At 39.7% G+C, this 56,310-nt stretch overlaps 3 protein-coding genes across 5 annotated transcripts; 1 reads left to right on the top strand and 2 right to left on the bottom strand.

Annotated features, from left to right (window-relative positions):
* LOC109837605 lies at positions 12,107-16,643 on the top strand. Of its 3 annotated transcripts, none has more exons than XM_020405918.1 (7): positions 12,107-12,291; positions 13,053-13,109; positions 13,204-13,266; positions 13,348-13,653; positions 13,772-13,854; positions 16,042-16,135; positions 16,332-16,643. In XM_020405918.1, exons 2-7 carry the CDS (start codon positions 13,055-13,057, stop codon positions 16,424-16,426), a joined length of 696 nt encoding a protein of 231 aa, XP_020261507.1. In that variant the 5' UTR covers positions 12,107-12,291; positions 13,053-13,054; the 3' UTR covers positions 16,427-16,643. The 3 variants fall into 3 exon arrangements, with proteins under 3 accessions (XP_020261507.1, XP_020261509.1, XP_020261508.1); XM_020405920.1 differs by lacking the exon at positions 12,107-12,291 and adding an exon at positions 12,317-12,361; XM_020405919.1 differs by lacking the exon at positions 12,107-12,291 and adding an exon at positions 12,460-12,545.
* On the bottom strand, positions 18,180-29,259 carry LOC109838831 (D-amino acid dehydrogenase-like). Its single transcript, XM_020407255.1, is given in 10 exon segments — positions 18,180-18,588; positions 19,761-19,849; positions 19,963-20,109; positions 21,336-21,504; positions 23,590-23,752; positions 23,847-23,917; positions 24,011-24,225; positions 24,898-25,047; positions 27,745-27,987; positions 29,154-29,259. Coding segments are annotated over 10 exon segments (1,461 nt in total). The 3' UTR covers positions 18,180-18,480.
* On the bottom strand, positions 50,140-50,571 carry LOC109838830. Its single transcript, XM_020407254.1, has one exon. The coding sequence runs from the start codon at positions 50,569-50,571 to the stop codon at positions 50,140-50,142; it is 432 nt and encodes a 143-aa protein (XP_020262843.1).

Here is a 56,310-nt window from a genome sequence, read left to right as displayed (position 1 = left end):
ATGGGGTTTGGGGTAGCGCCCCGAAGCTCCATGGTATACACCAGGTTCTGTATTGGATTTCGTTACCCAAACGCGTGCCTGAGCTCTAGGTGTTGTTGGTGAAACGCAGTCTTGAGGTTGGCGTTTTGCTGATGAAACACAATCTTAAGATCCACGTTTTGATTTTGGAACGCACTCCTGAGAGTTGCGTTCTACTTGAATAACGCGCTCCTGAGAGCTGCGTTTTGTTTGAATAGCGCGCTCTTGAGAGCTATGTTTAACTTGGTTCATGCGAAGCTCTTGTTTGGTCTCATGAACACGTGTCTCACGTTTCATAGTAGAAGTGCAGAACTTAGAGTTGCGTCTTAGCTCACAAACGCGAAGCTCGCGTTGGTTGAGAGATCGGCTTTCTTAGAGTTGTGTACGTCGTTGAGATCTTCTTCTTCGTCGAGCGGCGTTCTTGTTGGCCTATTTTAAGGCATTTGTAGCGATGTCATCGGCGTCGACAGAGTTGGTCGTCGTGATGGGCCTTTCGTGACCTGATACTCGTCGCTTTGGCGCGGATGCAGAATCTTCAACTCGGTGGACTAGTTTGGCCGAAGCTGAGCCCACTCCTTCGGAGGAGGGGCTGTTCGAGCACTCTTGGTTAAAGGAGAAGGCTTCCTTCGGCATAGGAGCAACCGTTGGAGCTTTAGTCTCCTTGGAGACTTTGTGGATCTTGCGCATAGCCTTGGGGCTAAGGGATCTGGAGGAGATGGACTCCTCAAACTTGGCTTGATCAAACTCTACCATGAGAGTTTCGACGGTTGTTCTAGTAAGATGAACATCGGATTGCACCACCACTTCTTCATCAGAGAAGCTCCTCCCCAGCAGAGTCGCCATCTTTTGTTTGTGAAAAATTTATAGTAAATAAAATAAAAGAAATTTGATTTGTATTCTCTTGATCTTAATTACAATTTGAATTCTGATTACAAAAGAGAGGAAAATGATCTGGATTCTCCTATTTATTTAATTCTGGGTTCTTCACAGTAGCGATAGAGTGCCTCCCTCAAATGCTCGTGTCGATCTTGCTCTTTGTTAACGATCCGCACGTCTTGATTCACTGGAACGGTATCTCCTCCTCACGATTTGATGCTGTGGAGAACTTGCGTGGCAAGTTTGAAACTCTTGATGAGTTGATAACTCTGAATGGGTTTGAAACTCTATGAAAGAGTTAATTTAATCGAAAGTCGGTTATAAGCCAAAGATGAAGAAGCTCCTGTTGCCGATCTCCAAAGCTCCAGCCGAAGGATGAAAGATCTTCTTTGCTGCCAAGCCCCCAGGATCGAAGGATCAAAGAGGAGGTGCCCTTTGCTGCTCTTCAGATCCGAAAATGTTCAAGGATCCAAAGATAATCCGCCAGCTGACCAAAAGCCCTCAAGTCAGTTGAGTTTACTCATTTTTATAGGGGATTAAGGGAGTGTAACCGCCCCTTAAATCACTCCTAAGTGGGGTGTAACCGCCCTCAAATCATGGAAAATAGTTTTGGAACTGTTCAAGGGTTCAAGGGGTATAATTCCCCCTAAAATCTCTCCATAATGGGGTGTAACCAACCCCACTAAGTAGAAATATGATTTTAAGACCGTTTAGGTTCTGTTTGAACCAGTCGAACGCAAAAAACGGGGGTCTAACCCCCGTGTTTTGATGTTGCAACACGGGTTCGGCCCATGCATTTTGAAGTTGCAACGTAGATTCGACCCCTGCGTTTTGTTGCTGACACACGTGGAGGACCTCCGCATTTTGGTGTGGCAACACAGGGAGGACCTATGCGTTTCGTTCAGGGAACACAACCACGAGCTATGCGCTTTGAATCTGGGATGCGTAGGTGAGCTCTGTGTCTAGATTTGAAGAGACCGTCAATTTGTAGTCTCTTTTGCTAGAGCATTGCAAAGACCGTCATCTTGTAATCTTCATCTTGGCTCCTTGAAAATATGAGAGTCGTCAGATCAAAGACCGTCATCTTGTAATCTTCATCTTGGCTCCTTGAAAATATGAGAGTCGTCAGATTGTAACTCCTGATGTTGATTGTGAAGGCTGTTGCGTCAGATTGTAACTCCTGATGTTGATTGTGAAGGCTGTTGATTAGAGCTTTCATCAGTTGTTACGAAGATCGTCAGATTATAACCTTCATCGATCTACATGAAAGTCTTCAAATTGTAGCCTTCTGGAAGCCGTCAAATTGTAACTTCTATCATCGGTGTTTGATGGGGGATCAACTATCTGCAGTGATTTTTAGACAGCCTACAGCCAACACAATGATCAGCTCAAGGTATTTGGGTGCCCTGCATTTTATCATGTTAGAACAAATAAATTGGAACCTGGAGCTAGAAAGGCCATATTTGTGGGACTCAAGCGTGGTGTCAAGGGATACAAACTTTGGGATCCAATTGATAAGAAGATTATGCTGAGTAGAGACGTCACATTCGATGATGCTTCTATTTTGAAGCTTCCCAGCTCTCATCAGGTGGAGAGCATCCCGACAGAGGAGATATTATAGGTGGTGAAGATTGATGTAGCTCCACAGAGTTTAGATGTGACTGTATCCATTAGAGTGCCGACTGAGGTGATGTCAGGCGAGCACATCGATGATTTAGAGGATACAGGTACAGTTGACCAGGATCAGGGACCGATGGCTCAGGTTTAGGATTCTATTATGGTTCGGAGACCTAGGAGAGACATACGGTTGCTAGCTAGGTATACAGACACAGTTGTTGCATATGCACTTATGGTGGAGAGTGTCGATGAGATAGTTCCTATTACATTCAGAGAGGCCGAGCAGAGTTCAGAGGCTGATTTGTGGCAGGAGGCTATACAGGAGAAGATGGAGTCTCTCCACAGGAACGACGCATGAGAGCTTGTCGAGCTTCCAAAGGGGCAGAAGACTATTGGTTGCAAGTGGGTGTATACGAAGAAGGAGAGCATTGAAGGCACTCCGGTGAGGTTTAAGGCTAGGTTGGTGATTCAGATCTTGCTAGCTTTGGTGGCATAGTATGGATTAGAATTGGATCAATTGGATGCATTTCTTCATGGTGATCTTGATGAAGGAATTAATATGACTCAGCCATTAGGGGTTCGAGCTACAAAGAATGATAAGTTGGTTTGTACGAGGCCGGATTTGTCACAGGTAGTGAGCATGGTTTCGAGATATATGCACAACCTGGGTCCGGGTCATTGAGATGCCATGAGTGATTGTTGAGACCGTTCGCGGCCATTTGGATGAACTACGGGCGACTTGATCCCTTGGAAGAGGGGGTACGTAGGCAACCACATTAGTACAGCCGTATTTGGAGAGACGACATATTGGTGCTCTTGTTGGTGTCAGCTCAGTTTTGGAAACACTTCGCCGAGGTAGAGAATTGTTGGATAGCAGGTTCCTAATCTGTTTTGGTAACAGGTTATTGGGATAGCATGTTCCTAATCTGTTTTGGTAACAGGTTATTTTGATTCCTAATCTGTTTTGATAACAGGTTATTGTGATTCCTAATATGTTTTGATAACATGTTATTAGGATTCCTAATCTGTTTTGATTTTAGTTTTAGAATTCCTAGTATGTTTTTGGTTTTAGGATTTCTATATATGGAACGTTTTAGAAGAGAAAATTATTAAAGAGAATTAGAGAAGGAAAAAGAATCTTTTGAGCATATTGAGAGGGGGATATTGTGAGGGAGTTAAGATTTTTGGTTAGGGTTATATTTGAGTAATTGTGTGAGTTGTAACCTGTTGTATTTCTCCTCCATATATTGAAATCTCTCCATCCTCTCCCAGTGGACGTAGGCAATTTGCCGAACCACGTAAATTCTCTGTGTTGGTTTGATTTGTGTCATATTTTTGTTGATTGCACTCGTGCTTGGTTTAGTTCTCTTCTCTCATCGCTCGCCGACTCGTTTAGTTTGCGAGCACGGTTCCGCACAGCGCACAACAGATCCAACATATCAAATCCTTCATTTAATGTGCGAGAGGTAAGTGATGTAACGTTACATGAGAGTCCCTAGAAAAATGTTTTGATGTTGATAATGTGAGGATAAGGATTCCGCATGCGTTAGTATCCTACTTGCTAAAATGATTGAAGGCGATCTTTTTATTTTTACTTTTTGTTTTAACCAAATCATTTCAGTGTAGCCACACTGCTCAAAGCAATGTACTAATTAAGCTATACACGTTAGGATCTCTTCCCCGCTCTAGTCTTCCGTCATAATGTAATATAATTAATGTAAGCATCTCATCCCCCTCCGCAATTTAAATATGTTGGATGAGCTTAACTAGAGAGCTAAGACCGTGGAACTGCACTCTTAAACCGTGGAATTTGAAAAGGGTTAGTTGCAGATAGATGCCTTGTAGCATCTCTGTTTTGGACTTACTCCTGTAGTTTCTTTCTTCTCTTCTCTTCTGGGTTTTTTTTTTGCCAGATAGACTCTTTGAGCAAATTTTTTTTTTGTGACGTTTTATAGAAAGAGAGAACTAATAAAAAAATTTCTTGCCATATGGACTCTTTCAGCAAATTTCTTTTTGTGACATTTTACCCTAAAAAAAGAGAGAATTAATGATTTTTTTTGACATATAGGCCCTATGCGGGTCGAAACTCTAAAAACTCGACATTGGTTCTATCCACGAATAACTCTTATGAAATTGAATCAATATATTGTAACTATAACTACAGTTACGACAATTGTAGTACCATGTAACTAGCATTTACACTTACCGCTAGTCAAGCAACCCCTTAGTGTTCATGAAGTCTTATGTGATCAAATACTAATATAGATATATTAGTTTCCTATAAAATACTAATATTATCCCCCCCACTAATGCATGCGAGTTTCAGTTTTGACCTTACCTAGTTGACACTACTTATCAAATTTTCTTGTTTGTTGGAGAGATGCTGCAATTATTTAGAATATTATCGATACAAAACCCCCAAATGTTATAAAAAACAACTAGCTGATTCACATTAACAAACGGAGCTAATAATCAAACATAAAGTACAATCAGATAAAGCTGTTGCGTGCAGCGGAAATTTCGGCAGCACTTCGGCAGCACAACAAGAGTTAGGTCGCAATAAGAATTCTTGTTTCTCAAAGGAAACAAGAATCTGAAGCCTATATCCTATCAAAGTAGAATATTAGCTCTTCCTCTCGTCAGCTCTAGGACTGCGCGTCGAGGGACCCTAAAAGCTATTACAAATCACACAAAAGCAGTACAACCAATTTTAACGTGGTTCGGCAAATTGCCTACGTCCACGGGGCAAGGAGGGGGGAGATCTACTAATAGAGGGAGAGAATACAAATAGGGTTTACACAAGAATCCAACAAATAAAACCCTCACACAAAACTCTCAGACCTCTCACACAAACTCTCTCTACAAAAGATGCTCAGAACGCCGCACAAAAGCACCCACAACCGTCCCTTCAATTGCACAAGTCTGCAGCCGCACAAACCAAAAAAAAAAACTACTCCTTGGCATGCACAAATCAATCTCCTGCGCCTCTTTGCCCTAGGAAACAAAAGCCTATATATAGGCTTTTGTTTTTCGGGTGGGCCTGGTAACTTAATTCCTGTCTTTGGGTGTTCACGAAAAACACCTCACACAATTTGCTCACGTGTGGTCCCCACACATTCACGTTCACAATTCTCCACCTCGGTGAAGTTTTCTCAAAACTGAGCCGATACCAAAGCAACCAAATGTCCCGCTTGTTGTGACCAGTACGAACTCAATCCACAACACGTCGAGAACCCGAACGAGAGTCCAAACAATCTCACCCCTATCAAAATCAACTAATCCAAACCGGCTGCATCTGAAAGACTGCCTACGTATCCTCTTGCCCAAGGAATCAAGCCGAACGTAGTTCAATGGCCGCCAACGGCCTCAACAATCACGGATGTGCAACAAGTTTCGACAATGATCAAACTTGTTGCTCGGAAACACCTTAGTGAGCATATCCGTTGGATTATCCTTCGTGTGGACTTTAACAATCTCCACATCGCCATCTTCAAGAACATCTCGAACGAAGTGATAACGAACATCAATGTGCTTCGTCCGCGCATGAAAAACCTGATTCTTCGCCAAATAGATAGCACTCATGCTATCACAATGAATAGTGACGGACCTCTGCGATATACCAAGTTCCTCCAAAAGTCCTCGAAGCCAAATAGCCTCCTTCACAGCCTCCGTAACTGCCATATACTCTGCCTCCGTCGTAGACAAAGCCACCGTCGACTGTAAGGTGCATCTCCAACACACCGGCCACTGTCGATTGTAAGGTGCATCTCCAACACACCGGCGCACGGGTCAAAGTGAACACATACCCCGTCGTAGACCGGCGCTTATCCAAATCCCCGGCATAATCCGAATCAACATAACCAATGCATAGCTGCCCACCTGTAGTGTCCCGCTCATAAACCAAACCAACATTGAGCGTACCTAGAATGTACCTCAAAATCCATCTCACGGCATCCCAATGACCCACTCCTGGATCGTGCATGTATCTCGATACCATGCTCACCGCCTGTGACAAATCTGGTCTCGTACATACCATTGCGTACATCAAGCTCCCAACCGCGCTCGCATATGGAGTCTTCGACATCAACTCACGGTCTTCAACTGACTTCGGTGAAAGGTCAGCTGAAAGCTTCAAATGGGCTCCCAACGGTACACTAACTGGCTTCGTATCCATGCTAACATGGAATCGCTGTAGAACCTTCTTCAAAGAAGCCACCTGTGTCAAACAAATCTTGCCCTTCTTCTTGTCTCTGCCGATCTCCATCCCTAAAATGCGCTTCGCCTCGCCCAAGTCCTTCATCTCAAACTCATTTGAAAGCTGAACTTTCAACTCATCTATAGCCGACCTGGAAATAGAGGCAACCAACATGTCATCGACATAAAGTAACAAATAGATGTACGCACCTCCTTTCAACTTGCGAAAATATACGCAAGGATCAAACTGGCTCCGAGTGTACGAATGACCAATCATAAAACCATCAAATCGCCTATACCACTGTCGAGGAGACTGCTTCAAACCGTATAGCGATTTCTTCAGTTTGCAAACTAATTTTTCTTTCCCTGCAGCTCGGAATCCCAATGGCTGAGTCATATATATTTCTTCATCAAGATCACCATGAAGAAATGCTGTCTTCACATCCAACTGATCTAACTCCAATCCATACTGTGCCACCAAAGCTAGCAAAATCCGAATCGACGAATGCTTCACCACCGGAGAGAAAACCTCATTGTAATCAATACCTTCCTCCTGTGCATAGCCCTTCGCAACCAACCTAGCCTTGAACCTCACTGGAGTGCCCTCAATGCCCTCCTTCTTCGTGTACACCCACTTGCACCCAATCGCCTTCCGCCCCTTTGGAAGCTCTACAAGCTTCCATGTATCGTTCTTGTGAAGAGACTCCATCTCCTCCTGCATAGCCACCTGCCACGAATCAGCCTCCGAACTCTGCTCGGCCTCTCTAAATGTAGTAGGCACCAACTCATCGATACTCTCCATCGGAAGTGCATACACAACTGTGTCAGCATACCGTGCTGGCATCTGTATGTTTCTCCTCTGTCTCCGAACCATAATAGAATCCTGAACCTAAGCCGTCGGTTCCTGATCCTGCACATCAATACTCGTATGCTGGGAAGCTTCAAGATAGAAGCTTCATCAAACGTGACGTCCCTACTCAGCACAATCTTCTTATCAACTGGATCCCAAAGCTTGTATCCCTTGACACCACGCTTGAATCCTACAAATATGGCCTTCCTAGCTCGAGGTTCCAATTTATCAGTTCTAACATGATAATATGCAGGGCACCCGAATACCTTGAGCTGGTCATAGTCATGTGCTGGCTTTCCCGACCACATCTCCATAGGGGTTTTCCCCTCAATCGCAGATGAAGGCAGCCTATTAATGAGGTGGCTCGCATATGTAAGTGCCTCAGCCCAAAAGATCTTCTCCAAACCACTCTGCGACAATAAGCATCGGATCTTCTCCAGTAAAGACCGATTCAACCTCTCTGCCACCCCATTTTGCTGCGGTGTATGACTAACTGTGAAGTGTCTCTCTATGCCCTCGTCTCGACATAGCTGCTGAAAGGGGTCAGAAGTATACTCACCACCGTTGTCGGATCGCAACGTCTTGATCTTTCTCCCAGTCTGCAGTTCCAATCTCTTCTTCCACTCCACAAACAAATCTAGGACTTCACTCTTCTTCGTCATGGTGTACACCCAACAACGCCTAGAATAGTCATCTACAAAAGTGACGAACCAATGTCGACCACCAAGTGATGCAGTCTTGGTGGGACCCCAAACGTCTGTGTGCACGTAATCCAGGATGCCCCTCGTCTGATGAATGGCAGTCCCGAACTTCACCTTCGTCTTCTTGCCAAGAACACAGTGCTCACAGAACTCAATCTTCCCACTCTTGGCTCCCTTCAATAGCCCCTGCTTGCACAATGCCTGCAGTGACTTTTCACCTGTGTGCCCCAACCTATAGTGCCAAAGTCTGCTCATGTCCGCTTCTGAAATAGCCGAAGCAACCTGGCCAATCTCGGTGCTTCCCTTCAGATAATACAAATTCCGATTGCGGACTCCCCTCATCACCACCAATGATCCCTTAGTAACCTTCGCTACAGCATTTTCGAAAGTCACCTTGAATCCCTTCGCCTCCAAAGCTCCAACTGAGATAAGATTTTTCTTCAGTTGAGGAACAAATCTCACCTCCTTCAACTCACGGACTACTCCATCGTGCATCCTAATCCGTACGGTACCTATCCCACAAACGCCACAGGATTGATCATTTCCCATGACAACAACACCCCCATCGAGTCTCTCGAACGATGCAAACCACGCCGGAATCAAGCATCCAATCTGATGCATCCACATGGTTCACCTCCGGAGTAATCAGTAGAGAAAAGCACGAATCATCGGAATCATCGCCTTTCGCAATATTCACCTCATTGGCCTTCGGGCCCTTTTTCTTGCCATTCTCTTTCTGTTTGAGCTTCGGGCAGTCTCTCTTCCAATGTCCCTGCTCCTTGTAGAATGCACATTGGTTCTTTGCTAATTTCGGGCAGTCTCTCTTCCAATGTCCCTGCTCCTTGTAGAATGCACATTGGTTCTTTGCTAATTGGTGGTGGCCTCTAGACTTTGACCTTCCTCTATTACCACCTTTTGGATATGGGCTTCTACCTCTCGTCGACAAGGCCTCTCCTGAAGTACTAGCGCGGGAAGTCTCCTTATCCTTCCTCCTCAAATCGTAGTTTGTCAAAGCGTTAGTCACTTCACTATAGCTGATAGAAGATCTCCCGTTCAACAAAGTGAGCACGAATGTATCATACTCCTCATCCGGTAAGGAGCCCAACAAAATAATCGCCTTGTACTCATCTGATATTTTCTCATCAACATTCGCCAAGTCCGACAACAACTTCATATAGTTGTTCACATGAGCCGCTAGCGAGGTGCCTCTGGACATCTGGAATCTGAATAACCTACGCAGTAAGTGCAATCGGTTCTCAACACTCTTCGTAAGGTACTTATTGTTGAGAATTTCCTACATCTTCATCGCAGACGTCACCCCAATCACATCATACTTCAGCTCCTGTTCCAAACAGGACCTGATCACCCCACAAGCGTTCCTATTCATTTTCTCCCATACCGCCTCTTCATATTTAGGTGGCCTCTCGTGGACCATGATGGTCTCTTCCAAATTCTGAGCATTTAACGCATCCTGTACGTCGCTCATCCACAAACCAAAGTTGATTTTTCCGTCATATTTCACCACACTAATTTTGGTGTTTTGAAAACCAACTTGTATTGTACCCGCCATCGATTTGCTGCTTTCACCTTCTTCTCCCATTGCGAACTAACTCCAAATTGTAGAGAAAGAACAAATTTGATAGAATTAGGAACCACCCAACTGAACCCTAGATCGGATTCCAAATAGATCTCCTATCCACACGAGGAAAGCGAAATCTCCAACGGCAACTCCTAATGCTATCTCCACCGAAGCCGAGAACTCCAAGAACTAAGCTTCACACAAGAATCTTCCTCCACCAAAAAACCCTAGATCTGAAATCTGGGCTCTGATACCACTTGTTGCGTGCAGCGGAAATTTCGGCAGCACTTCGGCAGCACAACAAGAGTTAGGTCGCAATAAGAATTCTTGTTTCTCAAAGGGAACAAGAATCTGAAGCCTATATCCTATCAAAGTAGGATATTAGCTCTTCCTCTCGTCAGCTCTAGGACTGCGCGTCGAGGGACCCTAAAAGCTATTACAAATCACACAAAAGCAGTACAACCAATTTTAACGTGGTTCGGCAAATTGCCTACGTCCACGGGGCAAGGAGGGGGGAGATCTACTAATAGAGGGAGAGATTACAACTAGGGTTTACAATCACTCACAAACTAAACCCTCAAACAAACTCTCAAATCCCTCATACAATTATCTCTCTCAAAAGGGTGCACAAAAACCAAAGAAGGGACTGCACAAATTTTCTCCCACAGTCAGCCGCACAAAAGCACCCACAACCGTCCCTTCAATTGCACAAGTCTGCAGCCGCACAAACCAAAAAAAAAAAAACAACTCCTTGGCATGCACAAATCAATCTCCTGCGCCTCTTTGCCCTAGGAAACAAAAGCCTATATATAGGCTTTTGTTTTTCGGGTGGGCCTGGTAACTTAATTCCTGTCTTTGGGTGTTCACGAAAAACACCTCACACAATTTGCTCACGTGTGGTCCCCACACATTCACGTTCACAAAAGCCATATAATCTGCACCCTTCAATATTAAGAAAATAAACATGAGTATTGGATGTGAACATCCTAATTTTATTCTCTGCTGTAAAATACCACAAGCACTTTTTTTTGCCCCATTTTTTTTCAAATAAATGGATTGTAACAGCAAAGCTAAAAATTCAACTAATTTTAAGTATCAGATTATAACTATCCATATTTAAAAAAAATCTCATAATTATATATTTAAATAAATAAAAAAAAAACTAATGCGGAAAGTCTCTCAATATAAGATCAAGGGTCAATTTTTGAAACCCCCCTCAACTATTTTAATTTGAGAACCCCCCTCTCCTCTCCTCCTCCTCCCAAGTTTGAGCATATAATGTAGATAATCCCCTCAACTATAAAAATTTGAGATAACCCGTTGAACTTTTTACTCACTTAAACCCCCCCCCCCCCCCCCCCCCACACACCTTAATATGCAGGTGTTTCTGAGAAAACCCAACTCAACTATTTTTATTTGAGAAACCACCTTCAGGTTTAAAAATATTGTAAATAAACGCCCCTCAAGTTTAAAATTTTGAGAAAACCCCTCTTAACTATTTTAATTTGAGAAACCATCTTCATGTTTGAGCATATTGTAGATAAACCCCCTCAAGTTTGAAAATTCGAGAAATCCCTATGCACTCTTCTCACTTTTCGCTCTAAAAGCTAACATCATTAGTTCTAGCATGTCAATAATAAGTAGATGACTAAAAAAGATGAAAATACACCTCAATAATAGAAAACTAATCTGATTTTTTAAGGATAAGAGAAAGAGAGTCCAAAGAGAGGGAAAACATTGTAAATTAATCAAGATCTTTTTTACCAGATGGGGATTTATTTATAACTAGATAGATTGATTTTTAAAATGATATTTTAGTTGTTTTACATTTTGAAATAACACCAGGGATTTGGTGAGAAAAAATTAAGTGTGAAAGATTAGGAGGGTATTGTGAGACACCCCATGGTTGAGGGTGTTGCTCCAATTCTCAAAATAGAGTGAGTTTATCTATAATATGTCTAAACTTAAAGGGGCTTTCTAAAATTAAAATAGTTGCGAGGGTGATTCTGAGACATTCACTATGTAAAACTCATCCGTGCGAGCACAAGCAAAATACTTATCCTCATGCATATCTCTATATGATTTTTTAGATTTTAGCATATATGGATATAAAATTTTCTTACTCAGACAGACATATCCGTATCCTTGATTGATAATCAGATACAAGTATGATAAGTATGATAAGTATCGTATGTGATCCTATCCTAACCGTGTAGACGTTATTATAAACACTTGTACTCCTGGGGAAAAGGGTAGTCTAGGTACTTGCTCCAAATTTCGAAACAACCCTCTCTTTTTCGCCCTGCTCTCATTCTAGCCGTTGTTTCCCGACTTTCGCTCTTCTGCCACCCAGAGAAAAATCAGAGATAACTCCTCGATCCTTCTGCTGCGATTCTCCGCTCAAATTAGGGTTTCGAACAGCGATATCGTCTTCAACATTAGCGCTTGATTTTCTGGTAATGTCGTTTCTCCGAGCACTACTTCTGAACAGCGATATCGTCTTCAACATTAGCGCTTGATTTTCTGGTAATGTCGTTTCTCCGAGCACTACTTCTCTCAATCGATACGTTAGGGTTTCAATCTTCTTGATTTTCTGGTAATGTCGTTTCTCCGAGCACTACTTCTCTCAATCGATACGTTAGGGTTTCAATCTTTAAATTAGGGTTTCGAACAGCGATAGGAATCTTCAACATTAGCGCTTGATTTTCTGGTAATGTCGTTTATCCGAGCACTACTTCTCTCAATCGATACTTTAGGGTTTCAATCTTGTTCTTTTTCTTGTTCTTGTTCTTGTTCTTTTTCTTTTTTTTCCTTTTACTGTAGATCAAAGAAATTTGTTAATTTTTTGATAGGGTTACTGAATCCTTCGAAATTTCTTTATAATTTTTGAATTCGTGCATCCAAAAAAATATGGGTTGCTCTGTTAAAATTTGAGACTTTGGAGGGGAGATTATTTTATTTTTTTCAATAAATTTTCCTGTTAAATTGCAATAGATGGTCAAAATTCTCTCAAAATTTCATATTGGATTGTCTGAAAATTAAAATAATCTTAGAGGAACAACTTTTTCCTTTTAAATTGCTATAAATTGTTCTTTTTCTCAAGTTCACTAGTCGTTTATACTCACTTTTTTGGTGTTTTGTAGTCATAACTGAGTTATTCCGATTCTTTTTCCCTGAAATCCCTTTGTTATTTTATTTTATTTTATTGCAATAACAGAGATGGCTTCACTAACTCCGGCTGTTCTTCAAAACGAGAATCTACACATCCATAGAGGTATCATCCGGTTTTCTGACATTTTATGATTGCATTTAAATCAATAATTTAATGATTTATAGATGATTGTGACCGATATCAAGCTGTGTTACAGGAAAAAGTTTGGAGGGGGGTAAGACCGGTGCTCTTCAAAACGAGAACCTACACGTTCATAGAGGTATTCATTGTCCTCCACTACATAAATCTGGCATATGATGGTTTATTAGACACTACTACTGACTTTCAAGTTATGTAACAGGAAAGGGCGTCGAGGGTTTGAAGCATGAACTGCCGAAGCCTGTGAAGAATCGTCAAGAACGAAAAGCGCTGAGGGATTTGTCACAGGCTCCGAAGCCATTGCATCCTGCTCTAAAAGAGAAATCTGGGCTAACTATTCTAAAAGACAAAGCCCCCACTCGGGAGACTGCCAAGAAGGCACCAAAGAGAAATATTCTGACTGATGAGGAGATAGCAAGGTGCCAAGAATGGGCTAAGGAGGGAATTGAGCATATGCATTTTTCAGGAAATGACATGCGAAAGCTTGAGGCCCAACAGCAAGAAGAACGTAATTCTTCATCCACCATACCTTTTCTTTTGCTAGTTAGTCTATATATTCTCTTTTACCTACACTGTTTACCTGTTTATTTATCTGCTAATCAAAGGGTACCTTCGTAATGAATTAGGTGTAAGGAAGAAAGTCGATAAGGCAATGGCTGGTTTGCGTGCGTGGACAGATATGACCTTTGGGCTAGAAATTCCGGTTAAGGTAATCAATTTTGCAATGAAAGATTTAATTAAGCAATCCCTAGGAATTGATTTGTCTGTTTCCAATATCTACAGAATAGATCCTCGTAAATGATCGATATCAAACCTGTTATACTTCAAACATGTCTTGAGCCTCTTTTTGGCAGATAGTGAGAACTTCCCAATGTCAATTCCATTTTTGAAAGAATATGCAAAAATGCTCAGTTTAGTCAACTATATACTTCATTCTTTTCAAAAGGAAATGTTGTTACTTAATGCCTGCACAAATGGATCCTCTCACCTCCTGATGGAAGGATAAAGATGGGCATCCAATAAGTAGGATGATGAAGTAGATACAATCATTTGACTTTAAATATAAAAGTGCATTTAAAGGGTTTATTTCATAGGTTTCCCTTTTATTTTTTTTATCTTGCATGGATACTTTGATATTGGTGATGTGTCCATACCCGAAGTGTATTCGGTACTTGGGTCCTCGGATACGTGATGGATGCTCATTAGACACTTCGAAGATTATTTACAATTTATTAGGTCTTTTGAACATACCACAGATGAATAAGATTTGTTTCCATGATTTTGAGAAGGAGATCTAGTGCAATTCCATTTGCATTGTTGATGTGTTTATTTAATTTTCCACTCTCTTAACTGAGAACTATTATTTTTAACTAGTGGTTTATCTACGTGGTGTCCATACTTTGTATTCTTGGAATTTTCCATAACCACGAATCTATGCCATGCTGTCATTCTATCGCATACCCTTAAAGTCTATGCTTATTGTTAGAGATCATTATACTAGGATATGACTTGAAGAGAATGAACTTTATTCCTTTGCTTTTTTGGAGAGTGTACCGATTTATTAAAAAGAGGATATATACAAGGTATAAATTTAATTGTAGGATGAAGTGAAGCAAGAAATAGATCAAGAGATGGTGGATGGAGCAGCAGAATTGTAATGGAGGAGAACCAGCAGAATTTTAATGTAACCGGTTGGTCTAAAAGTGGATTGCTGTGATACTTGCGTATTGGCTGCCCGTACCCACAAATAGCAACCAACAATGAGGTGATGCAGTCAGGTGGTTGATCTTAGGATTAGAGACTTTCTTTTGACATTCAATCTAGAGCAACCATTACTATGAGTGCTCTATGGAAATGATATCAATGTTTGTTTGGGGAACTTCAAATCCATATGTACTCTAAAGGTCCAAAATGGATGATTGCAAACTGAAGTAGAGAAGTCCTAGAGTATTTGCTCCATATGCTGTGGAGAAAGTATGGTTAGGGGGAAAAATTGTGGCATACTTGATTCCATCACATCTTTGCAGAAGACGAGTTTGTAATCTTTAGCCAATGATCTTATGATAAGGTTGTTGCTTGTCAACATTTGTTATTAAGGGTAAGCCACATGCAGGTGCGATGTTTAAGAGGCATATGTATATTCCAAATGTGATGAAAGGGTTAGAAGGAATCAAACACTGGCCCCCGTGGCTGCGGAGAAAGAATGAACTTTGAATATATCTGAATTCTGAGCAGTTGAATCTCCAGGATTGTTCATTAAAATATTGGATGATCACTCTCTAAAGTAGGTCAAGGAGTGCGTAGATGTCATGAATGATTAAATGGAGAAGAATAAAAACCAAATGACTTGTATAATCGTAATAACAGTAAATTCTTTATGCAGATTGTAGTTGCCCTCAAACACATGGAATTGGATGAGGAAACCATAGCATCGGTTATTAGGTTATTATCACGAGTAATGTGGCAGCTGAGTTGCTCAGGTGTCTCTGATGACTCAATCCTTCCAGCCTTCTGATTTTTATTGTGTATTATTTGCATCTTCCTACTTAACCAGCCCTTTCATGGATTTCACAAAAAGGCGCGTGTTCTGCTCAAGGTCTATCCAATCCTGTCTTATTTCTTTTTACATAGAGCCTCCAGTTGTGCCAGTTCATTTTTGAGTTAATGATGTAAGAAAGATGGTATCTACTAAAGCTTACAATTTATGCTGTTGATAACTTCTCTAGCATTTATTATTCACTTTTTATCTGTAACCTCTTTCTTGTGTTGTTTGACGATTCTATAGATGTTACATAGATAATATACTTTATTACTTTATATGTCGGTGGCTACAGGCCTTAGGAAGTGAAGATCTACGTGGTTATTTAACTGTCTGTACTTTCTGCTTCTCATACAGGAAATTCCATCGGACACTGAAGATAGCTTGAAGTTGGAGTTTGAGGAAGAGGTGCTTCCTCCTAGTCCCAGAGTCAATGCTCACTCAAAGTCAGGTATCTTTCTGGCCCATTATTAACAGGTTGCTGAGTTGACTACATTCATATCACTCTCTATGAGTTTTCATTTTCTTCTCCATTGTTGCACTTGTATTATAGTCTTCATATTCTTAACAGTGGCAAACCAAGCCACATAGAATTGATGCAATTAGTCAAACATTTGGGATTAAAAGAGCATCATCAACATTTTCAGGTTATGAGAATATTGAGGACCTCTTTGAACTCGACGACTCCCTGTACTTTGACCAGCAATTCGAGCTCAAGCTGAAGGAAGAAGGATGCGAGTGATGTTGCTTGCTTTTAAACGAGTTCTGATTATGTTGTGTAAGTTTTAAGTCCAGGTACTGTAGCAGATCAGAGTGGTCGCATGTTGTTAATCCGCTTGTTTTAGTTATTTACCTTTTAGACACTTTGCAGGCATGGGTTAGTTCGTTATGATGCTAACTTGTGTGACAACTTGTTTGCTGCTATTAACTGATGAGCGTGCGTTGCTTTGTTCAGCTAATCAATTTCTGTTCATATTGACTTCCAGTTTATGCTCAGAATGAGTCCCTCTGAAGTAAGAAGAACCATTATTATGTTTTTTAGTATTGGTGAAGGGTATAAAAATGGATCATTAGATTTCGATATTCGCGTATAGATCAAAAAAGTGATATTCTTTGTGCGCACATTTGTTGCTAGAGGCAGTCTTGGCAAGATATTTTCTCCTATTCATAAAAACTTTATCATTCACTGTTTTCAAGGGGTAGCGTTTTTTTTTTTTTTTGGGGTAGAGAGCTCAGACCCATGTGGCCCTACTTGACCCTTCAAAAATCGAAAAACTTTTCCATGGCATATAATAACCAACAGCATGGCCACTAAAATGCCCTCAAAGTCTCACCCATGCTCTCCTAAAATAGTGGCTCATTTCATTTAATCATCACACAGTCTCAATGCATACACATCTTCCATGTGAAGTAAATTCAACTCACTCAACGTCATCACATATCCCATGGTCTCAGATAAATCTTTAAACTATCTACATTCTCAGCCACCAGCCTTGGAATATGATCACAATCTCATTGGATTCATTGCATCACCAGAATCTCTCACCTCAACATATTCCCCAAGAGACAAAGCGGTGACCCCTCACGGCTCAATAAATAGCTTTCTCCATGAGCTAGATTTACCTCCAAAGACAAAGCATTATAGCATGGGTGGTATTCTTCTTGCCATGCAACAACAACAGGAGCTGTGTCTTGCACTGGGGATTGCTATACTTGGATTTTGGTACTTGATGTTGGAAGTTGTTGAGGTTTTTGGTAGAAGAAGCGCGGTGATCTCTCTCTCCGATTGCTGTTTTTATCCAAGCCACACCGATGTCACTGCCATTGCTGCCGTTGGCTCGGATAATTGTAAGAAAAAGTTTGAGGTCGAAGGTGGATGGTGAAGAAATTAATACATTTATAGGCTAAGCTCGAGGGATCGATTTTTTTTGCCATCGCTTGATTAGCTATTTGGTTGTTGTTTTGATCAAGTTTGTTATTGAAATCGGTTGGGTGTCTTGGATTCTTTTGTAAGGGTGGTGCCTATATATAACCAATGCCAAGGATTTGGAGTTCATGTTTATTGAATCTACGCGTGATGGATGCGTTCCCACTTCTCCATTTATTGTTTGGTTGTTCAATAGTAAAGAATTATGCGTGTCATTATCTGTCCTATTTATATGAACTATTTACAACTCATCTTCAAATATGTATCCTCTTCACCAACAACAATATTTACAACTCAACTTCAAGTATATTGTGATGGGCAGAAATCATAAGATACAGTACGCAGGAAATCAACCTTCGAGATCTTTTACACTGAAAGTTTCCGCTGAAACCGGTCAATTGTAAACCAGTAAACTAAAAGAATAAAGAACGATTCCAGCTAGAGCCAATATGACCACGAGGAAGCTAAGTCTCTCTCAAATCTGAGGTCATAGTGCCAACAGTCTGATAGAAACTGGACAGGCTATATAAAGCACAAACACAGCAATTAATTTAAATGAACAGTCAAAGATGATACTTCATCATATCATAAATTTGAACTTACCAACTTCCTTTCTAATGTCATTACAAGATTTATATATCCTTGTGCACAACATTTACTTTTCTCCAAGCAAAGAAGAATTTTTCCTTCTGACCGAGAACTACCTATCGATCAAGACCGAGAACTACCTATCGATCAAGACCGATCTTTCTTCTTCTTCTTACTTGTACAAAATCTGAGACTGGGTAGCGATAAACTTGGGAATCAAGTCTTCAAGCAAGTTGTGGACATGCGCTTGTTTTAACCATCTATCAGAAGCTTGAACTTGTTTAAATAACTTCCCTCACAAATCTGTCCTCCATGGAGAAGGGGGTACAACTTACTTTTGCAGGGTTATTGAGGATCATATCACCCACCATTTCTGCGGTGCCCAAAGCCTGAAATAAGGTAATGAGAAAATATCACTTTTCCTTTCAAAAACATATTAAGATGCACATGCCATTGCAGTATAAAAAGGTTTCTCGAAACTAAATACAAAGCAGAACAAATTACACGAAGTGAAACAAAACACTTTAAAAGATGATATAATACTAGTGCAGAACCTAGACGAACAAACTTTACAACCAAATCAACCCATCAATGATCGCCAAGGAAATGAAAACAACAGGGCTTTGATTTTTCAGAAACAACAAAACAAGGAGACACATACAACACCACACAATATAATAACATAATAATAATGATAAAAATAAAGCAAATAAAATAAAACATGCACACACACGCACCCCTCGCACCCCTTCCAAAAGAACAAATGAAAAAAGGAAAAGAAAAAGGTAAAACACCATGAAAAATAAAAATAACTGAAAATTGGAAGGGAAGGCAACCCTCAAGCTACTTCGTAGATAAAATATCCTTCCAATATAATTTCATTTCCAATAAGAAAAAAAATAAGAATAAATCTAAATAGCAACATACGTAACTATGAAAAACAACAGCTTTTTCGAAAAGAAATGCAAGAACTGCATTACATATTGGTGGATATGTTAATAATATACTGCACATTTACAGTTAATTATAAGAGCAAAACTCTAACTCAATTTTGAACCAATAACCAGATCTCCGTTACAAATCAAAACCTAGACAGAAATCATGCACAGAAAAGCCAGATAAATGGAGATCGCATGTCTTAATGCCCACTAGACCTTTCATCATAAAATGATAAGAGATAGTTTTGCTGCTGTTCTTCTGGAGAGTCTACCATTTGAGCTTTCATACAATGAAAAAAAAAAGAGAAAATAGAGTTACAAGAAAAATGAATGGCATAACAAGTCCAGGCTCTGGTGGTTTTGGACACTAATATTCTTGCATCCATCACAAGTTCTGTCAAAACATTTACCGACCGTCAGCTTAACTCAGTGGTATTACTATAAGGACCAATCGTTCACGTGAATAAAGAAAACAAATAAAAAATAACTTCCAAAAAGAAGACACATTTTTAGTTGAACTTAGGTTCTACTAAAATATATATGTACCAGATCATAACAGTGGAAAAGTATCAAATTAGCAGTTCAGAATTCAAGTCTAAAGCATTAATTAAACTGAAATTTACCATGCAAATTCCCTTTCCTTCATGTCCCGCTGCAAGGAAAACATTCGGCAATCCTGGGACAGGTCCAATGACAGGCTTACCATCTGGCACTGAAATTTCAATCATTAGAAAATCAATTAGTTTTAAGGACTTAAAAGTTGCTGGATAATGAAATTGGCGTACACAAAATTTCTAAGACTAGTGTAGAGAACTTAAAGCTTACTGTAAGGGCGGTGGCCTATCCTTATCTGACTTAGGTTGAAGGACAAAGCTCTTATGGCAGGCAAAAAATCTCCAGCACAATCTATTATTCGCTTGATAATAGTTTCGTCTACTTCTCTATTGAATCCAACAAACTGACGACTACTCCCTGAAAAAACATTCATGGTAGTTGAATAAGTAGTAACATAAGATTAGTTGGAGTACCTAGGATCATTGTTTTAAATATCCCCGACATGACCCGATATATCCCCCGATATATCCTTTTACAAGGCTTGCCGCAACCGATATGGTCTTTAAATATCCTTTACCGCTTTTTGGCTATTTTGAGTGATAAATCCCCGATATGGCCGATATATTAGCCGATATGTGGACCAATATATCTTTTTATATAGCTTGTTGCAAAATAATATACCGCGTTTGGAATTTTTGGGCAATATACCGCGTTTGGAATTTTTGGGCGAGATATCAAGATTTCCCCATTATATCAAATGACATTTTGCCATAAAAAAAGAAGATCGAATGTTGCAACGTTGCTTTGCACTTTTGTTTATTTTAGAAGGTTGATTAGTGATCCTAAACATATATTATTCATATTTTGTATGCTTAAATTTCATTACATATATTGAGATTACATTTTAATGCATTATACTATATATGCAAACATTCATTATGGCATTCCGATATTTACCACATATCCCCGATATTTCCCCGATATCCGCAATCCGATATGAATTTTGGTCATCCGATATTTCCCCGATATCCGATATTTAAAACCTTGCCTAGGATTAGGAATGAACACAAATATTTGGGATCAAGGGATTGTGATGCTGCTCATAGTGTAGATGAAGGATACTTCGGTGGATAATGAACCATAGGTTATCATATAATTTGCTTCGGCAGGAATAACAGTTTTAGATCAACCAATTAGACAGATTATCAACTTGGATGACTACTTTGTCAATTGTGAAGGAAGCATTCAGATATTGCACATTTGAGCAAATTAACTCAACTATTTATAATTCACTCACTACCATATTGGCACCGTCCTCGTTGCATAACAGAGAAAGTAAAACAATAAAGGGAAAAGCTAAACACCAGGAAAAAAAGTATATATACATAAGTAGCAGTCAAGCTTTCACTATATTTCCATCATAAGGAGGCAAACTTCATACTAGTCATACTTAGTGCTTCAAGACAATTAAACATAACTGACATGAAGTGATGGTACAATTACCCAGAACAAGATTACATATCCATAAGTAGCAGTCAAGCTTTCATTATATTTCCATCATAAGGAGGCAAAACTTCATACTAATCATACTTAGTACTTCAAGACAATTAAACATAACTGACATGAAGCGATGGTACAATTACCCAGAACAAGATTGCCCATGATATCTGTTGAAGCTAGCATTGAAATAGATAACAAGTCATCATCAACACATGAAGGTGAATTAGCAACTTTATGGCTAAGATAGCCGAACTCCATCAGCCCATGGTTCAGATGAATTTTGTTGAAATTTTCCAATACTAGAAGATGGCCCTAGTGATACAAAAGAGAGAGTTGAGTAAAGAATTAGTGCATATAGACACATTTGGAGGAAAGGAAATCCTGTCAGCGTAAAAAGCCCAAGTGTTTGCTGAGAATATTACTAAATCAAGCCCCTAACACTGTACCAGGGGAAAAAAGCCTGACATGAGTATAAGAAAAACTTTATGCAGTACAACAAGGAAGTTACGTATAAGGACTAGTCAAAAGAAACAATCCATGTCACTGTTATCAATGATTATACTTATTTGCATAAAAATGACTATAAACATAAAAATAAATAAAGTTAAACTTGCATTATCTTTTATGTGACTTCATCACCTTTTTAGGGGAAATTAAAATTGCATTAAATCCTATATGTGACAACTTTCTTGCATTTTACTTTCACAACCCCTTAAATGCTAACAAACACCTATATGTTAAAAGAAAGTCACGTTCTCACTTTTACCTTTCACTTGCACGCAAATAAGCACCCCCTTAGTTAATTTGGGGAGAGAGAAACAAAGAGCAAATAAAGTGCTCTACGCAACAAATATCACCCTCGATTCAGCTTTTCTCCCCCTCAATCATTATCCACAGAAGCATTATTTTTCTTTTTAAGGCTAATGTAAAGTCTTCTTGTTGTTTGTGGAAATAGATTTACAAGGTCTACACATATCACCGATTGAATTGGACACAAACAAAATAGTACCCCACTAAAGAGTTACAAGGAGGGAACTCAACCTCCTCTCCCTCCGGACACTGTTATAAATGACTATATACTCCAAGTTTCTTATATTTATATTCAGGTTTATTAGGTGGATCATGTCAAAAAATAAATAAAGTAATCTTCCGTACTCTCACAAAAGAATTTTCATCAACCCCTCCCTAAGATTAGTGAATCTTGTAAATAAAAAGGTATAACTACATCAGACTTCTAATAATCTATGAGGATTCAGTTTATCGTTTATCATTCAAACAAAATCATACAATCATCTAAATATTCTACAGTCAACAATATTCCACTTATCTTGGCACCAGGCTAGGGTTCTGCATTCAGTGTGGATTCACTAACAATAGAGACGCTTACAGTTGCCAAACAGTAACAATTTTCTAGCAAGTGGTTTATGAATAAAACGCCTACAGGATCCAATCAATCGCAAGAAATTAAAATTTGTAACATGCATTTGCAATTCCATCATTCTCAACTTCATAGATTCCAGAAACTCCAGAGAACAGTTTGGATAAGGAAATGAATGAGGCCTAAACAGAAAGGAAAATTCAGCCAAAAAAAAAAAGAAAAGAAAAAAAGAAAAGAAAAGAAAAGAAAAGGCGGACTTGAGGATGTGTGCAAGCATGTATTGCAACATGAAACACAAGATCTGTGTTCTGTTACTTCTGTATGAAGCCATGTTACTGCATCTTCTCAGCTTATAATGCATGAGCTTATAGCCGGCAAGCAGCACAAAGGAAAGAAAGTAGGGAAGAAGGTTGGGATCACTTGGTGATCCAATGAACCTTTTAGTAAAAGACTTAAAAGACTCCTAGAGAGACTCACTGTGCCAATTAACCATTATTATGACTTGATATAAGCAACTAAACGATGAAATATACCTTACAAATGTATAAGACAAAACATGGCAGTTGAAGAAGTTTAAAGCGTCTTGGTTACACAACGTGAAGCCCAGAACATAGAACAACTGCATATAGTTTGCGGGTAAGGAGAGAGATTCACCCATTAAAGAGGTATCCACCCAAATGCTACAGTTGAAGTTAGCATTTTTAGAGTTGGATCAAAATTTTTGCTACCAAGAACCGGCTAGGTTTATTAACCTTAGCTAGACTCACCACGTCAAAGTGAATATTTAATAATCAAAGGCGTCATTCCATGAGTACCCACTCGAAGGGTGTACTTCCTAAAAAAATGAGGCCAACAAAACAGATAACTGATTACTTGACATCACATGGTAGTTTCATAAATAAATTAAAAAAAAAACTAAAATAACCAATTCATAGACGCTTTTCGCATCTTAAGTTCAGCTATAGATTGGATAATTCTTTCAATTACATTCAGCAATATGTCAAGTGTTGAACTGGAACCTTTCGCGGCTTCACAGGCACACTCAGAACAGCATCAGGGTCGATGGCAATGCTTTGCATGAGGGAGCCTGTCCAAGCACCTGCTGCGACCACCAATGCCTGCTTACAGTAGAGAGAATTTTGTGTAGTTTGAATACCTTCAACTGGTCCATTCTTCTCAGATCTGCACAGTATCATAAATTTGAAATTGCAAGAATAATCCTATCTTTGAACTGAGAAGTCCCTTTAAAAATATACAGTGTTACTTTAAAGACGACCTTATTATGTTAATTGCAGGGTTATTATAGAGCTCAGTATATCTTCCTTCAGAAGCAAAACACCTATTATCCTAGAAAATATGCAGAATTTCAGTAACTAGGAATATGCAAATACAGAACCATTACCAACAATAAGATTCTTCCAGATGACAGGAAGGACACACCTTTTCTATGAATGCAACAGTTCGAAGGGCATCCAACTGGCAGTCATCTGGAAAAAATGCAGCACCACATTTCCCTCTTACTTCAAGGGCCGGTTCCTTTGAGAGCAAAGAAGTAGAAGACAAGTATTCTGCTCTGACTCCAGCTTTAGATAAAAGCTTGACCCTTTCCTCCAGCAGTGCTACTTCTTCTGAAGTTCTACCAATTAACAAGCTTCCTAGTAATAGAATGTCATATAAGTGGTTCATGTTTGATCAGTTCATGTTTGATCTAAGAAAACTATGTAAACTATCTCCTGACTCCAGCTTTAGATAAATCTAGGCGTGAAAAGCAAAAAAAAAAAAAAAAGGAACTGTACTGACTAGTTCAGGCATGTGCATAAATTGTAGAATTAAAGTATAGACTGTAAAAAATCCTAAACAACGTAAGATTTTTTTTCCTGTGTGTATGGAGGAAAGGAAGAATGAACCAAGAGTGTGCTCCTATCTGAGATTTCATGTTCATATTGGATATCTTAAGTCATATCAGAACTCAATGGTCAATCTATCGGTAGATAAGATGCTGACGTTTTGGATGGGTCAAGTCATTCTTGTGAACAAGCACGCCCTCTACATGCCTAAGGATGGATCAAGCCAATTTTGGCTGTATGGGATCCACTAAAGGATGATGCAAGAGATTGTCTCTCTCATATCCAGAATGAAATATTTCCCCCATGAATGCATAAAATGGGATAAAAAGAAGTGTGAGAATAAATAGTCTCATTTATCTTTGCAAGAAAATGCTTGAAAACCTCCGGTGAAAACAAAAAACTGAGTCTCCATTCTAAATAGGAATCCCAAATCTGCATCAACTGATCCCAAATCAGTATGGAACTTAAAAGATATAGTACCTGTTTTCTTCCAGCCAAACTCTTCAAGAGGATTCAATCCATGGCGTTCTATGCTCTCTGCCAGCTCTTCCCACAGCTACTTGCTTCTCATTGAAAGCTCCCACGTATCACTTCCAGGGGTCAAATCTCCTACCCAAATTAATCCTTGTGCTGATTCATGAGAAAACATCTTAAGATATCAATCATACTATAAATATAGCTAGCAAAAGATCCTAGAACAAATGTATGAAATAAAAAGAAACCAGCATATAGAAGTATGGCAAGGGAGAAGATAAAAAAAACAACTTTCAAGCATCCAGCAGACTATGAAGAAAGAACCATCAAATGAAAAAAGAAGCAATTAATCGGTCATACAAGCAAACTAGAATTAAAAATCTGATCAAGGAATATATAACTGAAGCTTAGCTTCAATCACTTAACGAAATAAAAATCCCAAATAAACATTATAGGAATTTTTTTTTTGACAAACGCAATCTTCACAATTAAGGGCTGCAACAGACTCAAAAGCTGGTTACCTACCGTTGCCCAGTAACTGAAAAGGCCAAACTCAAACAATATTATCATCCGCTACAAATGAACTAGCTACAGCAGGGCCAGGCTCAACCCGCTAAGAGGATCAGGCTTGACTTAAGAGGATTGATTCTCTAGAAGAGACTTGGGGTATCGTACAAGTTCTTATTTTTCTTATTTTTGATACTTTAGCTTTAAAACTGCATGGCACTGATGGTTTAAGTCCACCTTAAAACCCTTTGTCATCTCTTCACAGAGATTATGCTGGTGGGTGATAGTTTTCATATTACTACTCAATATGTTATGTGTGCAAGTATCCAAATATCTAATTGTACCTTAAAAAATGTCATTTGCACTTTGATACCTGAAGCTTCACCCTTATTTTTAACTTTGATGCGCTGCTCTGACAGTTTGATACCCCCAAAGCCCTATCTTTGTTCCTAAACTTTCACCAAACTCAAAAAACTGAAATTTGGTAAGAGAGTCGTTTCTCGTTCACTTTTGTATGTTTGATATTCCCGAACAAATTAACATCGAGTTTTCTTTTGCACTTTGATCTATCAATTGTCAAAATAGAACTTTAGTCCGTCAGTTAAAACAAAGGGAGAGATTTCGGGCTATTAAAGTAGAAATATAATTCTTTTAAAAAATGGAAATATTAAAAAAAAATCGGGAAATTGTTTTCACCGACTGCTGCTTCTCTCCACCAAATCTAACACACATGATCGAACTTTTTTTAAACGTTGACATCACTTTCATGCCATCCACGAACGAAGTAGCCAAGAAGTAATAAACCATAAAATAAACACAAGAAAGAAAAGGAACAAGGAAAAAAAAAATCAAGAACTCAAGCGCTAGGGAGCTCACCAGCACCGGTGGCTCGGTGGGAGGCCGGAGCCAGGGACGGAAGGCGTCGACGAGAAGCGACGGAGAGGTCGGAGTGGAGGAAGGAGGTGCGGGCAGACGGAGAGGCGATGAATCCCGCCGCCGACGGATGACACGTCGTGGGCTCGCGGAGAGCGTGGACGGCCAACGGTCGCCGCTGCAGCTGAGACTGAGGTACGATACTCAGAGATGGAGCTGAGTTATAGGGGAGGAGATGTGAAGATCTGAGAGAGGAGCGAAGAATATTTTTGAGAGTGATGGAGATTGAGGACTTCATTTTTGCTTCGTCTCCCTGAGAAGAGTGAGAGGGCTGTGATCTCGATGCTCAAAAGGTGAAGGTTGCTCCTCCCAAATTAGGACAAATTTTCAATAAGAGCGACGCTACGGCCACACACACCCCGCCACAGCCACCGGACAACGCCTGCTAGCAGTGAGGGGCCCACTTCAAGATTTCAAAAAAAAAACTGAAGTGGGCCTCCTGCACTGTAGGGCAGGGGTGTTAGCGGTGGTGTGGCGGGGTGATGTGCCCGTAGCCATTTTTTTTTTTCAATAAACCGGGACCACATATACAAAATTGATTCAAAAAAAACGACGTATTCTTAAAAAGAGAGCACTAGGGGCACACACTTGGGACCACTCCCACACCACACCCCCTCACACTGCTACAAGTGCAGGGTTCCCACTTGAGATTTTTAAATGCTCAGTGGACCGCCTGCACTGTAGCAGGTGAGGGGTGTGGTTGGGAGTGTGTCCCAAGGTGTGTCCCTAGTGTTTTTTTTCTAAAAATAATTATCAAAACTAAACCAGTTTTCAGTCAGATCGACCTAATTTCAACGATCTGACTGAAACTGGGTCGGTTTTGACAGAAAAAACTTTAAAATTTTATGGGACTTGAAATCCCGTGAAGTTTAGCAACCATTTAATTAAGCTGCATAACTTCATGGGACTTGAAGTCCCATGAAGTTTGAGCCGAATTTTCAGCCTCTGGAAATTCAGCTTGTAACTTCAAGGGACTTCAAGTCCCGTGAAGCTGCAGGTTTTAAAAAACATGCACAGCCTGTTGTGCATGTTTTTTATATACACGACGATACACTTGTGAATCAAACAATACTCACCAAATTTCAGTCGTGAATCAAATAATACTCACGAAAATACACTTGTGAACAACAATCGATCACATATATACTGAATTACAACAATATTCTTAAAATTCAGCCATGAATCAAACACGAATCAAACAATACTCACGAAAATCACATATATGAACTTAATCCTCAACAAAAGTATATTTTTTGAAAATTCATAAAAATAATAAATTTCAACAAAATAAAATCATATACAACCCAAAATTCCTCCTCTCCCTCTCTTCCCCCTTCCCCTCGCTTTCCCCCCTGCGTTCCTGCTAAGCCTCGATGATCCGAGTATCTGGTTGTGTATGAGACTGAGAAGTACCGGCTCCATCAGCATGCGCCGTGCTATGAGAAGTGCCGGCTCCATCGTCACTTGACCTACATCGTCGTGTGTACATTTGCCCAAATGATCGAGATCTGTCCTCACGGCCTGCAAACTTGTCGACATGAGTCTTATGAAACACGCTTGCTATTCTCTGTTTGATCCTGTTGAAGAGCCCTACGGCCGTCGGATCCTGGATGTCACTGATGTGCTCATCTATATCAGCTTCAATATCATCAAAAGCTTTGATGTGCGAGTTAATAAATATATACACAATTTAGCAAATAATATCTTAATAAAAAATTGCCGTTTTAATTTAGCTTAGAAACTTATATAATCTCTCTCGAGCATGGAACTAGGGATGTAACTATCTGTCGGTGGGCGTGACAGATATCCAGCTGATGGCTGTGGGTCGCGTGTGATCCATCTACATGTGATATCCCAATACCAACGCATATACGTGGTATAATCAACAGTTATATCTCTCTCATCATGTATGAAATCACACCTATTAATCCACCTGTCTATGTAGGTTGCACGGAATACGCCCTAGTCTGTATGATGCGATGTAGGTCGTCAACTACAATTGATTTGCCCGACAAGATCTGACACATGCTGAGAGCGCAGAAATTATCGTAACACACAGTCGGGGACATGCATCTCCACAATCTCCCAACATATCAAAGGAACTCTGGCTCTCCACAATCTCGACAAATAGGTGCAAGAGTATGCATATCGAGCTCTGACGGTAAATAGGGGCTCCACTTGAACTAAAATAAGATAAAACATTTATCAGTATCAACAACAAAACTAAAATATTCATAATGAACTGAGTTTTTATATTTACCTGTTGGCGTTGGAGGCCATCAAGCTCATTTCGGTAAAACTCTATATGTCACGTCGCTGATTTGTACTTAGTGTACCGCATGTTAAACTTATTTGGCATAAAGAATATATGATTACAAATTCAATACGAATAAAATTGTGTGGACAATTATACCTGTATGTCAAAGGAAACTGGCCCTGTAGGTCGCGGTGCACAAGCAAAGTAGGTCGTCCAATATGAATGCGTTCCCATGACCAAATCTGTATCAATGTGCATCATCCCTTGAATTCTTTATTCTGCATCAATGAGACCCTACCTAGTTCTCTATATAAGTATGCCAACACCGCACTACCCCATGATAGACTGCCGCATACACCAAAATCCTCTAGGAGTGGCAGCCATCGTGCATGTACAAAAATTTTTCTCACATCAGGAAATAGCATGCACCATATCATGTGTATATTACACGCACGAGCATGATACTGAAGCGTCTCAACGGTGGTATCAGCTAGTATATCTCCCACAAATGTTTTACAAAGCCATGATACCTTCATCGCACCACTCCTCAAGTTGGGAACCTAACCAACAAGCCCATCACATACTTCAGGCCAATTATGGTCATCGGTGCCCATAACTATCGGGCCATCAATGCGGAGCCCAAGTATGACAGCTACGTCATGCAATGTCATAGTACACCCCCCTATATGCATATGAAAGGTGTTGGTCTCCAACCTCCACCTCTCAATCAATGCACGGATAAGGGATCAGTCAAGCCTAATATACCTCACTGCTGAACACTCCCGGAACCCAGCTTGAGCTATCAAGTCTAGTACCCTCTCATCCTTAATGACCTAACCCGAATGACTCTGTGAATGATCGACCATGGTGTGTAAGCAATAAAAATTGCCTTTAATCCTTATCAGAGAAGTTCAGAACAAAACTGCTAAAAACTCGCCCGAAATAGCAGAAAAAGGGGAAAACGCAGATATCTCCCAAACCGTAAGGAATTTGGCGAAACGGAGGAAGCGAACCAAAGCCTTTGGCTTGGTTCGGATGGCTCCATCTCGTCGAGATAGGCGATTTTCATATATAATTCGTCCAATTCCGACTTACGGTTTGAAAGTTACGATATATTCTTCAATCCATGCTCAGGAGCTCGCCTGCAGCTCAAATTCGCCTGCAGTCCCAAATCCGCCTGCAGACCCAAGTCTGCCTGCGCACCTGAGCTCGCCTGCAAACCCAGTTCGCCTGCTAGCTCGCCTGCAGACCCAAGTCCGCCTGCAGTCCCAAACTCACCTGCAGACCCAGTTCGCCTGCAAGCTCGCCTGCAGACCCAAGTCTGCCTGCAGTCCTAAGCTCGCCTGCAGACCCAAGCTGCAGACTCGCCAGCTCACTGTCAACTGCCCACTTGGAGTATGGGAACAGTTACATCAGTGGTCAAATCCCACAAATCAAGGGAGAGGGCACAATACTCCAGGCCCGCCAGATGGCCGTCCATAGTACGAATGAGCGGACAGGCACCAAAACAGCCTGCACCCTCATAAATGCGGCTCACCTCAGTTGTCCAGGCGAAGGGACGAGAGCCGCCAACGCTCGGTGGTTGGTCAGATCCACGCAAGCATCTGACAGCCGTTGTCACGCATACGAGGAGGGCCTTTCCCACTCCTATGTAGCGTGATGCAGAGCACAGCTCTTCGAATGACCATTGACGGTACGAATGAACAGCAGGACGTCTCCGAACAACGTGTGGTCACATCCCATAATTCAAGGAGCAGTCAAGCTATCTCCCTCACCTCTATTAGTGGTCAAATCCCATGAATCAAGGGATAGCCCATGCCATCCCTTGCCTGTTAAAACCCATCTTCAGCAGCATGAAGAAGGGAGATGGGCCGTTGCATATTCGGCTGGCTAATCTCCCAAAGGTTGAACCTGGACCTTTGCCAAAGGCTCCCTCGTTTGAGAACCGAAGCTCCGGCAGCAACTTCGATCGGATCGTCCAAGGGAAGCAGACTCGGCCCGAGCACCGAGCGAGGCATCCTATCGCCACCTAAAGTCCCCACACAAAACAAAGAGGGCCTTCCCTCTGCTTCTGTTGTAAACATTTGATTTGTTAGTTTGTAATAAGCTTTCTTATAAATACAAACGAAACTCCTTTCTTCGGAAGAATCAAATTTTCACCCTACAGAAGATGGCGACCACAGTGGGAGAATCCGTTCATTCAGATGAATTGGTGGTGGCGCAGTCTGACGAAGTTGCTGCAGGGACTACTGTTGAGTCCCTTGTGATCAAATTCGAAGGGTACTTACAATCGTCCTCTTCTCGCAGCAATACATCTCGCGATGGTTGCAGAGTCGTGCGGGTGGCCCAGCCCCAAGAGGCTGAGGCAACCAAGCCTGAGGGATCTACCCAAGCCGAGGCAGGGGGTTCTTTTCCCCCCGAACCAGTTGAGGCCGAGCCGAGATTCGAGAATGCAGGTCTAGGGGCTGCTGAATGGGTCGATGAACGATCCTCGCAGACCCCTGTGCAAGAGGAATCAACCATTTGTGTCGACGCAGAATACGCCTCCGTCGTCGACATGAACGCTCCTCGTTCAAAAAGATCCAAACAGCGGCGACGAAAAGCTCTCGCTCGTCTCGAGGCGCAATCCCTCATCCCCCACGACAGCCTGAATTATTATTCAAGCTTGGGGGGAATCAACCTTTTGTGCCAGGTTCCCATTTTTGGCGAACCGCTCAAATCAGGCGAGCCTAGCAGTTTAGGCGAGCCCATCTCTTTGAGCCAGGTTCCCGATTTTGGCAAACCGCTCAAATCGGGCAAGCCTAGCAGTTTAGGCGAGCCCAACCTCTTGAGCCAGGTTTCCATTTTTGGCGAACCGCTCAAATCGGGCGAGTTTAACAGTTTAGGCGAGCCCCACTCTGTGAGCAAGGTGCTCAATTTTGGCGAACCAAGGGCACCTGGCGAACTCTGCAGTTTAAGAGGGCTTCGTCAAACAAGCGAACTTCACCAAGCTCGCCTGACGGCCCAAGATCGCCAGAAAGGCGAAGCAACAGCTCGCCAGACAGGCGCAGGCACACTGTGCCAATCTCGCCTGACGGGCGAACCTCGCCAGCATGAACCTCGCCAACACGCTCACGCCCAAATGGGGGTGGCCACCTCGTTTGCCTGCACGGGTCTGACGTCCGTCTCTAACGACGACGACGACGACGATTGCTCAGCAGTGGCAATGTCGGAGACTTCAAGCTCAGTTCAGGGCAAGCACACAAATGTGCACATGACTGACATCCCTGAGGAGATGTCTAGGAGGCTCGACGAGCAACAAGCAACCATCGACTCCCTAAAGGAGAGGTTAGAGCAGCTCTTGAGCGAGAAGAAGAGGAAGAAAGAGAGGACTTTGCGGGCTTCGCATAAATCCTTGAAGCACAAAGAGCGGGTGCCTACTCCTTCTCACTCCTCATCCGAGTCATCTAGAGGAGCGTCATCTTCGGGCCATAACCCAAGAGACAAGAGGTTTGACGACCTCCAAAGTCAACTCGACGCCTTGAAGCTCCAGAAGCATGCGAACAAGCTGGGGGTTGTCAGACCGTATCCAATTGAATGGGATGCGGTCTCCTACCCGGCAAAGTTCGAGCCGCTGGACCTCCTGCAGTTCAATGGCAAGGGTTCTCCTACCCAGCACATCTACTACTTCCAGGCGCAAACTGGACACATAGTGGGAAACGATCCCATTATGACTCGACTGTTCATTGGTACCCTCAAGGGGGTCGCTTTTGAATGGTTTCGCAGATTGGAGCCTGGGTCCATCACCTGCTGGAAGGACATGGAAAGGCTCTTCGTGGCCAGATTCTTCGATGATGACACAGAAGTATCTATGGCCACCCTGCTAACTGTGAAGCAGAGTCTATAAGCAACTTTGTCAAGAGATTCAGAAACCGATCGCTGCATTCCCGCGATCGAGTTTCCGAGGCCACGCTCATCGAGATGTGCCGGAACAATCTCTCCATCAGCGTTCTGTCCAATATGGGCGCTGTTGAAGCTCGCTCATGGAAAGACTTACTTCGTTAAGGAGAACAAGTTGAGAGCATGCTCAAGCATATGGGTGACGAAGACCCGCATGAATTTCGAGGGGATGATGACCAAGATACCTTGGTAGTGGAGACCGATCCCTCATATCCTCCAAATTTCCCCCGTTGATCCTCTTCAATAGGACGGCGGGCCCACATAGTCACTCTAATCGTGACAATCTTGTCAAGTTAACACTACACCTCTGACAATCTCCCGTCGATCCTCTTCAATAGGACGACGGGCCTACAAAGCTATCACGTTAACAATCACCTCTGATAGTTCTTCGACACTCCAACTGGTGCATGAGTTTAAACTGCTCCCTTAACACTCCGACAAGTACACGAGTATAAACTGCTTCTTCTGACACTCCAACTGGTGCATGAGTTTAAACTGCTCCCTTAACACTCCGACAAGTACACGAGTATAAACTGCTTCTTCTGATCCTCCAACTGGTATAAGAGGTTAAACTATTCCCCACACTTCCACTTCTTGAGCCAGGTTCCCAGTACGGGCGACCCGCTCAAATCAGGCGAGCCTAACAGTTAGGCGAACCCCACTTCTTGAGCTAGGTTCCCAGTTTCGGCGAACCGCTCAAATCAGGCAAGTTTAACAGTTTAGGCGAGCCCCACTTCTTGAGCCAGGTTCCCGGTTATGGCGAACCGCTCAAAACAGGCGAGACTAGCAGTTCAGGTGGGCTGCATCAAACTCCCACTTGGTCAAACCTTCAGATAGTTAGGACCAAAGCCACAATCCCCCGCCAATCCTCTTCAATAGGATGGCGGGACCCCCACTGTCACGTTAACAGTTACCTCTGACAAATCAACTTACCAGTCCTCTTCAATAGGATGGTAGGTCCATAGAGTTGCTCAAATCGCAATAAACTCCCACTGTCATGTTAACACTACACCTCTGACAAAATCAACTTACCAATCCTCTTCAAAAGGATGGTAGGTCCTCAAAGTCGCTCCGATCGCGGCAATTCCTATCACGTTAACGATTACCTCTGATAGCCGACACCGTCATTCCCGCAAATGACGTTGTCCGATCAGTCGTCATACTCATACGTCCCTGAACGATTTGATTCTCCCAGCACCGTCTTTCCCATAAAAGGCGTTGTTGTTTGATAGTGGCCTACTATGCGATGTGCTGCTATTTCAGGGTTCGTCTTTGCCCCAAGAGAAGACAAATCAGGGTTCGTCTTCATCTTTGCCCTAAGAGAAGACAAGTTTCCCCCTTACACTCCAACTGGTGCATGAGTTTAAACTGCCCCCTTATACTCCGACTGGTGCATGAGTCTAAACTGCCCCCTTATACTCCAACTGGTGCATGAGTCTAAACTGCTCCCTACACTCTTAATCCAAATGCCTCGAAAGGCTAAGGATAGAGGAGAAATTTTAGCATTGAGCCTAAAAGAAACTCCTCAACAACTTACCATGCTAAGGGCAAGAGCATGGCTAGTCCAACTCAAACGGCAGTTGGTAAAGACAAATCAAGTCCGTTGATAGCTGAGGGTTTGCTCAAAATCCTAGAAGGCGATCATCAGCTGCGAGTGAAGAGCAGGGATCACTTTACGGGACTTCATATCCAAAGTGTTCCAGACCCCATGCGGCCTGATTCAGGTCTGAAAACTTTGGAGGGGGTTTTGTAGGCAATAAAAATTGCCTTTAAATCCTTATCAGAGAAGTTCAGAACAAAACTGCTAAAACCTCGCCCGAAATAGCAGAAAAAGGGGAAAACGCAGATATCTCCCAAACCGTAAGGAATTTGGCAAAACGGAGGAAGCGAACCGAAGCCTTCGGCTCGGTTCGGATGGCTCCATCTCGTCGAGATAGGCGATTTTCATATATAATTCGTCCAATTCCGACTTACGGTTTGAAAGTTACGGCCTATTCTTCAATCCATGCTCAGGAGCTCGCCTGCAACTCAAATTCGCCTGCAGTCCCAAATCCGCCTGCAGACCCAAGTCTGCCTGCGCACCTGAGCTCGCCTGCAAACCCAGTTCGCCTGCTAGCTCGCCTGCAGACCCAAGTCCGCCTGCAGTCCCAAACTCACCTGCAGACCCAGTTCGCCTGCAAGCTCGCCTGCAGACCCAAGCTGCAGACTCGCCAGCTCACTGTCAACTGCCCACTTGGAGTATGGGAACAGTTACATCAGTGGTCAAATCCCACAAATCAAGGGAGAGGGCACAATACTCCAGGCCCGTCAGATGGCCGTCCACAGTACGAATGAGCGGACAGGCGCCGAAACAGCCTGCACCCTCATAAATGCGGCTCACCTCAGTTGTCCAGGTGAAGGGACGAGAGCCGCCAACGCTCGGTGGTTGGTCAGATCCACGCAAGCATCTGACAGCCGTTGTCACGCATACGAGGAGGGGCTTTCCCACTCCTATGTAGCGTGATGCAGAGCACAGCTCTTCGAATGACCATTGACGGTACGAATGAACAGCAGGACGTCTCCGAACAACGTGTGGTCACATCCCATAATTCAAGGAGCAGTCAAGCTATCTCCCTCACCTCTATTAGTGGTCAAATCCCATGAATCAAGGGATAGCCCATGCCATCCCTTGCCTGTTAAAACCCATCTTCAGCAGCATGAAGAAGGGGGATTGGCCGTTGCATATTCTGCTGGCTAATCTCCCAAAGGTTGAACCTGGACCTTTGCCAAAGGCTCCCTCATTTGAGAACCGAAGCTCCGGCTCCGGCATCAACTTCGATCGGATCGTCCAAGGGAAGCAGACTCGGCACGAGCACCGAGCGAGGCATCCTATCGCCACCTAAAGTCCCCACACAAAACAAAGAGGGCCTTCCCTCTGCTTCTGTTGTAAACATTTGATTTGTTAGTTTGTAATAAGCTTTCTTATAAATACAAACGAAACTCCTTTCTTCGGAAGAATCAAATTTTCACCCTACAGAAGATGGCGACCACAGTGGGAGAATCCGTTCATTCAGATGAATTGGTGGTGGCGCAGTCTGACGAAGTTGCTGCAGGGACTACTGTTGAGTCCCTTGTGATCAAATTCGAAGGGTACTTACAATCGTCCTCTTCTCGCAGCAATACATCTCGCGATGGTTGCAGAGTCGTGCGGGTGGCCCAGCCCCAAGAGGCTGAGGCAACCAAGCCTGAGGGATCTACCCAAGCCGAGGCAGGGGGTTCTTTTCCCCCCGAACCAGTTGAGGCCGAGCCGAGATTCGAGAATGCAGGTCTAGGGGCTGCTGAATGGGTCGATGAACGATCCTCGCAGACCCCTGTGCAAGAGGAATCAACCATTTGTGTCGACGCAGAATACGCCTCCGTCGTCGACATGAACGCTCCTCGTTCAAAAAGATCCAAACAGCGGCGACGAAAAGCTCTCGCTCGTCTCGAGGCGCAATCCCTCATCCCCCACGACAGCCTGAATTATTATTCAGGCTTGAGGCGAATCAACCTCTTGAGCCAGGTTCCCATTTTTGGCGAACCGCTCGAATCGGGCGAGCCTAGCAGTTTAGGCGAACCCATCTCTTTGAGCCAGGTTCCCAGCTTCGGCGAACCGCTCAAATCAGGCGAGCCTAACGGCTTAGGCAAGCCCAATCTCTTGAGCCAGGTTCCCAGTTTTGGCGAACCGCTCAAATCGGGCGAGCCTAGCAGTTTAGGCGAGTCCCACTCTGTGAGCAAGGTGTTCAATTTTGGCGAACCAAGGGCACCTGGCGAACTCTGCAGTTTAAGAGGGCTTCGTCAAACAAGCGAACTTCACCAAGCTCGCCTGACGGCCCAAGATCGCCAGAAAGGCGAAGCAACAGCTCGCCAGACAGGCGCAGGCACACTGTGCCAATCTCGCCTGACGGGCGAACCTCGCCAGCATGAACCTCGCCAACACGCTCACGCCCAAATGGGGGTGGCCACCTCGTTTGCCTGCACGGGTCTGACGTCCGTCTCTGACGACGACGACGACGACGATTGCTCAGCAGTGGCAATGTCGGAGACTTCAAGCTCAGTTCAGGGCAAGCACACAAATGTGCACATGACTGACATCCCTGAGGAGATGTCTAGGAGGCTCGACGAGCAACAAGCAACCATCGACTCCCTGAAGGAGATGTTGGAGCAGCTCCTGAGCGAGAAGAAGAGGAAGAGAGAGAGGACTTCGCGGGCTTCGCATAAATCCTTGAAGCACAAAGAGCGGGTGCCTACTCCTTCTCACTCCTCATCCGAGTCATCTAGAGGAGCGTCATCTTCGGGCCATAACCCAAGAGACAAGAGGTTTGACGATCTCCAAAGTCAACTCGACGCCTTGAAGCTCCAGAAGCATGCGAACAAGCTGGGGGTTGTCAGACCGTATCCAATTGAATGGGATGCGGTCTCCTACCCGGCAAAGTTCGAGCCGCTGGACCTCCTGCAGTTCAATGGAAAGGGTTCTCCTACCCAGCACATCTACTACTTCCAGGCGCAAACTGGACACATAGTGGGAAACGATCCCATTATGACTCGACTGTTCATTGGTACCCTCAAGGGGGTCGCTTTTGAATGGTTTCGCAGATTGGAGCCTGGGTCCATCACCTGCTGGAAGGACATGGAAAGGCTCTTCGTGGCCAGATTCTTCGATGATGACACAGAAGTATCTATGGCCACCCTGCTAACTGTGAAGCAGAGGAAGACAGAGTCTGTAAGCAGCTTTGTCAAGAGATTCAGAAACCGATCGTTGCATTCCCGCGATCGAGTTTCCGAGGCCACGCTCATCGAGATGTGCCGGAACAATCTCTCCATCAGCGTTCTGTCCAATATGGGCGCTGTTGAAGCTCGCTCATGGAAAGACTTACTCCGCCAAGGAGAACAAGTCGAGAGCATGCTCAAGCATATGGGTGACGAAGACCCGCATGAATTTCGAGGGGATGATGACCAAGATGCCTTGGTAGTGGAGACCGATCCCTCATATCCTCCAAATTTCCCCCGTTGATTATATATATATATATATATATATATAACTATATATATATATATACACGAAGAAACCAATAAATGTGTGTGTATAGATATTGAGCTTAACATACTTAACACACATAATATAAAACCTATACTAAGTTACCCAAGCTAGATCTTGATCTTCAATAAGCCCGACTTGGTACACTTGCGGATGAAGCTGAACTTGGATCTTGAACTGGAGTTGCATAAGCTTCACCGACATTCCGCCAACCTCCTTTGGATATGATCGTTGAAGCTCTATTCCATCCATCCTCCAACTCGTTGTTTGCCTAGAATAAATATGAAAACACAAACAAAAGACAAACAATATTAGAAGTAAATTGTTTGTTAAACATCATCAAAACAAGAAGGCCAACAATCTCTCCCTTTTTGATGATGACAAACAATTTACAAAAAGGATATATGCATGAAAGGAGATGAATATTCAAAGTATAATATATCATGCATATAAACAAGAAAGAGTATACTCACAATATTTCTCCTCCTTTGACAACATCAAAAAAGGGGACAAAAGAATTAAGAGAGCGAAAGCTCCCCCTATCAATAAGCATGGGTGAGTATAACACATAGAAAGATATAGGGATTGCCCCCCTATCAAAAAGCCATAAAGAATATATGAAATGAAGATCATGGCAAACATGTGAGCAAGCATAAATGAAAAATATGCTAAACACCACTCACATACAAAAAGACAATGAGAACACATAAAAATTTGTCAATATGGAAAAAATGTCTCATATCAAAGATCATAAAAATTATGTATAAAAGTAGATTTATAAAATCAAAAGAAAGGGAACATGAGAATCATGAAAACAAATCAACCAAATGAAATCATAAATCAAATTTTAAGTCCAAAGGCAATGTTTGATCAATAAAGAAAACTTTCTTTGAAGGACTTGATCAAACCACATAAAGAATACATTATAAAGCATATTTGAAATATGAATCATCTATTTGTGCTATATAATGAATTCAAAAGAACAAATCAAAACAAAATTTTTATAGTTCAAAAAATAAGATTACAAAACGTACAAGAATCATGAACTATGGATCAAAATCATCTTTAAGAGTATAAAACCAAACCATCATTGATTTTCAAAAATCAAGAGAGGCAACTATATCTAGCTCTTGAGCTAGTATCAACCCATATAAACATTTTAGCATCCGGTAAACAAGATTTGAGAATGAACACCCAATAAATCCTGAGGGTTTATATAGACACAAACCTCTCATCAAAACAAAATCAATAATCATGAAAACAAAAGAATTTGATCAATAAAAAGAATTGTTTTCATGTTCAAAAATTTTAAAGTATAATTTTCAAAACCAAAAAAAAGATAAAAATATTAAAATTCTTGGTTTAAAAATCAAATTTGTTTTGGTACCCAAGAACTCTTGGTACCAAAAGATTTAGGGACATGACCCCTATCATTAAAGCTCAAAGCCCTAGGGTTATGAACCCTCTTGGACATATGTGGTGCACGGGATCGGTCATAGTAATAATCACTCAAATGACCATTCCGATTGCAATATGTGCAATGGAAAGGAAGAATTTGCTTATGTTGACCATTAAAAGGTGCACGTGAAACATTTGCAAACAAAGGTAAATTATTTGAAGCTTTTTGCAAATGTGAAACATTATCAAAACAAAACTTTCCTAAGTGGCCAAATCTACCACAAACATTACATTTATAAACATGTGGTCTACTAGATACATTTGGCAAACGTGATTTTCTTTTCAAATCAAAACAATATTAGGCCAAATGACCAAAACGACCACAATGATCACACTTGAACACACTAGCATGCTTATGATGAACTTTGTGAGAATGAGCATGTGAATGTGTAAGTGTACAAGATGAAGAAGCTACATGAGATGCACAAGGAGCATTGATATTTTTATGTTTGTGTGCATCATAGCAAAATTTAGCTAGATGGCCTTTACGGCCGCAAATAGAGTACTTGTAAACTTTGTTATATATGTGTGCATGATGAGTGGATGATTTCTTAGACTTGGCACACATATCCATAAGCCTCTTATGATTATCAAAGCATATTTTCAAAGTTGAATCTAAAGATGAAATGTATTTTTTCATAAGATTCAAGTCTTCATTTTTAGGCACATATGCATTTTTATTAGAAGTAGAACATAAATAGTCATTTATAAAAGAAGCAGTATTATTTTGTATGTTCTCTACTTCTAACATGGCATTATCTCTTTCATGAGTTAAACTAGCAACATTTAAAGTTAAAGAAATATGATCCAATTTTAATTTTTTATTGTTTTCTTTAAGGATCACATTTTTATTAGAAATAGTTTCAAACTTAGATGCTAACAACTCATGATTGGATTTCAAATCCTCATGCTTGCTTTTTAAATCAATGAAATCATTTTACAATTTCTTGTAGGCATGCAATAATCTTTCACTAGCACAAGCAAGTTCATCATTAGGTAAATCATTAATAGATTCGAACTCGCAAACCTCACTAGGGCTATCGCCTTGTGGCCGTGTGCATGATGCTCCTTTTGAACTTGAAGCGAGATCCTCCAAAGCTTGTCAGATCACCTCCAAGTCCCCTTGATGTACTTCTATAAATTTCCAAAGTTTGTAAGCACTATCAAAATGAACAAACTTGTTAGACATAGATGAATTAAAAGCATTTAGCAAATATTCTAACAAAATATTGTTCATTATAAACATACGATGATCATTCTTATTCCACTTGGATTTCTCCAAAGTGGGCACAATATAAGCATCATCTATAATTTCCCATAAATCAAAGTGTTTAGATTGAACAAAAAGTTTAAATCTAACACACCATTGGGCATAGGGGAAATTATCTAATCTAGGAGAAATATTGATGGCATAACCTAAACTATGCATATCCATAATATAAAAGGCAAGCAAGATACAAATAAAGCTCAAAATTAGATTAGCACAATAAGCTAACTTGGATCTTTAACTCAAGGCGATTAGACCTTAAATCAAAGAGCACCAAGCTCTGATACCAATTGTTAGACCCTAGAGGGGGGGTGATTAGGGTCTTATGCTAATCTAATCCGATTAAATGCCAATTAAAATTAATTAACAAGTTGTATTCTTGCAAGATAGATATACAAGAGTTATAAGCAAGAATAAGCAATATACAATATGATATATCCTAGCAAAGAGATATATAGCAAAGTATATATGCAAGAATATATAAACAACACAAGGGGTAAACAATCTAAACAAGATAGTGGATGATATAGATAATGAGCTAATGACAATGGCGATATAAGATATGAACATAAATATGAATGAACGCCAAAGCACACTCAAACAAGCAATATGATCACGGAGTTCGGACCTTCCGTCCTACGTCTCCGCTCCCAACTCCCGGGGAGAAATCCACTATCACAACCGAGTTTTCTACGCTCACCCGAATAACGTTTACACCTCACAGTGTCGGTTTTCAATGCTCACCGATCAACGTCACTCTTCACACTCGGTTTTCTAGTTCACCGAAAACTTCACAACACACTCGGTTTTCTAGTTCACCGAAAACTTTACAACAATCATAATGTAACAAGTATAAATTTGTTCTCTACAATAGATGAGAACTCAATTAAGCACAACTCAATGTTACAAATATAAATTTGTTCTCTACAATAGATGAGAACTCAATTAAGCACAACTCAATGTTACAATCTCTCACAATCCTAATATACTATGTATGCTGAGAACTCAATTAAGCACAACTCAATGTTACAATCTCTCACAATCCTAATATACTATGTATGCAAATATAATAAGCTCAAAGTGGGTGTGTGTAACAATGAGTAAATAAAATCAAGCTAAACTCAATTAAAATCTAGCATATAGAAATTATAAACAAAATAATAAATAGCTAGAAATGAGTTTAGAGATTCTTCTCTGAATAACAAGATGGAGAGATGGAGATTGAAGCCCAAACAAGAAGATAATCTCCTCTACTTGTGAAAACCAAAACAGCTTTAAACCAAACTCAAACCAATCATAAACCCTTGTTAAAAACTTTCTTAAACTTGTTTAAAACACTCTCATAGTTATATTTAGAACTGAGATCAAGAGGGTATTTATAGCCTCCCAAAACCTCAGCCAAAAACCCCAAACAAAAGACCAAAAAGCCCCAACCAACGGTGACAAGAAATAGTCGTTAGAACAGAACTGACAGAGCAGCGGTCGACCAAAAAAATTCGCGGTCGACCGCGATCCAGATCCCAAACTAAGAAAACGAGTAGAGACTTCTTCGGTCGACCGGTGCGGTCGACCGTGGGAAGTCTCGAGCTCTCGGTCGACCACGGCGGTCGACCGACAAACTCTCTGCTGCCCACTAACGAATGAACATAGGTGCGATCGACCGGTGCGGTTGACCGAGGACTGATATATGAAAATGAAGTTCTGAAAACTGTTTTTCTGATTTTAAAACACTGTTTAAAAATATCAAATAAATTCTAAAAAATGTAAAACTTTAGAGAATGATTGTAGACATGATAATAAACATGCTACAATGACTGGTTTCTAAAAAGGACTTCCCAAATAAAAAATATCATCATTTTACAAAATAGGCCAAAAACATGAAAATGTAAACATGTGAATTTTAACATTTAGGCTAAACCATGTTTTGAAACTTTGCACAATGATTATATAGACTTAATAAAATATGTATATGATTATAGTTAAGTCCAAAAACTAAGAATACAAAATTTTCACAAAATTGCATATTCTATGCAATGTTTTCAAAAACACAATAGTAAATATGAAATATGTGATTTCATATTTATAAACATGAAAACCCAAAACCATGCATGTATATAAATATATATAACTATATATATGCATAGAAACCAAAACTTATGTATATATATATAACTATATATATATATGAAGAAACCAATAAATGTGTGTGTATAGATATTAAGCTTAACGTACTTAACACACATAATATAAAACCTATACTAAGTTACCCAAGCTAGATCTTGATCTTCAATAAGCTCGACTTGGTACACTTGCGGATGAAGCTGAACTTGGATCTTGAACTGGAATTGCATAAGCTTCACCGATATTCCACCAACCTCCTTTGGATATGATCGTTGAAGCTCTATTCCATCCATCCTCCAACTCGTTGTTTGCCTAGAATAAATATGAAAACACAAATACTAGACAAACAATATTAGAAGTAAATTATTTGTTAAACATCATCAAAACAAGAAGGCCAACACAATGATCTGCCTGAAGGTACAAAACATCGCCATGTATCGGTCCCGGATCCATAATGGATGTATCTGAGATTAAAATATTAAAAGACAATTTGTTAGATATTTCTGATGAATGACTTAATCATATGTATTTAACATATTCATGATTCATGATTCAAAGAAGAAGGTTACATATTACAAAAAAAACGAATATCACATGGGAACAAGGATTAATATTAGAATGTTACATATTACAACAAGTGAATGTCACTTCTGAACAACTTAATATTAGATTGTTACATATTACAAATACGAATGTCACATGGGAACAAACATTAAAATTAGAAATTAACGTCTAATCCTAGCTGGACATCTGCTTTTGTTGTGGCCTGGTTGATCACATCTACTATACTTATTTTTCCTCCTATTTCCTTCTCGATCGTCATCCATGCTATTTCTAATTCGTACGGAATGCGGGCGCCCAGGTGATCTTTCATACAAATGAGGTAATATGTGTGGCCCGTCTCATGCCCAATGTCGACTATTATATAGTAGACAAAAACAATCTTTGTACGTTTGTTAATAGTTGTAAGTTGAATACCAATTTGTGATGAATTCATAATGTGAAATCCTCACAACAAGCCACGACAACAGTGAAACAAGGAAGCCATTGAGTTGCTGAACCATTGCAAGTGGCACGCACAAGTGTGATTCCAATCAGCCCTTGATTTTGCGTAAAGACGACGTATTAAAAACTTATTAAAAAAATATATCCTAGCAAGATAAATATTCAATGAATTATAGCAAGGATATACATGTAAAGGGCAAAATGAACAAGAAACAATAAGAGTGATAGTGCGCAAATAAACAATACAAACACACGATATGATCATGGAGTTCAGACCTTCCATCCTACGTCTCCGTTCCCCACTCCCGGGGAGAATACACTATCATGACACACCCGGTTTGGAAGTCGGAACTTCTCTACACGGTTTTCTAGTTCACCGAAAACTCTACAAGACACTCACAATGTACATACACAAACTACAACCTCAAGTGTTGGTCCTCACGTATCGCCTCCCTCAAGTGCCCGGCTTTACTACCTCTCACTAGGCTTTACTACCGACGTCACTCCTCTTGGTATCGACTACGTCCTCACCACATATTCCTCTTGGTGTAAATGTGTATTACAAGGTGATTCTCACAAATGAAGCTCAAGTACAATGTTTTGTTCTCTATCAATGAATGAGAACACTATGAAGCTCACTCTCACTAAATCACTCACCACTACCCAACAATATATTGTATGAATAATATTAAAAGCTCAATTGAGGTGTGAGTGATATGTGAGAATAATAAAATTCTAACTCAAATAAAACTAGCTAAGATATGAATATGAAAAACAAATAATAAATAAGCTAGATAAAAGAGTTAGAAATCTTCTCTATAAACACAAAGAGCTGTAGATATGATGATGAGGATGAATTCCCCAGTTGAAATCAAAAGCTTCCTCCTTGTGAAAAACTCATCTTTTGAAACAAAATTTAAAACAATACTTAAACACAAACTAAACTCTTTCAAAACTTGATTAAATAATTTTCTTGGTGCCTCAGAAGTTAGAGGGTATGGGGTATGTATAGAATCATAGAACAAGTCCCAAAACCAAGAGAAAACTAAGGAAAAAGACAAAAAAACAGAAACCTAAAAAACTAAAAAAACTAGTCGTTATAAGCTTATCAGTCGACTGACGGGTTCATCAGTCGACTGATGAGCTGACCGTTGTAAGCGGTTTGCAGCTCGTCGGTCGATCAAAAGAACTTATCAGTCGACTGAAGGACCATCAGTCGACTGATAGAATGTTAGTCACAGAAACAAAAACTTTTAGTATTTTCCAGACGAGTTCATCAGTTGACTGATAAAATCCATCAGTCGACTGATAACATGTTATCAGCTATAAAAAAATAGTAAATCTGATTTTCAAACCTCTTTTAAAAGTAGTAAATAAATTCTAAAAAATGTAAAACTTTGGGAAAAGTTTATAAACATGAATATGATCATGTTATAAAAAAGAAATTTTAGAATTGCACTTACCATTTGTAAAATATTATTATTTTTGCAAAGTGTACATAATACATGTTTTTGATGAATCTTGAAAATAAAGTTTGACATGCAAGAACATGTGGAAACTTTATGAAATGTTTTTATAAACGTTATAAAACATGAATGTAATGTAAAAAAGATTAATAAACCAATATTTCATTGTTTTATCAAATAAACTCATTTTGTAATAAAAATCAAAATTGTGTGTGTATATATATATATTGAGCTTGAAATATATTCACACAATATACATTACAAAACTACTAATATACCTAAGTGATTGCGCACACAGCTTGATGTTAAATCTTTAACTCTGATATGAATGGCTTTTCATCATATATGGATATCCTGTAAAAAGAAACAGGCCACAACCACTAGGAAACAAATTAGCTATAAAATATTTGGCAAATCATCATCAAAATAAAAGGGCTAACAATCTTTCCCTTTTGATGATGACAAATAATTTATAAAATATATATAAAATCTAAACATGAATAAAATATGATACCATCATAAACCAATAAACAAACCATTTCTCCCCCTTTGACAACATCAAAAAAGGAAAAAACACAAAAGAATATATAGCAAAATTTATAAGTGCTCTATTTGTGGTCAAAAAGGTAATCTTGCTAAATTTTGCTATGATGCACATAAACCCACTAAGGCTCATATTAATACTTCTTGTGCATCTCATAAAGCTTCATCTATGCATACACATGCACATGCATCAAATGCTCATCATAAGCATGCTAGTGTATTTCAATGTGATTATTGTGGACGTTTTGGCCATTTGACAAAAATTTTCTTTGATTTGAAAAATGTTTCACATTTGTAAAATGCTTCTAAAGACCACATAAGTTTAAATGTGATTTTTGTACTAGATTTGGCCATTTGGCAAAGTTTTGTTTTGATTTGAGCATTTGTTCAAACTTGCCAAATTTTTCGAATAGACCATATTTGTTTGATATTGTTTCACATTTGCAAAACGACTTTAAAAGACCATCTTTACTTGCAAATGTTTCTTATGCACATCTAAATGGTCCACAAAAACAAATGAGCCTCTATCATTACACATATTACAATCAGAAGGGTCATTTGAGTAATTATTATTATGACCGGACTAGTGTACTAAATGCGTCCAAATGGGTTCATAACCCTAAGGATTTGAGCTTAAATGATAGGGGTCATGTCCCTAAATCTTTCAGCACCAAGAATGCTTGAGTGCCAAAATCTTTTTAATTTTAAACCAGTATTTTTAGTGTTTTTATTTTTCATTTCTTGGTTTTGAAAAAACGTGTTTTAAATTTTTTGTAAATGAAAATAATTTTTTTGGTCAATTCTTTTGTTTTTATTTTATTAACTTTGATTTTGATGAGAGCTTTGTGTTTAAGCAACCGCCCGGATTTATTGGCTATTTATTTCAAAATCATATTTACCAGGTGCTAAATGTTTATATGGGTTGTAACAAGCTCAAGAGCTTGATATGGTTGCCTCTCTTGTTTTCTTGTCAAATATGACAAAATTTGATATTGGTTTGTTTTTAAGTTATTATGGTTTAATTGATTGATTTATGATTTTATTTGGTTGATTTGTTTTTTCTTTTGGACTTTCATGATTGTTATGATTTTCATAGTTCTCATGTTTTGTTTTCAATCGAAAATATTTTTTTTTATAATTCTCATGTTTTTCCACTCTTTTGATTTTCTAAATCTATATATCCTACTTTTATTGAGATATTTTTTATTTATATATTAAGACACTATGTTTCATAACGATACATGTATACGTGCTCTCAATCAATCATGATTTATGTTGGATGATTTATAAATTTTTTTGGTTACATTGGTTAAATCTTTTTGACTTTCAATACTTGATTTTATTTTTGGAATTATTTTTGATATATATCTTATTGATATATATATATATATATCTATATGGCTTTTTGATAGGGGGAGCCTTTCCCTATTTTTGTTTATACTCACTTGTGCTTTTTGTTAGGGGGAGCTTTCGCTCTCTTCTTAATCATATTGTTTGTCCCCATTTTGATGTTGACAAAGGGGGAGAAACATGTATATTGTGAGTATATATTACTTTGGTTTTTATGCATGAGTATTATAAATTATATATTCATTTGATATCATGCATATTTTATATACTCTTTGTGTAGATTGTTTGTTATCATAAAAAAGGGGGAGATTGTTAACCTCATGGTTATGAGCCTACTCCCTAATCTTGTTTTGATGATTACAAACAATTCCTAACATTGTGCGTCGAGTGCTTGCATTTGTTTTGTTAGGTAATATACACAAATATCGATGTTGGAGGTTGGTTGGATTGCGCCCTCACGATGATATTAAAAGGAGGTTGGTAGCTTATCGGAGTGAAGCCAATGCATTCAAGTCAAGTTCAAGTTCAAGCTTCATCCGCGATCAAGACGAGCTTAATGAAGATCAATTGCCTTGGGTATATTAGTTTAGGTTTATGCTTTGTGTGCTTATGCTTTAAGCTTAAATGGTGCACATACACGTTTTTTTTATTTATTTATTGACTATTATACATCCATTTGAGATAATAACATGTTTTCGGATTATTGACTTAATATAACTGATTTACATCTTTTATAAAGTCTATTAATCCATTTAAAAGAAGTTTCAAACTTGTTTGAACTCGTTTTGTCAAAATTAAGTTTTAATAAGTTCATGTACCATGATCAAGACAAGCTTAATGAAGATCAATTGCCTTGGGTATATTAGTTTAGGTTTATGCTTTGTGTGCTTATGCTTTTAAGCTTAAATGGTGCACGTATACGTTTTCTTGATTTATTGACTATTATACATCCATTTGAGATAATAACATGTTTTCGGATTATTGACTTAATATAACTACTTTACATCTTTTATAAAGTCTATTAATCTATTTAAAAAAGTTTCAAACTTGTTTGAACTCGTTTTGTCAAAATCAAGTTTTAATAAGTTCATGTCCGTGCATATTTTTGCAAAACAGAAGAGTTTTCACAATTGGGAAATGAAATTTAAAAAATTTCTTCGTTTACATGTTTATCTTCATATATACAAACATTTCCCCAATTTTTACTAATTTTGGAGTTGTTTTGTTATTTTCAATTGAATTTACAAAAATAAGTTTTCAGCAGTTTTTCAGAAACTATAATATCTATGTTCAAATAATTATTTCTTACAAATGGGAAGTGATATTTAAGAAATTATTTCTCTAACATGTTTATATATATGTTTAGAAACTTTGCTCAAAATTTCATAATTTTTGGAGTTGATTTACTATTTATAATTGATTTTACAAAGCTAGATACACAAAAATTTCAGAAACTGCCAAAATCTGTCAACGGGCATTGTAGTCAGTCGACCTATGCACTGTAGTCAGTCGATTGATAGTGTCTTTTCAGCCTATAATGGCTAGTAATGACTAGTTTTTATTTTTAGGGATTTTGAGGTGTTTTTATGGGGTTTTTTTGGCTGTTTTGAGAGGCTATAAAAGCTCTCTACTCTCATTTGTTTGCCATGGAAGTTTAGAACAAGTTTTGCAAGTTTTTGAGAGTTTGTTTCAAGTTTTTAAGAGTGTTTTAGTTTATGCAAAAAGAAGTTTACATGAGGATGAAATCATCTCTTTGGTGTTTGAGCTTCATTCCATTCTCTCTCTCACTCTTGATCTATAGAGAAGTTTCCCTAAACTCTATTCTCTCTCTCACTCTTGATCTATAGAGAAGTTTCCCTAAACTCTTTCTAGCTTTATATTTATTTGTTCGTTAATCATTTTTATTAAATTCTAGCTTTATATTTATTTGTTCGTTAATCATTTTTATTAAAGCTAGATTTATATTGAGTTTAGATTTATTTTACTCATTGATTACACACACAACTATTGAGCTATAGTATTTTCATACATAGTATATTTGGGTTGTGGGGTTGTGCATTGAGAGTGAGCTTATTTGTGTTCTCATCCATATTAGAGAACAAATTATTGTATTGAGCTTTCTTTGTGAGGATACACTTGTACGTCGAGAGGAGTGTGTGGTGAGAGACGGGATCATCCCAAGAGGAGTGGCGTCAGTAGTAAAGCCTAGGGAGAGGTTGTAAATACGAGCATTTGAGGGAGACACAGGCTAGAGGCCAACACTTAGAGGGTGTAGAGTGTGATTGCAAAAGTATTGTTTATAAAGTTTTTGGTGAGCTAGAAAACCGAGTGTAAGGTGTAAACGTTTTCGGGTGAGCGTTAAAAATCCGGTGTGATAGTGGATTTCTCCCCGTGAGTGGGGAGCGAAGACGTAAGACGGAAGATCCGAACTCCGTGATCATTTGCTTGTGTTTGAATTTGTCATTTGCGCACTATCACTCTTGTTTGTTTATTGTTTATTTTTTCCTTGTGTTAGTTTATATATTATTGCATATATTTCACTATATATCTCATAGCTAGGATATTGCTCTTTATTTATATTGCTCATTCTTGCTCATAACACATTGTATATCTATCTTGTAAGAATATTTGTTAATAAATTTTAATTGGTATTAAATCGGATTAGATTAGCATAAACTTTATTCACCTCCCTCTAGGTTTCTTTCCTAGTGGTATTAGGGTCTAACATGATATTCCCTCAATGACCTCCCATTCATTAAAATTGTATCTTACGATACGAAATGATCAAGCTTGCATAATCCAATCCGCTAATATATCTTCAACCTTCGGCGTGAGCTCTGACAATATATTTTCATCAAGTGTGCGACGTCAGAGAAAGAATTTATTAAGTCTATAAAATATTTTTGCAACTAGTGATTGTATTGGGTATACCGCGTGCTCCCCTAAGCACACTATTGAAATTCTCAGAAGTGTTTGTAGTCATCATACAGAACCGTTTCCCATCATCTTCACATAAAGCCCACTTATCAACATTGTGTGGACCCAAACTAGTTTCGATCCATTTATGTACAGCTCGTGAAATAAACTTAATCCTCTCTCGTAGTTGATCATAAACTACTTTTTCCATTGCATATCCGGCTTGCCAAAGAAGATCTTGAACCTGCCCATTTTCATGCTTTCCTCTTGAAGTTATCTCCAATATGTCACAAGTAATAACAACGTTGATTGGGCGATGGAAAATGTCATTGGAATGCTATTGGAATTTCTTTCATCCTATCGGATATGAATGTAATCAACCGTGCCCTCCCACTAGGGATATGATATCTAATGCATGCAAAAACCATGCTCAATTCTCTGTGTTTTCAACATCAACCACTATAAATGCCAAATGAAATAATCTGTCATCTATGTCAATTCTAGTTAAAACAAGCAATATGTCTTTGTACTTGCCATACAAGTGGGTGCCATCAATGCTAAGAAGAGGACGATAATATCTAAAACCCTTAATACAAGGCCCAAATACCCAAAATACACATGTGAACCGCCATTCTCCACCATCAACAGGGTCTGATGATACTTCATAGATTGTCCCCGGATTTTCTCTTTTGAGTGCTTTGAGATAATGTGGTAAGATTTCATAAGATTTATCCCAATCTCCGAATATTTTTATCATCGCCTTCCTCCTAGCATTCCAACACTTGTTGTATGATACATCCAAGTTGGTCGCTTTATACACTAAAAGACGAATATCACTTGACCTTAGATCAAGATCCTCCATTAGATTAGGCATAATCAATCGATATATGAAAAGGCGGACACGTGCCTATGATTCATCTCTAATCCAGGATTGCTACATGTGTAGAGTCCATTGTAGTGTGTGATTTTAAATTGCCCGTCTACTGTTACACCCAAGCGAGAATTAAGCTTTCAAGTATATTTCACATTGCCATCGTGGTGCCCACCACTATCTTCTTCTTCGTCATCTTTACGGTAAAAACAAACCATATTATAACTTGTTGCATTGTTTTTTGTTGGCCTAAACTTGATATTTTTTGGATGACCCACAAATGAAGCGCATGAATCAATTTCTCATTGCTTTCAAATATATCTCCCTTTTCGAATGAGAAGTCCTCGCATTGTATATCATCAACTATATTGGTGCTGATAGGAATACTTTCCATCATGGAGTTATCAATCCATTCTTCTTCATGAAGTTCATCGGGCGGCGGATCCTCTAACACGACATACTCATTGTTAGTATAACATCCATCAATATAATGGTTGTCCCCTTCATCACGATCTATCAAACATGTCATGCTATTAATTTGTAAGCCATCCTCTTCATCATCATCCTCGGATTCGATACTTGCATTATCATCTTGATGAGCCGTGCTAGTATCGAAGGCATTTGAAGTGCTCAGGTGCGAAGGATCGCTCAAGTATCGTGACTGTGTCCAACCTTCATCTTGTTACGGAGATAAAAATCCAACGGAGTTAACTTTAAGGTCCTCCAATATGCGGGAGTATATTCCGTCGTGATTCATCGATTTGCCCAAATTTCTCTGATGTTTTTCAATAAATAATTCAACCGAACGCTTCTCGTCATGTAATACTCCAATAAGACCCATATCATAGTCACTTGATATTTGAATGCCGCTTGTTCTACTCTCCACAACAGGATAATTATAAAAAACATTAAGGTGATACTCACGTGAGTTGGTTAATGTAAGTTTGTGTAAGTCATTAACCAATTCATCGAAAGTACACGATTTTGATATAAACAACGGCTTCGTCACACCTCCTTCATAAATGGGTATATTATTTTTGAGATAGTTAATCTTTCCATCATATAAACAAAGAATTACGATTCGATCGTTCATCGTTATCTCTGAAGAGTAAAAATTTCAATATCAATATTACACGAAAAACTTAAGGAAATGTTACTTACCATTAAATCTCTTAGATCGATTTTAGAAACCTATAATTTTAACCAAATATCAAACATTTGTAGTAACTTCACGGGTACAAATTTCGATAAATTCCCCTCTAACTTCATACACAATATTATTTAATTTTTTTCACAAAATTAATAAATAATTCCAAATTTATTTCAAAATCTAATTTTTTACAAGTAATCACCAAGAAATTGTGAGAATATACAAAAAATTAGGATTAAAATTAAAAGATTTTATCTTAATATTGACGATGCCCTAATTTCCCGTGAACTCCGGTAGTGACGACGGGGGTGATGTACGGTTGCTCCGATGAGGGGCGGGGGTAAGGGGTAGGTTCAGGAGAGCATCTGTGGTTTGGGTGAGGGGCGTCGGGTTCAGGAGAGGAGTCGCGTAGGATATGAGGACGTGGTCACGGGAGTGATCACGTCTGCCTTATATAGGTAAAGCGAAACTCTACGGGACTTGAAGTCCCGTGGAGTTGTAGGCCGCTTTTTCCAAAGAGTAGTTTCTCTGGAAAATGTGCTTGAAACATCATTGGACTTCAAGTCCCGTGAAGTTTCAGAGCTGAAACGAACTTCATGGGACTTGAAGTCCCGTGAAGTTTAGCAGCTTAGTTAAATGGCTGCTAAACTTCACGGGACTGTCCCGGGACTTCAAGTCCCGTGAAGTTTGGGAAAGTCCTGTGAAGTTTGAGAACTTCTTTAGTCAAAACCGACCTAGTTTCAGCCCGACGGCTGAAACTAGGTCGGTTTTGACAAATAATGTTAAAACGGGTCGTTTTTTGGGAATATTTTTGTAAATGGGACTGTTTTGAAAATTTGTCCCCCAAATTATCATTTAGAACCGTTATCTACTATTTTTGGTCCCCCCCCCACCCCCCTCTAAAATATCAATTTAACCTATAAAATGACACTACTTACTAAGAAGCACTAAAACATGATTCTGATGATAATAAAATCTATAAAGCCATACTCCCACAGCAGACTTTAGATTTGAGTGGGAATTCTTGCACTTCACATCACCTGGTCATGTAGTTCACCTCTTTCCTCGCTGATGTGGCGGGGGGGGGGGGCCGATAGCCAGGGGGGCTAATGACAAGGCAAGTTAGTTCACCTGGTCATGTAGTTCACCTCTTTCCTCGCTGACGGCATAGGCCTGGTCGACCGATAGCCTGTTGGATTACAAGTTCTGAAACTTTGTCTTTGGTCGGTCGACCGAACAAGTTTGACCGGTCGACCAAAAATGTACACATTACAGGAACTTGGAATCTGTCTCTGGCCAGTCGACTGGAAAGCGGGTATGGGCCGAATTTATTTCCTGGTCTGTTGTGGATTAGGTTTTGATATAAATAGAAACACACGTTTCTAGGGTTTCTTAACCAGAGAATTAGCATTGTTTTGAGTAGTTTTGTGAGGGAGATTATTGTGAGGGAGTGTGAGATCATTGATTTGGTTATTTTGAGAGTTGTTTGAGAGATTGTAACCCTTTATTTCTCCTCCATATAGTGAAATATCTCCATCCTCTCCCCGTGGACGTAGGCAATTTGCCGAACCACGTAAATCATAGTGTTTGTGTGAATTTGGCTGTTAATTTTGTGAATTGCACTCGTGTTTGGTTCTTCTCTCATCGCTCACCGACTCGGTTGGTTTGTGAGCACGCTTCCGCACGATGCGCAACAGTAAATTGATGTGTGTAGAAGACGGAATTTTACAATGATCAGGATATCAAATGGGTAAATTACATTGATGAACCCCTATTAACTTTCAGCATTTTGTAGTAAACTCATATAAACTTTCAAAATCACACTAAACCTCCAATAACTTAGGGCAAATTACACTAAACCCCTAATAACTTTCAAAATGTATTTTTATATTATTTTTTGGTTCTAGTTTATGGGGGTTATCTGTAACAATTTATTAGAGGTTTTATGGAAAACAGAAGATGTTATTGGGGATTCAGTGTAATTTAAAAGCTCATAAGGATTTACTGCAAAACATTGAAAGTTCATGGGGGCTTTCAGTGTAACTTACCCAAAATAGAGACAAAGGATGACAAGATTGACCGTCTCACTATTAATTCTTAAATAATTATAATCGATATACAATATATTAATAAACAAAGTCGTGCCATCAAAAGATTAAGTGAGATGAGGAATACATAAGCGAAAGATTTATTAACATTTTAAGTTATATTTAATCTTGTAGAAAGCTAAATTCTTGGAGAGGCACACTCTTCACCACACCTCCAACCACACCCCCCCTCCTGCTACCGACCGGGCCCCACTTGAAGATATTAAATTTTAAATCTCAAGATTGGCCGAGGTAAGGCAGGAAGGGGGGTGTGGTTTGGAGATGTGGTGAAGAGTGGCCTCTATCATTTCTCGAATTCTTGAGTTTAGAAAAGTCATGTAACCGACACCAGTATCCATAAATAGTCAAAGTCTAGGCTGCAATGAAGAGGACAAAATTTGTTTATGTCACCATTAATGTGGGAAAATCTAAACATCCATTATTTATATTATTAAAAAGTATTCACGACTGCAAATAATTAAACCACAGAAGCAATGTGTTGTAAGTTGTAACCTGTTACTGGTCAATTCAAAATTGACTTTATTAATTTCAATCAGTACAAACACTGTATGCAATTTAAACAATATAAAACAACACTCAAAACAGTTAAAAAATAAACATACAACAAATTACTGCAAACATTAGGAAATATACAGCACTCTAGACTCGATGATGAAATACAGCTGACGTTTCGTTACACGGCCTGTCATTTTCTACAGAGACACTCTATGATTATCTTTTGGACAAATTTTTCAAAACAGTAGCTCTTTGACTTTTAATTCTCAAAAAGATCAGATTTCGAACATTATTTTCAAAACACCGACCATGGTTTCAGCCGCAGGCGCTAAAAAGCAGGTTGGTGTTTTAAAAATATTTTTTTGAAAACATCACGGGAAGTTGAACTCCGTGAAGTTTACAGATTTTTAACTAAACATGACAAGGGAGTTCAACTCTCGTAAAGTTTATTGCTTAAAACAAACTTCACGGAGTTTAACTCCCGTGAAAGTTGTTAGGCAGAGCCAAAACTCCACGGGAGTTCAACTCCCATGAAGTTTCAGTGCTCAAATTTTTCAGAGCAACCGCTCTCTGGAAAAATTAAGACATGTAACTCCATGGGAGTTGACCTCCGTGGAGGTTTGGCGGCATGCCTATATAAGGCGCAGAACCAGTGAACTCATATCCCAAAACTCGCTTACCCTTCCACCCTAAACCCTATGAACCCTCTCCCTCGTCCCCACGGCCGTCGTCGGCCCCAGTCCCCATAACCGCGGAGTTGATCGGCTCTCGCCGTCATAGTCGCCGAAGTTCACACAAAAATTAGGGCACGACAAAATTGAAGTAAAATCTTTTTAAAAAAAATTCTACTCTAATTTCTTGTATATTCCACTATTTCATGGGATTACATGTAAAAAAATAGAATTTTAGAAATTACTTATGAATTTTTATGATTTTTGTGAAGAAAAATTAAATAATTTTGTGGATTTAAAGGAAATTATCAAAAATGTAAAAGTTAGTGTTACTACATATGTTTGACATGGATAATATAAACTTGGTTAAATTATGGATGATAAAATTGTATAAGGACATTAATGGTAAGTAACATTTTAAAAGTTTTTTCGTAGTAATATTAATCTTGAGTTTTTTACTCTTTAGAGGTAAATAATGAACGATCGAACGTATTCTTATTCATATGATGGGAAGATTAGACGTATCTCAAAAAATAATATGCCTGTTTATGAGAGGTGTGACAGACCAGTGTTTATAAAAAATCGTGTAACTTTCGCAGAATTGGTTAATGAATCACACAAACTTATATTTACGGCCCAACTCCACGTGAGATCAGCCTCAATGTTATTCCCAAAATTATCCTATGTGGAAACAGAACAAGCAGCATCTAATATCAAGGACTATGATATGGGTCTCATGGAGTGTTACAAGAGAGAAAGCATTCGTCCGAATTGTTTAGTTAAAAAAATCAGAGGAATTGGGCAAATGGGTTTGAGTCAGCGGCGAATGTACTTCCCAGCATGTTGGAGGACCTTTAAATTTGACCTCCCGCTCGCTTCTTTATCTCCGGCAACAAGATGGCAATGCTTGGACACAATCACAATAGACATGAGTGTCTTCATTTAATGGGCCACTTCAAAAATGCTTTCGATAGCTAACACGGCCCATCAAGAAGATAATGCAAGTGTTCCAAATCCGAGAATGATGATGAAGAGGACGCTTTAGAAATTAATAAGCAATGACGTTGATAAGATCGTGATGAAGGGGACAACCACCCAAATGACGGATGTTAATACTAATAATGGAGTATGCGTCTTAGAGATCGCCGCCCCGAATGGAACTTCAATGAGAAGAATGGATTGAAACTCATGATGAAAAGTATTCCTATTGCACATATTAGCGTGATATACAACAGGGTGAGGACTCTCATTCATGAGTGGATCTTTTTGAAAGTAAGGAGAAAATCTGATCCATGCGCTTCGCATC

Source organism: Asparagus officinalis, chromosome 4 (assembly GCF_001876935.1).
Source record: "Asparagus officinalis chromosome 4, Aspof.V1, whole genome shotgun sequence".
Taxonomy (NCBI): domain Eukaryota; kingdom Viridiplantae; phylum Streptophyta; class Magnoliopsida; order Asparagales; family Asparagaceae; genus Asparagus; species Asparagus officinalis.
Note: the sequence above shows the minus strand (reverse complement) of the source record. Positions and strands in the feature narration are given on the sequence as shown.

Coding starts and splice junctions, on each gene's coding strand:
- LOC109837605 (XM_020405918.1), top strand. CDS start 13,055: ATGGCTTCACTAACTCCGGCTGTTCTTCAAAACGAGAATCTACACATC. Junction 13,267..13,347: donor GAACCTACACGTTCATAGAG/GTATTCATTGTC, acceptor GTTATGTAACAG/GAAAGGGCGTCGAGGGTTTG. Junction 13,654..13,771: donor GGCCCAACAGCAAGAAGAAC/GTAATTCTTCAT, acceptor GTAATGAATTAG/GTGTAAGGAAGAAAGTCGAT.
- LOC109838830 (XM_020407254.1), bottom strand. CDS start 50,571: ATGGAGGATCTTGATCTAAGGTCAAGTGATATTCGTCTTTTAGTGTAT.